At 41.8% G+C, this 72,089-nt stretch overlaps 1 protein-coding gene across 1 annotated transcript; it reads left to right on the plus strand.

Moving 5' to 3' along the window:
- Positions 1-8,997: 8,997 nt before the first annotated feature.
- On the plus strand, positions 8,998-56,603 carry ankrd50 (ankyrin repeat domain 50; the record flags this gene model as incomplete). Its single annotated transcript, XM_083891569.1, has 4 exons — positions 8,998-9,506; positions 32,736-32,968; positions 52,440-55,969; positions 56,252-56,603. The coding sequence occupies 3 exons, from the start codon at positions 8,998-9,000 to the stop codon at positions 55,964-55,966; spliced, it is 4,269 nt and encodes a 1,422-aa protein (XP_083747695.1). The 3' UTR covers positions 55,967-55,969; positions 56,252-56,603.
- Positions 56,604-72,089: the final 15,486 nt, after the last annotated feature.

The following is a 72,089-nucleotide window of genomic DNA, read 5'->3' on the forward strand; positions in this document are numbered from 1 at the left end:
GACCACACTCACACACGACACACACTCACATCATGTGGCTGCTTTTTAGGCGAAAAACACCCAACGATCTGCAAACTGCCTGCCATTCACGTGCCAGCGGGAGCCAAGTTACAAGCGCATTGTCCCCGCAGACAAAGAAAAACAAAGCACGTTGCTGATTATTCCCCTTTTTTTTCCTTCCTCACACTGAGTTTGATGTGTAGGCTATATTCACTCCCTGCCACGCTCACCAATCTGCCAAATTCATGTAATCACAGCAATTTCCTTTGTCTTTGAGGCCACTAATACCCCAACCGGTCCAAATCATAGTCCTCGACGGACCAGCATGAGTCGACATGTTTGTTTTTTTTCTCAACATTCATGAATATTCTCCTGTTATGGTGTGCACTTGTAATAGAAAACAACATTGAATGTATTGCATGTGCACAAACTTGGTGAGGAAGGTCAAAAATTTAAGCCACCGTCTCTCGGAAACGTCCCGCGGTGTCATATGTGTTGGTGCGACTTCTACACAATGACAAATTGTGCAGAAAAAAAAAATCAAAAAATCAATATTTCACCCCCCCCCTCCCCCCCGGAATGATAATGCGGGAGCAATAATGAACAATGAGGATGCTGACCGTGATAACTCATGCAACAGCACTTCACTCAGCCTCTATTCACAAGCTGAGTAAAACATAATTGGCAATCATGGAACCCGGAGCTACAGGCCTGTAAGCACTAATTTACAATCACAGGATAGGACCATGCTGCTACTCCAGGAGTTCTGTCTGTGTGTGTGTGTGTGTGTGTGTGTGTGTGTGTGTGTGTGTGTGTGTGTGTGTGTGTGTGTGTGTGTGTGTGTGTGTGTGTGTGTGTGTGTTCTTGTACTTGCGGCATACTGAGGACCAGTGAGGGTTTTTAACCAACAAAGTAAGGTCATTTTTACGGAGTGAGGACATTTTGGCCGATCCTCACTTTGTTTTCATTGAAATCACTTCCTTAGGTTGTAAGTTGTAACATTCTATACTCAATTTGTCAAAAAAAAATAATCAGTTTTTGGACGATATAGTATAGTATGATTTTTTTGTCAAATTTTGGATCAAAAATTTTGGGTCAAATTTTTTTCAACTTTTGGACGACATAGTATAGTATGACGTTTTTGTCAAATTTTGGACCAAAAATTGTTGGACCAAAAATTGTTGGTCAAATTTTGGACGACAGTATAGTATGACGTTTTTGTCAAATTTTGGACCAAAAATTTTGGGTCAAATTTTGGACCAAAAATTTTGGGTCAAATTTTGGACCAAAAATTTTGGGTCAAATTTTATTTTTCAAATTTTGGACGACATAGTATAGTATGACGGTTTTGTCAAATTTTGGACCAAACATTTTGGATCAAATTTTGGATCAAATTTTGGACCAAAAATTGTGGATCAAATTTTGGACCAAAAATTGTGGATCAAATTTTGGACCAAAAATTTTGGATCAAATTTTGGACCAAAAATTTTGGATCAAATTTTGGACCAACAATTTTGGATCAAATTTTGGACCAAAAATTTTAGGGTCACATTTTTTTTACAAATTTTGGACGACAAAGTATAGTATGACGGTTTTGTCAAATTTTGGACCAAAAATTTTGGGTCAAATTTTGGACCAAAAATTTTAGGGTCACATTTTTTTTCAAATTTTGGACGACATAGTATAGTATGACGGTTTTGTCAAATTTTGGACCAAAAATTACAAATGAATAAATAAATAAAAGTTTTCCTGCCCTTTTTGCTCTGGGGCTCCACCTGCCGACATTTTATGGCACTGCAACCAGTAGTTCTTTGTAGACGTCATTCATGAAGTAGTAATTGTGTTGATTTATAAAGTGGAAATGCTGGTCCTCACTTTGTCAGCGACCCAGTCCTCAGTATGCAGCAAGTACAAGAATGTGTGTGTGTGTGTGTGTGTGTGTGTGTGTGTGTGTGTGCGTGCACGCCTCAAGTGTACGTACGCCTGAGCGCTCCTGAATTACAGAGGGCAGAAATGATTCAGATGCACCATCAGGTCCCGTTACCCGTGTGAGGATAAGCTGAAACAAATCTGATTAGCGCCGCAGCTTGTCAGGATTCAAACAATGTTGGTCATTATTTAATAGTTTTGTGCATTAAAAAGTTGCGATGATAACGTGGCGAACTAGGTTTTGTTAGCGCGGACATTTTTTAAGAACCTGTCGTTGTGTTGTGACAAGTCGTGCTACAACTATATTTATACAGCTTGTTCGAGCTAAGCTATAGGCTAACACGTCACAATAGCCCATAGTGCTTGTTTCACAAAATTTTAGCATGTTAGGACTGGTGCTGTGCAATAGGTTAAACGCGTGTCACGTTTCCATGACGACTGACCGGAAAAAGAAGCGCAATGACGTCATGTTTATGTTTACATTAGCTGCATTAGTTCGTTTTAGCGCCATTAGCGCGCCTACAGTCGAACTGGAGTGGCGAAAAGAGCGGCGCTACAAATAACTAGCGTACCTGTGTACGGCGTATGTGTGCCTCTGTTTTTAAAGTTTAGCGCTACTTTGGAGACTCATTTTAACAATCGGGAGTCGCGTAAATATGACATCATGCGCCTTTTTTTCGGTCAGTCGTCATGGAAACGCGTTGTGCGCTAACGTGCTTTAACCTTGACGCCGTTAACGGTTAACAGCACTAGTTAGGACGCTAGCAGTTGAAGTACCTATTTACAGCTAAAGCCAAGAGTTTTGGTCTTTGCAGTGCTACATTGCTAGCATGGCTAGCATGCTAGCAACTGAGACTATTATCTCAGTATGTTGTCACCTGAAAAACACAACTTAAGCTAACAAATTAACTCGAAACAAAGCAGTAAACTGAGTAAATTAATCCACCGTTAGCCGACCAGAATGTAGACTGAACGCTGTCACTTTGACAAAGGAGATTTTTAGTCTAACTTATTTCTTCATCATCATATTTCAGCATTTTCTCCTGAAATGAGTCTTCAGACTTTCTCCAGAGCTCGTGTCTAAACACGGCTCGTGAGAGGTTTTCATAATGACGCCTCTAGTGGCACTAAAACTGATTGACAGTGCGGCTGTTGCTGCTGCTAATTACAGTTTCTATTCTTGATTATACGAAGTGTGTTTATCCACGGACTGGGTGAGTTTTTTATTGCAGCTAAAACGTGCAAACTTTTAATTAAATGACCTTTAGTTTCACCAAAGTATGTTTGCCTTCGCTTACAGTTAACTATGTCTGGAAAAATACTTATTATTACTGAGGGTTTGTCTTTTAGGCCGGTTTAAGTTGGATTTTTTCTGTGCACAAAGAGTAAGGAAACGAGATAATGTTGGACTGTAGAGAGCAAAAAAAAAAAACGAGTTGGCAACAGTGAGAAAACTTGTGTTATTGCATAATGTGCTCGCGAAAAAAAGGACATTTGCATATGCATTAGGACTCATAACAGCCACTTAACTGATGCTCACACTGTTCTTGGCTGAACTGATTTCCTATCACATACAGTGGGACTGACAGAAAATGCCTACAAAATGCTCATTTGCTGCTCTTATATTCAGTCAATAAAGTCCCGTATAAATAACCGGCGTAAGAAGTCCAACTATTACAAGACCTTGAAAGTTCATTGTCCTCCGATGCGTTTACGGATGATGTATCATATAGAGGTCAGTCAGTCCGGGGGGGTTCTGTGATTAGTTAGGAGAGCGGGCGGTTCAATATATGGATTTGTTTATCTCCTCGCGGCGCGCTCCTGTTCTCTCCGAACGACAACGGCGTCTGACTCAAAGGCCGTGATTTCAGCAAAGCTCATAGTCCCTGATGTACTGTAATAGTGATTTTATTTTTGCCATTTTTTTGGTACTGTATGACTGTGTAGGAATTCCTCTCGAGTCAAGAATGGGTATAAATAAGGAAAAAGCGTAATAAAAAATACTAAGAAGAATCTACAAAACACAAGAGCGTACTGATCGATATATTATACTTGATATATTGGAGTTGACAAGGTTTTTATCCCCTGTGGCAGCAGAAGGAGATAAAATAGATAAAGTTCCTCTACTTCCATCCTATTTCTTTATTTACAAGGCGTTTAGGTTCATTTTAATATACACATATGTCTCCGAGGGTCGCGGACAGTTGTCGTGGATCACGCAGTCACGGCTGGTTACCGCACACACACACACACACACACGTGTTAGTGGAGTTATCTCCATGACAGCGTTGTCGGCAGGCGACGCAAGTGTCGTCTGTCAGGAAGCGACTACAGCGACACATCACAGGAAGCGTCGTTCCTCAGGGGGACGATAAACGCGCCGCGAGATCGGCCCGTTAAATCATCGACCCGAAAGCGACGCGCACACGTGCCGCGAGCGAGACGAGACGGGTCGTTTTTGGAAAATTTGCTGTGTAAAAAATTGACACAGCGACAACAACTCGCAGTGTTTCATTGCTGTGATGAGACTGGCGTGAAACATGAAAACACCCAATTATCTGACTTTTCTATATTCACGAAAAAAAAAAAATTAAAATCCTCACGTTACAGTCAAACGTAATATCCGATTCCACACACACACACACACACACACACACACACACACACACACACACACACACACACACACACACACACACACACACACACAGCTGCTCGCACGCTCACATAACATCGACAACATCTGGTGTTTTCAGCTGCGAGGTTCAAAAACACGTCGCAGTGAACAGCGGGAACCAAGGTAGCAAAAAAAAAATGATGTTTTTTATTATTAATAAACAGCTCATTAATTTCTCCAGTGGATCCATAAATATACTGACATTAAGATGTTTAAATGATCTACAGGTGAAAATGAGTGCTGTCAAACGTTAGCGAAAAGACGCGCGTGACGTCATGTTTACGCGACTCCCGATTGTTAAAATGAGTCTGTAAAGTAGCGCTAAACTTTAAAAACAGAGGCACACATACGCCGTACACAGGTACGCTAGTTATTTGTAGCGCTGCTCTTTTCGCCACTCCAGTTCGACTGTAGGCGCGCTAACGGCGCTAAAACGAACTAATGCGGCTAATGTAAACATAAACATGACGTCATTGCGCTTCTTTTTCCGGTCAGTCGTCATTGGAAACGTGTCGTGCGTTAACCTATCGCACAGCACTAGTCCTAACATGCTAAAATGCAGCGAAACAAGCACTAAAGGCTATTGTGACGTGTTAGCCTATAGCTTAGCTCGAACAAGCTGTATAAATATAGTTGTAGCACGACTTGTCACAACACTGGCGGGTTCTTAAAAAATGTCCGCGCCAACAAAACCTAGTTTGCCACGTTATCATCGCAACTTTTTATGCACAAAACTATTAAATAATGGCCAACATTGTTTGAATCCTGACAAACTTTAAAAACAGAGGCACACATACGCAGTTAACACAGCTACGCTAGTTATTTGTAGCGCTGCTCTTTTCCTTTAATAAACAGACCGCTCCAGTTCGACTGTAGGCGCGCTAACGGCGGTAAAACAAGCTAATGCAGCTAATGACGCTAAATGGTAAACGGTGCCTGGACTCCGGTGTCACGGCACGTAAACACGACGCCATCGCGCGTCTATTTCCGGTCAGTCGTCGTGGAAAAGTGTCACGCGTTAACCTTTTGCACAGCACTGGTGAAAATATTTTGAAAGTACTCATAGGACTTGAAGTAAAGTACACTGATTTGTTTTTGTGTTTTTTTGTGTTTGTAAAGATGAAAAAATAGTTAGCATCTCCTATCTATGGTTCCTACGGTGGCCTTCGAGCACGACTGTGCAAGAACCCCTCTTGAAATGCAAAGGATTATTATTATTACTATTATTTCCGGCAAAAAAAAGTGCTAGCATGTAAGAGTCTTTGTGAATTGTGAATTTTATTTGAACTTATTAGAACTGCGACATCGTTTTCTGGGGTTGGAACTTCGCATGTACTCGGAAAAATACGGAGTTCCAACTAGAAATGGAATGCACCGTAAATCCACTTTTCGGCTTGAAATCATCATTGCGTGAACTCATTTGACATAATTTGAATATCATGGACATATGTTTACGTTAAAAAAACCTACGCACTACAGCTTTAACCGCATTTTGTTCACTTGTAAATGAATGGCGACCGGGTGCTTCACCCATTCGTTAGGGTTCGAGCATGACTGTGCAAGGACCCTCTTGAAATGCAAAGGATTATTATTATAATTCTAATTTCCGGGCAAATGAATTGCATTTTTGGGGCCTTTCCTATATGCCCCCAAAACTCACAGATTTTTGAGACCGCATCAATCCTCGTGAAAATTTACGTAAGGTTCGGTCAAAAGGCGTGGCAAATTGGAAGTGGGAGGGGCTGAAAACGGACGCAAAAAAAGTGCTAGCAAGTAAGATTCTAATTGTGATTTTATTTAAAATTATTACGTCATTTTTCATTGGGCTGGAACTTACATGCATGTACTCGGAAACTCGAAATGGAATGCCCATTTGACATTATTTGAATATATTGGACAATTTTTTTCCACTATTTTTTTTGTAAATTAATGGCGACCAGGTGCTAAAACTCCAATTCCCAGAAGACCTTGCTGCGCCCACTCGTGTGTGTGTGTGTGTGCGCTCTGCATGCAGTGGTGAGAAATGCAGAGTGTAGTGGAGGCGGAGGGAAGAGTCACAGTCTCCTCACTGTGGAGCTGTGTTTGGGCAGCAGCAGCAGGAGGAGCCGCCGACGCCGACGAATGAGAGAAAAAAAACCAAAAAAAACAGAAGAACACCGACTCTGAGAGAGACGTGAACGCGGCACCGATGCACTGAATTCGGGGCTTTGGGGTTTGTTTGCACCCGGAGAGGAAACCGCACCGCACCGCGGTACATGTGCGGCGTTTAATGCCCGCGGAGAGGGAGCTGACTACGGACACAGCAACCAACCAACCCTCCCTCCAACCAACCAACCAACCAACCCTCCACCACCTCCACAAGAAAACCAACCAGCAAAGAGGTGAGACGTTTGAAACTGTGTAGCGAGTGGAAACAGCGCAACAGTGCGGCTTTAGTGGAAGTTTTCCGCGGACAGTTGGGTTACATTGTAGCGACACGGCGACGTCTGACGCCTCTTTTTTTTTTGGTGCGGCTTCGTGTGTTTTGTCCTCCCTTTAAAAAAAACAACCACACACAAGTGTTGTAGCCGCTGTGTGTTTATGTGTGTGTGTGTGTGTTTAGGTGTAGCGTAACATTGTATCCTGAAGTCTGAAATGGGTGAGGTTTTTTCTTTCTTTTTTTTTTTTGCCTGCTCATACAAAAGACTTGGTGCTGCCTTCACAGTCAACTGGGGTGAAGTGGTGTCGCTGTGCGCTGATGGGGTCGATGCGTTTTTTGTTTTTTTTTTGTCGCCTTGAACGCAACTTAAAATAAAAGCTGCTTTGTGTTTGTGTTTGTGTTTGCGTGCGTTTTTATTTACCGGCTATTATCGAGGAAACGGTTTGTGTTGCAGGTAGAGAGAGGACTGAGGTGTGCAATCTTTGTTATTTGGCAGCGTTACAAAGTAACCAGCAAGCAGGACTGTGTGTGCGTGTGTGTGTGTGTGTGTGTGTGCGTGTGTGTGTGTGTGTTTTTGGCTGGAGAGGCTGTGGCATATTTGCATTTTCTCCAGTATGGAGAAGCAGCAGCAGGGCTGTGTACAATGTGGCCCAAAAAAAAAAAAAAAAGGTTATCTAATCAGCCCGTGTTAGTAATAAATGTCACATCATCACATGTTTTGTGTCTCATTAGAGTCAGAGTTGATGAAGAAACCAGCGATTAATGTTCTAAAACTGTTTTAAAAACGCAATCCGGAGCGGTTTCACGTGTCAAAACCTCAAAAGTGTGCACACGGATGGACAAATATCACATTTGTGGAATACAAAACATAGCAATCCTGCGCGTACATCCCACTTTTTGAGCTTTTTTTTTTAGCTGGGGTTACCTTAGCAAACACCCCCCCTATGTTTGAGAGCAGGAAAAGTGGGTCCCTCTCGTTTCCCTCGGAGTTCAGGACGGATGTGGACTGTTTGGGATTTAAAGCCACATAGGAAGTTGGAGAGGGTGGGTGGTGTGGGGTGGGGGGTGGATAGACTAGAGAAACTGGACGAACCCCTGCCAAGAATTTAGTTGCAGGGCAGGCAGTGAAGCAGGGGAAGGGGAGGGAGGCTGTGATGTTGGTTTGTGGAGGATAAAAGTGCCGAAAATCATGTTTTTGTTGTAGCAGCAGCAGCGGGGGGAAAATAACATAAAAAGTTAGCCGTTCCCAAACCATCACATCGACCTGCTGCATCATATAAAGACAGATTGTGTCTGTGTGTCTGTTTTCCAGGGCTGAAGACTCGCCTCGTGTTGACGTTGGAGAAAATGACTCGGCGCCGGCCGCCGCCGCAGCTCTCGTGCTAACTGCGATGGAACCGCGCTCGGGTCGCCCCCGGAAACGCACCGGCAACTCCCGCGATGGCTAATTGTGTCGAGCAGCAGCAGCAGCAGCAGCAGCAGTGGTGTCGGCGGCGGTGGTGGCCAGAGTTTGCCGTGTGCCGCGGATGCGCCGTGGATGCGCCGCGCGCCCTGCCATGCCCCGTGCCGTGCTGACGCAGCACGCGCATCGTGACAAGGAGCGCTCGGTTCAGCCCGTGGGGAAGCTGTGGAAAAAGTTGGTGGAAAACCTATGGTTTGAGACTCGGTTCTGATTTCCTTCCTATTTATTTTTTTTTGAAACTTTTTTTTTGACCTAGATATTCTGCTGCCTTCACTTCCATCTGCAGCAGCAGCAGCAGCTCTTGCTTCTGCTGTTCCCCCTCTCGTTCATTCTGGCTGCTTAACACCAACACCAAGGACTGTAAAGTGCACCCAGATATATATATATGTATTCATGCAGCAAAATGGATTTCCGAGTTTGCAGCGGGCCCTTGTTGTCGCGTTAAAAATGTGAGGGGGGCGAAAGGAAGGGGACCCCTATGAAGTGGAGGAACAGCAGCACAAGATCAAAATGGCCCAAACCAGTTTGCTGCAGGGGAAGCGCTTTTACTGCCGGGAGTGGGTCTTTCACAAGGTCCAGCATTGCCTCCAGGAGAAAACCAACAACCTGAGCGGCGTGACCAGCACTCCATGCAAGCAGCAGCAGATGCCGGCGCCCGGCGGGGGTGCGTCCACTCCCGCCAGCCTTGCGGCGGGCTCCGCAAAGTCGGGCACCTCCTGGGGGGTGCTGCTGGTGGGCGGGCCCGGCAGCGGGAAGACGGCCCTGTGCACGGAGCTGCTGTGGCCCGCGTCGGCGCAGGGGAGCCACCGCGGCCTCGGCCAGCAGGGCCTGGCGTTCCACTTCTGCCGCGCGGACGACGCGGACACGCTGTGCGTCAGCGGCTTCGTTCGCGGCCTGGTGGCGCAGATCTGCCGCGGCGGCCGGGTGCCGGGCTACGAGGAGAAGGTGCGCGAGCCGGCCGTGCAGAGCACGCTGCAGCCCGGGGAGTGCGAGAGGAACCCGACGGAGGCGTTCAAGAGGTGAGGACGCAAACACACGTACACACACACACACACACACCTGTCCTCAGGCAGATAATCCCACTGATTATGAAGCGTTCACAGAGAGGAAGACGTCGTTTTAGAGTCCTGAAACGGACTTCAGATCTGTCTCATCGTGTCCCTCAGGTGCTCTTCAGTTTGTGGATTATATTAAAGGTGACATAGAGTGGTCCTGTTGCACATATATGTTAGTTATGGAGGTCTACTTACATATATTAACTTGTTTTTATGGTGAAAAACCTCCTAGTTGCTGTAAACGAGCCAATAGAAATCCTCTTTTTTGACAGTGTTTTTCTGCTGCGAGATTTCAGAGTGAACTTTCACCCCCAGAAGACAGAGTCTTGTGATTGGCCAGTACTATCCAGCACATCCGTTCTCAGAAGCACAGCGCCCCCCTCTGGAACGGTGGATGCACTGCTCCTCATTATCAAAACATTGTTTTAACAGTGTTTAAAAATAGCTTCTTCATGACTCCCCGCCGCAGTCCCTTTTATGACTTTAAACCGGAGTCAGACCCAGAGTCAGAAGACACTGTTGCTCGTGAAACACCTCCACAACGGACGTTATTCTTCTTCTGCGGTTCAATGTACGTAACCGGATGTGCCCGGACTAGTGCCCGGAGCAGGACGATCTGCTGTTCAGGAGAACCGCTGCTTACGTAACTATTACGGGATTTTCAGTGATCTCGTTGAGCCCCGAGATTACAATAAAACACAACGTTCTCAGCAATGGCTGAACTGTTTGTTTCGAACCGTCAGGGCTTCATAAACAAGGTAATGACACAGATACACACCAAAAAAACAGCGATAATAGGAACTTCCGGTCTAGTTCCGCTTTAAAACATCTAAGGCGACGATGTGATTCAATCGCCATGAATTATTAAACGCCGTCCCAACATTTACCGTCTTAACACGTGACCTAATGTCATCTACACACGAACTTGCTTCGCCGCAAGAACCTTTCCTTGTGTTGCATTTAATTCGAAATGTGCTTTTATTCAAATTACGGCTCGGTTTACCTGCCTTCACGTCCTGATTCGGGGGGTTCTTATCGGCCACACAATTTGATTATCCCGACCCCCTTTTTTCCCACGTCTTTTTGCAGCTTTTCATTACCACAATAACATTTCTGAAAGCGAGCCAGCGGCTGCAGAGGTGAAACCACGGCTTCCTGTCTCGCGCTCGTATATGATCGTATTATAAATGCTTTTAGGGGGCGGTCGCGCGGACACGAGCGCCACCCGATACGGAGAGTTTTTTGCTGCAGATTAATTTGATTTTTCGCGACGATAACGTGGCTGAACGGATGCGGCCTTCGCTTTGCATCGTTTGGTTAACGCATAAAAAGGAAAAGACAGACAAAACCAAAACAATGACGTGTGCTTGTTGTGAATAATTATCCACGGCTTTTAAGGAGAAGTCCCTGCCAGGTATTGTTGGAAATCCCTCAGTTTTTCTTTTTTTTGGGTTTGGCTGCAAATGCAAAGCCGGCCCCTCCCCCCTTCTTCTCCACCTCCTGACCCTCATGCACCCCCACCTCCTCCTCCTCCTCCTGCTGCTGCTCACACTCGGCTCCACCTCAGCAGCCTCCACACTTATTTGATGTCATGGTTTTGTTGGTTTTCTCCCCCCATGCTGGGTGGGACTGTCCTCGGCTCAAGCCCAATTTATACTTCTGCGTAAAGTGCTCTGCGTAGGCTACGTAGAGACTCTGCGTCGACGCAGAGACTGTCGTAGAGTCTCTGCGTCGTCTCCGGGTGCACGAAATATTTTTTAAGTGTCCGTCACTCCGTCAAGGGACAACGGAGACGGCAAGAGCTGCGATTGGTCCTCAGGACAGGCCGAGCTAAGCTGCTCTGTGCCGGCTCTCAGTGCGCTCCGGGCGTCCTGACAGAGGCGGAGCTGATCCCCGCCGATAACGCCGCTGCCGAACTATAAATACGTCATATCTTAACACACACAGCACATGTTTAGACTCTAAATGGCCAATTTCTCGCCTCAAATTATCTTAAAACTGCGTTCCGTCACACAGATAAGTGAGAAACGGCCACTTTTTCAACAACAACAGTCTTTCTTTCTCGGACGCCATTGCTCACTGTAGCCAGAAGCACAACAACCTTGCGCAGCGACCCCTACTGATCGGGCGGGAAATTGCAGCGAGTGTCCGTCACCACGACGCAGAAGTATAAATGCTCGAGGCGTCTCCGTGGTGACGCAGACGGATAACGCATACGCAGTCGGAGAAGTATAATGTGGCCTTCAGGCTCAGGCTTCTGATTCATGAAAAGTCAGGTTTTTTTTTTTACTCCGCGAGCGAAGGAGCCCGCGAACCGCGATAGTGACCGAACCGGGGGGTCGGCGGTGACTTGGGCGGCTGACCTGAGATGATGTTGAAATTGGGTAAAGTGCAGATAGGGCCGGTTGTGCACTTCCAAGCGCTTTGCCCGGGCTTGTAACTCGATCTGGACGGACTGTTATTGTTGAGACAGGATTTAAAAAGGAGCAACACGTGAGCCCTGTGTGTGTGTGTGTGTGTGTGTGTGTGTGTGTGTGCGGTTTACATTGTCTTCACTGTATAGGCCAGGCAGAGGTGGAATGCAGCACTACACACACACACACACACACACTCACGTTTCTTGTCTGGCCATCTGGTGACGCTTATTGCACCATCTCCGCATCGTGGTGGAGGGAAGTGAAGTAGGTCAAACGTTCAGGAAGGTAAATCATTTTTTTTAAACGCTCACCAGAGTCAACAGCTCGACCCACGCTGCTGCTGCTTATTTTTTTTTTTATAAACACACACTCGTTCCCAAGGAAGCGAGCGCGCCGCTCTCGTCATCTGCTCGTAATCGCGCCGACGACTCTGACTTCGGTTTGACCCCGGTTCAGATAAAAGGCAGGTTATCGCGGGGACGTTTGGGCTCTGCAAGGTCGCACTTTTCTCACTTCGCAGCCTCTGCTCTGCTGTGGTTTGTGTCACGCCGGACGTCGACGGTCTCTCACGGAGACGTTTAGTGAGCTTGGACCAAAAAGCAGGCACTGTATTGGATGCTGGAACGAGGAATCCGAGACGATCTGTGTGAAATCCTGTATGTTTCAGGCTTTAAAAGAGTAAATAAATGTCAGCAGCGGCTTTTTAGCTGAGTCATGTTGAGAGCTATTTCTTTCCTTCTCGGATCAGAGTCATTGTTACACAATTATGTCGTGAAAATTGCTTGAAATGGCGACCGCAAGTTTTTAGCTTCAACGTAAAAAGGTCTAAAATGATCATATCGTACTGATATTGGCTTTGACAGATGAGCTGATACTGATTGGTTAAAATCCACTGTATTGGATGAAAATATCAAATACAATACAATCGAAAAATCCTAAATAACTTGTGTAAATAAATAACAGCAACAGCTTTTTAGCTGAGTCATGTTGTGAGCTAACTATTTCCTTTTCTAGCACAGTTGGATAAATATACAGATTTATATGTTTAAAGGGTCTAAATTGACTGTATTGGACTGGGAAAAGGTGATATTGTGCCAAGGGATGAGCTGATACAATACTTATATCGGTCTGATACTGGTCAAAATCACTGGATTTGATATCAGAAGGATAAAAAATTTGAAATATCGCATGCTTCATTATATACCTTAGCAACAGTATAGTTTAAAAAGTATAAATGATTGTATTAGACTGATATTGGTATCGGTAGATACTCGAAGTTGTGATATAGTGCCTAGGGATGAGCTGAAACAATACTCGATATCGGTATCTCCCTGATATCGGTCAAAATCACTGACCAGATCAGATATCGGAAAGACGAAGATGTAAAATCGAATGAAATCCAAGAACGTGTACATAATTATCAGCAACAGCATTTTAGCTGAGTCAAGCTGTGAGCTATCTATACTGGACTGAGAAAAAGTGATATTGTGCTTAGGGATGAGCTCATGCAATACTTTATATCGGTCCGATATAATGGTGAAAATCACTGGTTTTGATATCGGAAGGATAAAAATGTGAAATGTCGGATGCTTCACTATGTACAGAAACAATACTCGATATCGGTATCTCTCTGATATCGGTATCTCTCTGATATCGGTCAAGATCTCTCCCCAGATCAGATAGTGGAAGGACAATGATGTAAAATCTAAAGAAATCCAAGAGCGTGTACATAATAATCAGCAACAGCTGAGTCATGCTGTGAGCTGCTTATTTCTTAAGAATATTCGTGACCGTATCAGATCATTATCGGTAGACACTTGAGGTTGCGTTATCGGCATTAGACGCGTAAAAAGATATCAAAGCAACGCTCAAATCCGCCATGCTCATCATCATCATCATCATCATCACCACACTCTTGTTTTTGTTTGTCAGGCTTATCGTCATCTCCAGTGTAAACGCCGCGTCCCAGGCTCTGTTGTACACTAATAATCTTAACGGCTCCCTCGCTGTTTCTAGATGTCTATCTGCAGCGAAGAAGTCAAAGAGAGTGTGGTGGTGGTGCCATTTTTTTTTTCTTCTTTTTTTTTTACACTAAAGCTTCGTTATTATTCAAGCAATGAGGATTTCCATCAGGGATTCACAGGGCGGTGAATATTTGATGTCGACGCAACAGGTTGATCTCTGTGCGCCGTGCTCGGTAATACTCAAACACGTTTTCCTTTTACTCTGGAGTCTTGTTTAACATAGGTTTTCTTTTTTTTTCCAAAGTTAGCTGGTGTCTGAACGCCTGCAGGAGGCTCCCCTGCCAAATTCTTTAAGACCTAGTCAAAAACAAACGGCTCCGTTTGTTGACGGGGGGAATCGCCGGTCGTGCGTTAATGCACCCGAACCGCTTCAGACACTGGTTTTTTTACGTCCAATCTGCATCGTACGTTACGTCATAAAATCCAGTTTTTTCTGAGCATAAATCCACTCGGCGCACACGTTTTTATTGTTTTGTTTTGCGGTGCGTGACCTCAGTCCTGTGTTTTATCACAGTGTGTGTCAACATAGACGAGTAATGAAGCAGGAAAAAGTAAAAGTAGATGATGCAATCTATGGTAAACATTTAGAATCTGGGATTAGAAGGTGTGGATTACTTAATACAACAAACAAAATGGCAAATCTTGACATTGCCCGTCCCCAATTTGGATCTACGCAATCATATAAATGTATATTTGCCAATCTCAGGATTCACATGCCAGTTTTGTTATAATTCATCATTTAGTACGTTTTCTTTTAAACAGTTTAGTCTGGAGTCTAGGTGATGATATGTGTCCCCAGACACTTTCTGCTCGACCTATTACGTCACAGACCGACGACAACGTACGCTGGCAGCGAGTCGGCACCATGTCGAGTGCCATCGTTCCAGGTCCAGGTCTTTCTGCCAGAAGTCTGGGACTGAATTTGGCCAATTTTCTAACCCTTGCTGCCGTCATCGTCGTCTTCTTTTTTTTTTCCCCTCCTTGTTCTGTTCAGTCCTGGTCAAACATGCCATGCTCAGAGCCCTTTAGGAAAGTTTGAGTCCCAACGTTGAACGTATGCATGTAGGAGAAAATTGACTTCCCCGACCACGTAGTCTGGAAATGTTAATCTGACTCTTGAGAGGTTGGATGTCGTACAGGTTTCAGTCGCATTGAGACACGGAAATGGAAAATGGAACCCTTCCCTATACGATGATCTGTTTGCTTTTTTTGTTTTCCGTTAACGCTGCTTTGTTTCAAGAAATGTCTTCACACACAGGAACCCCTCAAAATGACCATCGTGATATTCAGGCCGTCGGGATTAATTTAGATTTTATGGCTGTAGTTGGTCAACCGTTCAGGAATTATGGTCATGCATAGTATGCGTGCCAAAATCCTGTCGGATGCTAACGGAAGGTTTAAATGCTGTAGTACATGTAGCCATGACTGTATGTGGTGCTGTAGCTAGTGCTGTTGGAATAAAATAATAGTTAGCATAAAGAGGATAGGCCAATCTATAAGTATGCGTGCCAAATCCTGTCGGATGCTAACAGAAGGGTTAAATGCTGGAGTACATGTAGCCAGGACTGTATGTGGTGCTGTTGAAATAAAATAATAGTTAGCATAGAGCGAATAGGCCAACCACTATGTACACGCGCCAAATGATGTCGGATGCTAACAGAAGGGTTAAAGGCTGTAGCACACGTAGCAAGGACTGTATGTGGTGCTGTAGCTAGTGCTGTTGAAATAAAATAATAGTTAGCGTAACGCGAATAGGCCAATCAACAAGTACATGTGCCAGATCCTGTCGGATGCTAACAGAAGGGTTAAATGCTGTAGTACATGTAGCCAGGACTGTATGTGGTGCTGTAGCTAGTGCTGTTGAAATAAAATAATAGTTAGCGTAACGCGAATAGGCCAATCAGTAAGTACATGTGCCGAATCCTGTCGGATGCTAACAGAAGGATTAAAGGCTGTAATACATGTAGCCAGGACTGTATGTGGTGCTGTTGAAATAACATAATAGTTAGCATAAAGCGAATAGGCCAACCAATATGTACACGCGCCAAATTATGTCGGATGCTAACTGAAGTGTTAAAGGCTGTAGTACACGTAGCAAGGACTGTATGTGGTGCTGTAGCTAGTTCTGTTGAAATAAAATAATAGTTAGCGTAACGCGAATAGGCCAATCAGTAAGTACATGTGCCGAATCCTGTCGGATGCTAACAGAAGGGTTAAAGGCTGTTATACATGTAGCCAGGACTGTATGTGGTGCTGTAGCTAGTGCTGTTGTGAAAGGGAAAATCTGCAGTTAGCATTGCGTTAGCATTGCATTAGCATTGCGTCAAGACACTTTTAAGCTATTTTTTAAAACCGCTGTCTGGCTCAAAACGTCATTTCACTTCCGTGGTCGCAAGGAGAGAGGCTTCCTACAGATAAAACCAAAGTGTCCATAAGGTTGCGAGCGTACGCACAGATTCTATAGAAGACGGTTTACGAAGTCGTCTTCCTGTCCCTGCGACGCCATCTTTAAAGTCCATAGCAGTCGATTGAGCCAGTTGTTTTGAGCCTTCCATTGGGTTTTAAAAACATGTCTTTAACTCCGATTTAAAAACAAAAGCAGATTCTCCTGAACTCTACGGCCCCCTATCATTGTTCACGTGTACTTATAAAGTCCAGACTAACGCGCCAATTTATTCTACTTTCCAACCTTGTGTAAATGTCCTGACCGAGCTGCGCTCGACCACATTTGTTTTTCATACTACCGAGAGTAATGTCGCGCATTAGCCGGAGATTCCGCACTGCCAGCAAAGGTCACGAGCCGCAGTTATCCAGATAAAAGCCCCGTTTCATCTTTCTGAGTCTATAACTTTTTGCCTCTGCTCCGCGTCTGTGTCGACGCTCAAACGATAGACGCGCTGACTTTTGACCGCCGTCGCTCGCTATCTCGCCCGCTTTGATACTTGGATTCGGTAGCGTCATCGTGAAGGACTTCTTCTTTTTTTCCCGTATTATTCCAGACAAAGCACACATTCCTGCGTCTCATTAGTCTTATCAAAGGCCACTGTGGGCTGTGTTGTGACTGGATCTTTGGATGGATCTGTTGATCGCGCTGAAGCACCAGGTTTTTGCTGCCTGATGCAGATTTTTTTTTTTTCCTCTCCCTATTAAAACAAAAGTGATGGATTCAAAACAAAAGGCAACAGGGTTTTAGTGTAGGTGTGCGTGGATCGGCTGTTTCACCGGCGTGAAGCAGCAGCAGCAGCAGCAGCAGCAGCTGGACCTGTTTCTTGTTTCTCTGTAAAGGTCACGGACTTCAGATATGATGAACGACTGTGATTTTTAAAATTGGGAACTCTCACCGAAAGAAAGAAAAAAAACAAACAACAACTGATATTTGATACCGGCGTTTTCCTACTTTGACGGCTGCTGATTTTCTGGCAGCGCCATCAAACGCCTGCTTTTGTCAGAGTGAACCCGCGTCCGTTCCAAACAGCTGTTGATCATTCGGACGCCCAATCAAAGCACTGGGAATGGGATTAGCGCCCCTGTCGTTACGATGTTCCCTAGGAACACACAGGACGGTGACGTCGCGGCGCGCGATCCGCTGTCGGTCTCGGCGATTTTAGTGGAATAACCGTAAATTTGTTAATGTGCCTGTTGCTTTTTCTTGTCTTGTCTGAATTAAGTTGGAGCACACATTTCACTCAAGATTTTGGTATAATTGGTTTGTGGGGGAGCCACTTTTGGAAAAAGGCATTATCGTTAACGCACATTAACGTTAACGCACATTAACGTTAACGCACATTAACGTTAACGCACGTTAACGTTAATGTGCGTTAACGCTGACACACGTTAACGCACATTTACGCTAACGCACATTAACGTTGACGCAGGTTAATGTTGACGCACGTTAACACACATTTACGCTAACGCACATTAACGTTGACACACGTTAACGTTGACGCACGTTAACGCACATTAACGTTGACGCACGTTAACGTTTACACACGTTAACGTTGATGCACGTTAACGCACATTTACGCTAACGCACGTTAACGTTTACGCACGTTAACGCACATTGTTGATGCACGTTAACGTTGACACACGTTAACGCACATTTACGCTAACGCACATTAACGTTGATGCACGTTAACGTTGACACACGTTAACGCACATTGTTGATGCACGTTAACTTTGACACACGTTAACGCACATTTACGCTGACGCACGTTAACGTTGACGCACGTTAACGCACATTTACACTAACGCACATTAACGTTGACGCACGTTAACGCACATTAACGTTGATGCACGTTAACGTTGACACACGTTAACGCACATTTACGCTAACGCACATTAACGTTGATGCACGTTAACGTTGACGCACATTAACGTTGATGCACGTTAACGTTGACACACGTTAACGCACATTGTTGATGCACGTTAACGTTGACACACGTTAACGCACATTTACGCTAACGCACGTTAACGTTGACGCACGTTAACGCACATTTACACTAACGCACATTAACGTTGACGCACGTTAACGCACATTAACGTTGACGCACATTAACGATAACGCACGTTAACGCACATTAACGTTGACGCACGTTAACGCACATTAACGCAGACGCACGTTAACGCACATTAACGCATTTCTATGACGACTGACTGGAAAAAGACGCGCGCTACGTCATGTTTACATGCCGCAGCAACGGAGTCCAGGCACCGTTTACCAGTTAGCTCCGTTAGCCTCATTAGCGCGCCTACAGTCAAACTGGAGCGGTCTGTTTATTAAAGGAAAAGAGCAACGCTACAAATAGCTAGCGTAGCAGTGTACTGCGTATGTGTGCCTCTGTTTATAAACTTTAGCTTTACTTTAGAGACTCATTTTAACAATCGGGAGTCAGACGCCGCACTTAAGGTGCGTTAACGTTGACACCGCTAACGCGACAACGTGCCCAGCACTATTAAAAAAGGTTGTAATGTTTTGACTGTTAAGGGAAGATAATGACATTTTTGCGACCCCCCCCCTTCCCCCCCATGTGTCTTTCATGTGGTGCACGGCTGTGGAAAACCTGCTGCAGATTAGGGCCAGATTTTACAAACGGAGTAAAAAGGGAGTCTGAGTGTGTGTGCGTGTGTGTGTGTGTGTGTGTGTGTGTGTGTGTGTGAGTGTGACGCATCAACTCCAGTCGAGCAGATGAGGAGGAACGGCGGCGGCCGCGCTGGTGCGGCTGCGACGATGACTCAGCAATCTGGGGTCAGCCTCTGTCTCCACACATCACCACTGGTGGACGGTGTGTGTGTTTATGTGTGTGTGTGTGTGTGTGTGTGTGTGTGTGTGTGTGTGTGTGAATGCGCCTACATGCTTGTGTGGGCACATATAATTCATTCATATTGTTGCAGTCCCACTCAGTAAACTAACTCGTGAATCGTAGAAGTTTTATAGCGACTCAAAGCGAAAAAGGAGCGCAGGAAAGTTTACATCCATTCATAAAGAAGGAGGTAAATTTAGATCTATTTAAAAAGAAATATGATATAAAATATCAAAAAGAGACATAGAAACTCAATCAATGTGAATAAAAATGTAGTTTTTCGATGACCTTTTTCATGTGTTTTCAAGTGCAAACACAAAATGCAAATCATTTCTTGTTATGTAACTCTTATATTTTATCAGAAAAGCTGGCAAAACACACTGGGGCCCAAAGAAAATGTTGGTTGGCATCATATCGTTCGTTGGCTGCACTGATTTTCCAAAAGATTGGCAGCAGCAGCCGCAAGGAAACAATCATATTGATCGACTTCTACATTTTATATCGGTATAATCAGAGGTGAAGAGTTCATATCCTTTGTGTGTGTGGTTGAAAATGCTTGGATTTTGTGCAGGGAAAAGAAGTACATTCATGCCCTGTTGTGGACACTGTCCACTGCCCTTCTGTTGATGTGAGATTCCGTGCAGAACATCGCGTGAGTAAAGCAAAGAGAGAGCGAACGCAGAAATTCCACGAATTCTGTCTCTCGCCGAAGGAAAAAACGACAAAGACTGACTTTGTCCAAGAACTCAAGGACAATCACATCGGCTCTTACAAGTTACGGCACAGTCTAGTCCTTGACTTTGAGGCAAATTGGTCATGGAAAGTCCTTGAATTTGATGTCAACCAAGGTGTGAGACCCCTGTAAATCCTAGATTTGAGTCTATGGTAAAGCAGGGGACATGGACACTTAGTACTGTCTTTTATTGCAGTGGATGAACTCTATGTCAGAACCAGCCGAATGTACACTACCGTTGAAAAGTTTAGGGTCACCTATACAATTTTTGTTGTGTTTTCCATTAAAAGTCACACTTTTATTCATCAAAAGAGTTCCAAAATGAATAGAAAATATAGTCTAGACATTGGCAAGATTGGAAATAAGGATTTTTATTCAAAAATAATCACGTTGCCCTTTGGTCAAAGAACCAGCAAAACTGTTTTCAGCTGTGCTAACATCATCGCACAAGGGTTTTATAATCATCCAATAGCCTTTTAACGCGATAAGCAAACACAATGTACCATTAGAACACTGGAAATGGGCCTCTATACACCATATTCCATTAAAAACGTTAAATACGTTTGCAGCTAGAATAGTCATTTACCACATTAGCAATGTATAGAGTGTATTTCTGATTCATTTAATGTTATATTCATTGAAAAAAAAGTGCTTTCCCATCAAAAATAAGGACATATATAAGTGAGCCTAAACTTTTGAACGGTAGTGTAGTTTTTCCTGTTTAAAACACCTCATGTTAACATCATTAAAGCCACAGACGTCTTCATTTCCTGTTTTTTTTTTATATTCCTAATCAAATAAGCAACAATGCAGCTCAAGGAAAGTATGGATGTCATCGTAGAAGACGATGCTGGCAACCAAAAACGTTAGCCCCAACTCCACAGAATCCATCACACTTTGACTCAAACGGTCCATAATTGTGATTGTTGGAAGTAAATAACATGTCGGCCATCGCTGGTTTCCAACTGGGTCAGCCATTATGAAATAAGTGTGTAGAAAAAAAAAAGTCACTCGTGTGTGAAATAAGCAAAAAGTCTTGGACATATTGTGAGCTGGTTTCCCGTGCGGCTGTAATCAGATCTCAGTGTTGTTTCCTGGTGATTACAGCAAAGCCGTTTATGTATGAATGAATGTATGTATTTACAAATCCCCGTCTCTGTCGGCTCGAGGACGCCCTGCAAGGTTTATCCGTGTGTTTATGTGCGTTGAAAAGCCCTGGCAGACGTGTGTGTGTGTGTGTGTGTGTGTGTTCTTGTACTTGCAGCATACTGAGGACCAGTGAAGTATTTTAACCAACAAAGTGAGGTCATTTTTACAGAGTGAGGACATTTTGGCTGGTCCTCACATTGTTTTCATTGAAATCACTTCCTTAGGTTGCTATATGCTATACTCAATTTGTAAAAAAAAAAAAAAAATCCCATTTTGGACGACATAGTATATAGTATGACGTTTTTGTCAAATTTTGGGTCAATTTTTTTTTTTCAACTTTTGGACGACATACTATAGTATGATGGTTTTGTCAAATTTTGGACCAAAAATGTTGGACCAAAATGTTTGGGTCAGATTTTTTTTTAAGTTTTGGTTGACATACAATTTTTTTTGTCTAATTTTGGACCAATTTTTTTGTCCAATTTTGGACCAAATTTTTTTTTCAAATTTTGGACAACATTTTTTTGTCAAATTTTGGACCAAATTTTTATGTCAAATTTTGGACCAAATTTTTTTGTCAAATTTTGGACCAAATTTTTTTGTCAAATTTTGGACCAAATTTTTCTGTCAAATTTTGGACCAAAATGTTTTGTCAAATTTTGGACCAAAATGTTTTGTCAAATTTTGGACCAAAATGTTTTGTCAAATTGTGGACCAATTTTTTTTTTCAACTTTTGGACGATATACTATAGTATGATGGTTTTGTCAAATTTTGGACCAAAAATGTTGGACCAAAAATTTTGGACCAAAAAGTTTGGACCAAAAAGTTTGGGTCAGATTTTTTTTTAAATTTTGGTTGACATACAATTTTTTTTGTCTATTTTTGGACCAATTATTTTTTTTTAATTTTGGACCGAATTTTTTTGTCAAATTTTGGACCAATTTTTTTTGTCAAATTTTGGACCAAATTTTTTTGTTCAAATTTTGGACCAAAAATGTTTGTTCAAATTTTGGACCAAAAATGTTTGTTCAAATTTTGGACCAAAAATTTTTGTTCACATTTTTTTTAAAAAATTTGGTCGACAAAAAAAAATTAAAAAAATGTTCCAGCCCTTTCCGCTCTGGGGCTCCACCTGCAGACATTTTATGGTACTGCAACCAGTAGTTCTTTGTAGATGTCGTTCATGAAGTAGATATTTGTAATTGTGTTGATTTATAAAGTGGAAATGCTGGTCCTCAGTATGTAGCAAGTACAAGAATGTGTGTGTGTACGCGCGAGGTGGGGGCTCGGAGTAGGTTTTTGGAGGCGATCCTTGGTAGGAGAAAAGGAGGAGGAGGGGGAGGAGGGTTTTGAAGAGGATGAAATTTCAGATTCCTTTGACAGCAGTGGATCGCTCTCCAGGAATGCTCACCTCATCTGTGTCGGGAGAAGCTTCGGGGATTTGGGGACGAGTTATTTTGGAGGCGTTTGTGCCAAAGGGAGGACAAAAATTTGAGTTTTTTAACGCTTTTGCAAATGGTTTGCGAAGAGCACGATGTTGATGGATCGGTGGCTGCCATGATTGTTCTGTTTAAATAATCAGAATTTTGGAGAAGGAGAGATTGAAGAGATGTTTCAGTCACTGTGAAAATACTACACTGTTTTCCTGCTGTATAAACATAGACACATCAGTGTACTACATGTTTTTCTTTTACACAGGACACCGTAGGCTCACTTTTTCATGTTTTTACTACTATCTTATTTTTCTTTTAACCTCATTATTTTTAATTTTTCAGAATTTTTCAAACAAACATCTCTCATCACTGTCATTTTTATCCATTTTATGGATGTATATTGTGCATACAATGACTAAGTTGATTAGTTTGGTTCATAAAATGGTGGAAAAATTGTGTTAAAACTGATTAAGAAAATTAAGACATTTTGGCAAACACCGATCAACATTTTATGAATCTAATAAATACTTGATTTATTTAATATAATATTAAGTTAGTTGCAGCCCTAATCTTAACACTGTTTGTCCTTTGTAATATTACTTGATGATACTAAAATTCACATTATTCCCTTTACTGTTGACTTGAATTTAAATATTTGAACTGAGGAACTACAATAAAGCAAAACATATACAGTTTTAATGATTTCTTTGTTATATAGGGCAAAAAACCATAAAATATTCACATTTAAGAAGCCGAAAAATCAAAAACGAACGATCAAACTCGTTGACGATTCATTCGGAGCTATTGTTTCAGACCTTACGCCGCGCTTTTATTTTGAAATTCCACATGGTCGTTTGAGTTTGAAAGGCCTGGGTTAAGACGGTGGAGTTAGATTTCAGATGGACAATGATTCTGTGTGCGGTCCAAAAAAACAGTGTGATCACTGTGTGTGTGTGTGTGTGTGTGTGTGTGCAGTCCCATGACGGCGATTAAAACCAATAAAACAACATCACAAGACTTAATCTCAGACATCACCAGATATCAATTTAAGTTTGGCATTTTGGGGAGAGATTATAAAGGGCCATTTATTAGCAGCCACTTTAGGCACTTTAGAAATACTTTCCCTGGTTTTTTTGCATCTTTTAAATCCTCCACAACAGTCGTCTCCCCCACGTGCCTCTCACATCACATCCCGTCCCTGCTGACTGGGTCAGTCTCTGGAACGTCGTCTGTCAGACGGCCGGAGGCGTTCGTCTGCCTCGACCTGAGATCCAAGCTTCCAGGATTGATTGTGCAAATCCATTAAGCCCGGAGATCAGATTCTTGCATTGTCCAGCGTGTTTTAAACGAGAACGGCAGGAACAAGCACTTCTGAAACGCTTACGGCACCATTCAGATGTCATCGGCTTTGGCGACGCTCGCAGTAAAACGTCCACGCGGACGTCTCCAACGCTCAGTCAATAATATACACATAAATATGCAGGCGTTAGCAGAAACTTGAGTTTTCCTTTACACACAAGTATTTTAAAAACAGGCTTCAGGGGTAAGAATTGTGCAAATTTAGCAAAGTCTGAGCAAAAAGTATTCTCAAAACAAGAGTTTTGTGTCTTATATGATAATGTACCAATACTTATATCGGTTTGAATCGATATTTAATCAATATAGCAGATAATTCAACATCTGTGCTGATGTTTTTTTACGACCAATCTGTAACCAGCCATTTCTAAAATCACCAAAAATGTTGGACCAAAAATTTTGGGTCAGATTTTTTTTAAAATTTTGGTCGACATAGTATAGTATGACATTTTTGTCATTTGGTCGGAAATTTTTTTTTTTTTAAATGTTCCAGCCCTTTCTGCTCTGGGGCTCCACCTGCAGACATTTTATGGTACTGCAACCAGTAGTTCTTTGTATTTCTAAAATCACTCTCTTCCTTTAGTCCGATAAATCGTTGTTTTGAGCATTAAATTTGGACATATTTTAGTCTTTTTTGTTGTCTGTGAAATGAAAAAGGTAAAAAAATTGGTAACTGTTTTGAATTAGACGACATTTTAAATGCAAAACGAGCTAACGGGTCGCATGATCTGAACGATGGGTTCATAGTCTGTGACTAAATTAACCGTCAACTCATTTTATTCAAATTTTTTACCAAAGTTTTTAGATTTTTCAGCTTCTTAAATGTGAATATTTCCTGGTTTCTTTGCTCCATATAACAAAGAAATCATTCAAATGTAATAATTTTGGGTTTGTGGACAAAACGAGACATAGTTGTAGCTCCAAATGTGATGTATATGATCTTAGGGGATCATGTTACTGCTGATATGAAGCTGAAACGCAGATAAAAAATGTCATCTACAAATGAAAACGCATCACGTAGCCTTCAATTCAGATCCACGGATATGCGAGTTGTTCCCAAACATGACAGAAAATCTTTCTTTTACTGGATCTGAAAACATCCATCCACCCCCATCAAATGGCATTAAAATCTCATTAAAACTCGTTTTAAGTGTTCGGGCCTGGTTACCGCAGACGGATTTAAGTCCGATCGCATAAAAACCAGAGCGAGAGAGATGTGGAGACAGATTGAGAGGGTGGAAACGAGAGCCATATGGTGCATGTAAGAGGAGGAAATACAGCTCGAGTGTTTGCACTCAGCGCTCGCCACTCCTGTTCTTCTCATCAGTGTGATTACGCTGAACGAGATGATTGCAGAGCCGCTCTGCATAATGTAAGAATCACACAAGTAAGTGCGAGCGCGGGGGGGGGGAAGGAAAGATGGTGGTTATCTACATCCCGTTTGGATGAGCCGGTGCCTGAGTCAGCTGCTGTTGTTGTTGTTGTTGTTGTTGTTTGGTCCTAAAAGACGCTGAGCCAGGCGTCCTCTAAATGAAGAGGACGGGGGTTGATGTAATGAAAGGAACCTCTGGTCTTCGCCTGGTGATGGTTCGGAAAGCTTTGTCGGCATCACTCGCGTCCAGAGTCCGGTACTTCGGTTTTATTTTGTATTATTTGTGGACAGAAAAGCGTCCCCCGGTGGTCGAGTGATGTCTGAGTCGCAGCTTCACAAACCCAGCCGTGACAGACGGATTCATGCGTTCACCTCATCATAATATAGTGTCGGGCACGTGAACAGTGTTAACGTCGTCCGTTAACTGCGGCATGGCGCGTTTCCACGACGACTGACCGGAAAAAGACGCGCGTGTTTACGTGTCGCGGCACCGTTTACCGGTTAGCTGCGTTAGCTCCTTTAGCGCCGTCAGCGCGCCTGCGGTGGAACTGGAGCGGTTCGTTGATTAAATTTAAAAAAAGCAGCGCTACAAATAACCGCTGCACCGGAGTCCAGGCACCGTTTACCGGTTAGCTGCGTTAGCTCCTTTAGCGCCGTTAGCGCGCCTACAGTGGAACTGGAAACGGTTTGTTTATTATATGAAAAAAAGCAGCGCTACAAATAACCGCTGCACCGGAGTCCAGGCACCGTGTACCGGTTAGCTCCTTTAGCGCATTTATCTCGCCTACAGTAGAACTGGAGCGGTTTGTTTATTAAATAAAAAAAGCAGCGCTACAAATAACCGAGTCCAGGCACCGTTTAACGGTTAGCCGTGTTAGCTCCTTTAGTGCTGTTAGCGCGCCTACAGTGGAACTGGAGCAGTTTGTTTATTATATGAAAAAAAGCAGCGCTACAAATAACCGCTGCACCGGAGTCCAGGCACCGTTTACCGCTTAGCCGCGTTAGCTCCTTTAGCGCCGTTAGCGCGCCTACAGTTGAACTGGAACGGTTTGTTTATTAAATAAAAAAAGCAGCGCTACAAATAACCGAGTCCAGGCACCGTTTACCGGTTAGCCGTGTTAGCTCCTTTAGCGCCGTTAGCGCGCCTACAGTCGAACTGGAGCGGTCTGTTTTTAAAGTTTAGCGTTACTTTAGCGACTCATTTTAACAATCGGGAGTCACGTAAACGACTCCCGACTCGTCTTTTTACGGTCACTCGTCATGGAAACGCGGCATGCGTTAATGTGTGTTAACGTTAACGGCGCTAACACGTTTGGATATCTGGCAGTTATTCAACCGTTTAGGAATATTACGGTACTGAGAAGCGCTGGCGAATCTCGTCTTTGTGACGGGCCGCGTAAAGCTAGGTCTAGGAGTTACGGATAATGAGAAGAACGCATGGTCGGCGAAGGGTTAGTGAAAGTTTGGTCACCCCTGGTCTAAAGTGTGTGGTGTTATGTGGTGTGATGCGTTTGGTGACGTTGACGTGGATTCTCCGGGATCGAGAGCGGTGTTAAATCTGCGAGTCTCTGGCTCGCAGCCCAGCGCTGTCGCTCCGCTCCAGATATCTTCACTAAAACGTCGCTTCAATTGTAGCGGGAACGGCACAAACATGACAGATGGTGAGTGCATTAGATGCATTTTCACAACCCCACCCCCCTCTAAAAGAATCCTCCATCCTTTCTTTTTTCTTGTCTTAAAACGCGATTTACATTAACGTTGTCATATTTCGAGGACTCGGCGTAAACATCGAAGACGGGGGGGGGCGCCGTGTGTGGCCGAATTACTTTTAATTTAGTGGCTCAGGGTTGTGCCGCTAAAACTAAATCAGCTTATCCCGGGGCTTACTTTCCTACGTCCCCGTGAAGTTCTCTTTGTCCGCGGGCCCTTGTCTTTTGACTCTTTGACAGCTCAGAAGTAGCTGAAAGAATGGCTCTTTGTTTTGGCCGCTTGCTGTCACTGTGGATTTGATTGTCTCAGTGGGCAGCGTGGCCTCACACACACACACACACACCCCTGTGGATGGACATTCCTTCTGGCGAGGCTCCCAGATGGCACTGCAGGTTCTCTGTGGGCTGTGGCCATCTGAGGCAGTGATTGACTGCGTTTGTGAAAGGCCGAGCAGCGTCGCGTCGGCGGAGGTTTGCGGGCGAAGGTCTCGGAGCAGCTCTGAGGCTGCTTTCGATTTCCCGCTGTGCCGAGTTCAAACTAAAAGCAAAATAAAAAAACAGGCTAACGCTGCTCCGCTTCCACCTGAGGCTGAAAAAAAAACTTGTTTGGAAATTAACAGTTCACTTCATTGTCAACTTGCTGCGTTTTCCTCATTAGAACAAATATCTTAAGGGTTATTTTTTGTGTGGTGTTTGTCGAAGAAGTAATTTGCAGAAGTTACTCAACTTTTGAACACTGATATCGCTTAATTTAGAGGAAGAAAGCGGTCGACAGTCGTGTGAAATGAAAACAGAGTTTTGTTTCAGGTCTATGCGCCTTACATTTACATTTTACATTTACATTTAGGGCATTTGGCAGACGCTTTTGTCCAAAGCGACTTACAATAAGTACATTTGTCACAAGAAAGGAACGTTCCATAAGTGCTATGATACAAGCGCTGAAGGTAGGAACCTATTAGTACTTTAGGTTAGTGCTATGTAGGGTCGAGGTGAAGTCTGAACAAGTGAGTCTCGAGTCTTTTGCGAAAGATGGCGAATAGCGAATCTGCTGTCCTGACGTTGGTCGGAAGTTCGTTCCACCACTGAGGTGCCAGAGCAGAAAAGAGTCGGGACTTCGTTGAGCGGCCTTTGTTTGCTCTCAGGGATGGAGGTACCAGACGGCCGGCTGATGTAGTAGAGCGAAGCGCTCGAGCTGGGGTTTGTGGTCCGATCAGTGTTTGGAGGTAGACTGGTGCAGTTCGGTTGATGGCCTTGAAGGACCAGCACCATGGTCTTAAATCTAACAGGAAGCCAGTGGAGGTCACGGAGGAGGGGGGTGACATGGGAGAATTTGGGTAGATTGAAAACGAGGCGCACTGCAGCGTTCTGGATCGAGGCAACGGTTTAGTCGCAGAGGCAGGGAGTCCAGCCAATAGCAAGTTGCAGTAGTCGAGGCGGGAGATGACCAGGGATTGAACCAGGAGTTGCGTCGCTTCCTTTGTGAGGAGGTGCCGGATCCTTCGGATGTTGTAGAGGGCAAATCTGCAGGATCGGGCTACCGCGATGATGTTGTTTGGGGGCGCAGGAAAGTCCGTCGTCGAGGATTACGCCCAGATTCTTTGCAGTCGATGATGGCGATACAGTGACGTCTTCAACAGTGACCAACAGGTCCATGTGAGGGCAGCAAACTACTTGCAAAGGAAAGAGCACTCGCTAATCAGATTCCTAGCGCTGGCTTTGTTTACGTAGGTCACCTCGTAAAATATCGCTTTCAGTCGGTCTTTTGAAAACCGCCTCGTCTCGCGCGCCACTTAGCCACCGCTATCTTTTAACAACCGTGCATTTGTAAAAACGAGAAACAAGAGATTAGCTGGTTTCCGTTGTGATTTATTAAACGAAATTAAATGAAACGTGTAAACTGGAAACGGTAACATCTTGAATCACAAATTCACACATTTAAGAGATAAAATCATGTTTTTACGTGCAACGTGCTAGCTTAACATCTTGCTCTGGCTCAATGCCAGTCATCGGTGATAGAGTACGCAGTTATAGCGATGTACGCTCCGGTGACAACACCTTTATTTTCTGTCCTACCTTCTTTCACCCGCTGTATCTCGGCTCCATGCTTCCTCGAAATCGGTATCCGTCAGTGAACGATCCAAAAATCACGTCGGAGTCACGTTTGCGCTGTTTATTTCTCGCACACAGCCCGAGAATTGTTATGTCTTTGACGTGATTTAGCACAAACGTGTCCGTTAACGGCTTCATACGTTCATAAATGGTCTGAAAATGATCGGAATAATATCGGTATTCGGTAGTTTTGGATATCGGTACCTGTGTCGGACACAAAGAAGTGGTATCGGGACATCCCGAAGTGTCCGGGTGGAGCCCACCTTGGAGTTCCCGCCTTTTCGCACCATCTAACAACAGAAAATGCGTCAAATAATCAATGTGTTTTTCCCCTCAACCCCTAATTTTAACTCATTAAAAGCACGTTCAGCTGTGGAGTAATCAGATTTTTAGTCAAGCTGTGTAACAGATTATAACGTCACACTGGGATTACTGCAGCAGTGGATTTAATGGCTTTTGCGGGAGTCGGGGAACGTGAATGGATTATGCTACTTGCAGCAATTTAAGTCAGATTATTGGTGTCCATGCACAAAAATCCGATTATTGAAATCACAAGATTTTGCTGTAAGTTATTTTTATTTTTATTATTTTTTTTTTTTTAATAAGACCAAATAAAAACGGTTTCAGTTACACTTGGAGTTGAGTTATTTAATAGTGAAGAAGCGTCGTCTGAAAAACACACAGACCTTCACCCTGGGCCACTTCTGCTCCCGTGTGCACGGGGATAATGAACTTGGGTTAAATTGTAAGCCCTGAGTGGTAGATGCTTAAAAAGCAGCGAACAGAGCTTTTGGAGCCACGGGGTTAGTGACAGGCTGTCGAGCATCCAGAGCCAGTCTCATTAAAACGGTATTTTTAGTGTTTTTATGACAAAAAAGCTTACAAGCGACGTCGGCTCCATTAAAGCAGAGTGGTAGTTAAAGAGACCGTCATCCAGAAGGTGACCGCTTTTATCTGCGTGACGGCGACCCGCGGAAATCCGTCTCCGCTCCCCGAGTCAAAAGTTTGTCTCGTGTCAATTATTCGATTTGCTCAAACCTCCCTTTTAAATGTTTAATTAAGCAAAACCTCCTGATATAAAAAAAAATCCACTAATGTGAAATCCTCAGATCCCTTATCGCAGCCAGTCGAGCTGAAAGAAGTCGTTTTTACGAGTCTTGGGAAATGATCGGCACGAGTCCTGCCAACGCAGATATAATATCATAGAATAAAAATGTGTGTATTTGGCTTCAGCGGCTGTTGATTCCAGAGTTTTGGAGTTGACACGAGGTGAATGCGGCGTTTAAACTGTGATTCAAGGGGATGTTCGTATTCAGAGACATCAATATTCACGTCACGCAAGAGATTTGTCAAGGTTTGACTCTCCGGTCTCTCTCTAATGTGTGTTTGGTTGTCAGGGATAGTTGCTAAAAAACACTGTGAAATCATCCCACCGCTGAGCACTTTGCTCACATGTGAACATTTTTTTGTGGAACCAGAGTCGTTTCAAGGCACTTTGGGGGCTCCTGGGGCCAATTGTTGACATTACTCTAATCTGATTTTTAATTAATCAGCAGATTATTGCCTGCAGTTAACGATGATTTTCATCATCCATTCATCTGTGGATTATTTTTGGAGTAACCGAGGACTTGTTTGGTACCTGTAAATAATATTTTTCTCAAATGGCTTGTTTTTTTTCTACCAAATTGATTAAGTTCTTGATTAAGATGAAGAAAACAGAAAATAGTCACAGTTAAGAAGCCGAAAAATCAGAAAAACACTCAAACATATTCACCGATTATCGAAATAGTCGGCAATTACTTAAGTAATCGACTTCTGCATTTTTCATCGCAAAAATGTAGTATTTTGACGACCTGTTGGTGTATTTAATGGTTAATGTGTGCATTGTTTTTATTTAAATAAGTAATGCGTAACATTTATTGCCATAAAATATCCAATAAGGTGAAAGTTATGTTATATATCAAGTAGAAATGTACACTTTTCAACATGGAAACGTGTATTTCTGCTCGATGTAATGGACCGTTTAATTTATAGTCGCCTTTTTAATGATGCCACTTCAGTCACTTTATCATCTCTACGCTATAACTCATTAAGCATAAACGCACATGGAAGCCACAACATGACAACAGGAATAAGCAGAAGTAGTATCATCTATCAACCATTGAAATCAAAAATGAAAACCCTGATATAACTATTTGTTTATAATTTATTCCGTGTTACACAATTCCACCCACCACTGTCTTTTTTTGTAGATTTTGATGCTTTTGACCTGAAGCTAATGGAACACGGGGCCTGATGGTCATTGCAGCCTCCTGCCTGTAGCTCATCATTTGTTTTGACTTTGCTGTTTTCGGCCCTTTCCTCTGTGCTCGGGGCCCCCAGGTAATTGCCCGCGGTGCCCCTGCTCCTGCAGTGGACTTGGTAATGGCCGCGTTTTAGATGGGACGGCGAGGCGTTTTTTTTTGACTCCCACGCTCCGTTGAGGCTGATGAAGTGGGATTGGTGCGGCGGAGAGAGTCGCTCTCGCTTTCACCGGTTGTTGTGGCACTGTTGCATCATCCCAGACAAACGGGTGGGAACAGATGCATCCTGGAGTAAAACCAAGTGTGCCAAGCAGTGGAGGAGGAGGAGGAGGAGAAAGAACAATGGAGCCATTATTATCATCGTCAGGACTCTACACAGGGAAAAAAAACAAAACGGCAGATTTGACTTCATTAGCATTGTAATGTCAGAGCTGTGGAGGCGGAGAATGATCTGTTTTTGCTTTAATGTAACACCAACACTGGCTCGGGAGAAGCTCTAAATAATATTTAAGTAATACGCCATTCCCACGTCTCAAAAAAATTCAATCATCATGCGTTCGTCTTCTGCTCATTAGCATGATGATTGAACTAGTCTGTACCTTTTTAAGACTCGGAATCCATTTCCTCGAGAATCGATGTTTTCAATTAAAAATAAATGAAGTCTCTGCTAGTTTTACTTGCCGGGCTTCGCCACTTCATGTCTCCTCTTGGTGGTGCTGCTCAAATAACTGAGGGAAACTTGGGTGTGATGCTACCTGGCTGAAGAGATAATGGCAGATAAAGCTACATGAAGAGATGCATACATACTTAATGCACTTTTGTTCATCTGTGTTGTGAATAAACAGAGAAATCCTGCACTTTTAACTGTTCACATTAGCGTTTTTTAGCGGCTGAAAACATGCTACATGTTGACAAAACTCATATTGGATCAGAATACTCCACAAGTCTCAACCTGAAGTTTTTATAATGACCTGATCTGGTTAAGATAGTTAACTATTATCTCATATAATCTGGTTATACTGAAAAAATTGTTAGCTATCTTGTCTAGCATGCAGATGGCTAGCTTGATCATTGGCTAACCATCAATTTGCTGTTTACTGAGTTCCTTTTGTATACTTTGAAGAGAAAAATAAGTCATTTTAAGAGGCCACTTCAAGCTTCTGGACACGCTAATGTAGCGTCCGCTCAATGTGAACGTTATTATCTGCTAATACTGTCTTTCCAGGCATGATCCGTATCTTGAAAAACATGCTAACATGTCCTTTCTCTCTGTCTCTCCTTCCTCAGATGTGTCCTCCTGCCTCTCCTCAGCGTGAAGCCTCCTCCGCAGTCTCTCTTCCTGCTCGTGGACTCCATCGACGAAGGCTGCCAGCTGGGCGAGGGGGAGCAGCGGTCGTCCCTCGGCTCCCCCAGGACCATCGCCGAGCTCCTGGCCAGCCACCACGAGTTCCTGCCTCCCTGGCTGCTGCTCATCTGCTCTGCGCGGCGGCAGAACAAGGCCATCACCAAACTCTTCACAGGTAAATATGGCGACTTTAAGCCGTGACGCCTTCATCAGAGCTCAGACATTATGAAATATAAGACTTCACTTGAGGTGAAGGGTCCTACTTGGTGTGTTTTGTGTCCGTGGAGAGCAGCTTTGTATTTCCGCATCTGTATATTGTCCAAGGTTCTGTTCACACTCTAAACAAGAGTTTGCGCACTTGCGTTTTCTTACTAGCAAGTAATGCTAGTAGTCATTTTACATGGTTAGATTCTTCTCCATTGTCTCTTTGGAACAGGAAAGTGCTGTGCTACAGCGCCAGTTAGTTCGCGGACTGGATGAATGGGCGGACTTTACGTTACGTAGACCCAAGCAATCCTCGGTGTGTGTCAGATGAGGACAATGTTTTGATCCTGTGAGGATCTTTACAGGCATATGAGGCACCACCTACCTTTATAGTATAATACAGTGGCCTACATGCACTCTATGGACAAAAGTATTTGGCAGGTGTATTTGAATTCAGGTGTTTCAGTCAGGCTTTGGGCTCCGGGCCCCACGATCTTAACGCTTGAGCATACCAAGACGTTTTGGACAATGCTATGCTTCCAACTTTGTTTCTATTCCAACATGTCCGTTTCCCAGTGCACAGAGCAAGTACTATAAAGACGTGGTTTGACTTTGAGTTTTTGGTGTGGAAGAACTTGAGCCCTGACCTCAACCCCACGATTGAGCACCTCTGGGACTAGCGGAACAGAGATTGAGAGCTAGTCCTTCCCGTTCCAACATCACTGCCTGACCTCATAAATGCTCTACAGAATGAATGGACACAAATTCACACAGAATCACTTCAAAATCTTGAGGAAATACTCGTATATATGCTGTATACCGGTGTATATATGTGGGTGGTGCTTGATGCGTCCTGACCTGAAAATGGAAACATCCTCAGTAAAGTTTTTTGTGGCACAGAGCAAAAAGTGTGGGCTCTACCTATTCCACCAGCCTTGCAGACTTCACAAGAAAGAAGACGATGTGCTTATACTCCACCGTCAGCACTATCTGAACGAACGGAGTGCAGCTCCCAATGCTTGTTTCTGCTTTAGCAGCAGCTGTTTTTTTTCCCAGCCTCGTGACACACTTACCCCTGAATATGCGGTTCACAAACAATGGGACCGACCGGCTTTGGCGCTCGCCTTTTTCCCCGCCATCGCTTCGCGTCCAGAGAGATTGGGGTCACCGCCGCGGACCTCGGCGAGTTTCTGCAGCGCTTCCCCCGATGTCCTGTGACATTGTACCCGTACTGGCTGCTATTATCTCCCTGTCAGGCCAGGCGGCCCACTCTGTGGTGATGAGCTGGCACAACATTCATCAAGAACCTGGCTGTGTGGGAGGAAGTCTCCGCCGCAGGCCTCGCTCTGCTGTGTGTTCCTCCTCTACCTTTGCAAAAAAAAAAAAAAACCCACAGAGTGTGGGAGCTTCGTACGCCCTCGGCTCGCCTCTTAAATCATTACGTAATATCCCGGCAGTCGTTCCTGTGCCACTCGCCACTAAGGAGATGGATGAAGGTTCAGGGCTGAGCGAGCTACAAATGCGCCTTTTTTTTTTTTCTTTCGCCCCCACCGTTTGCTGTGCCCTAATTAGCGTAGAGCAATATCCCGAATCACCGCAATTTGTCATATGCACATTATGTGTTCTTATAACGTTATTATTTAACAGAAGGGGAATGATGCAGGGGGTTTAAATGGCGTCTCATTTGGCTCTCGCGACGCTGGAGTCTCTAGGAGAGTTGAAGCTGCTGTTTGTGTGTGTTGTGCGGCACAATCACACAGGTACAAACCTGTTTTTATTTGCTGTTGGGGAGTGAAGAGAAACTTTAAAGTGTTATTTTCCTCAGGGTTTTTGGATTTGGCAACAGGCTGCGATGATCCGTGTATCAGTAGTAGTGTTCTAAGCAAAAATATTAAACATTTTCTAGTCCCAACTGTCCTATCTTTGCTGATTTTTGCAGTATAACGTGCATATGTCGAATATGGTTTGGACACAAGGTATTTTCATTATTTCCTGCCATTTTACCCTTAATCGATTAACAGTGAATGATGTAGAGTGATTGTTAACCGGTTGAAGCCACGTTGATCCATGTGGGTGTAATGAGCCATTTGTCCACTCGTCAGGCTTTTCTTTTCTTTTTCTTTTTTTTTGACTCGACCCATGTTTTATTATTCAGTGTCATCTGTTTATTGACTGGGAATGATTTAATGGCGCAGTTTGGCGTCAGCGTTTCCAGAGCATCTGCCGCTCGCATTGTGTTCACAACCTCGTGCTCCGTCAAGTGTTTGTGTAAAAGTCAAGCGCGCGAGCAGAACGCGTGGATCCGGTTCTTGTTTACAGCGATGGCGAGGAGGTGGAGCCGGGTTTTCAGGATGCCAGAACTTCACTTTGAGTCATTTGTCTTCTGGCCGTTTCATAACCACGCAAACCCACGCCCACTCGGGCTGTCATTTTTTACCAAAAAACAAGTTCGATCTTACTTGTTGTTGTGCTGCCTGTAGTGCCTTACTTGGGTCAGGCTAACAGCTAAGCTAGCAGGCAGATTAGCAGAGTCCTTACTTTAAAGGGCAATCTATACCAGAAATACTTCCACACACTGCTTTCATTGTTAGCAAAGAGGGATGTTTAGCATCCCGTCCTCTTTCCTGTACTCTTAGATAAACAATAACACATCACTGCCTTTTATCAGAAAAAAACAAACAAATACCTGGCTAGCAATTTGTTAGCAGTACAACCCTCTAGATCAGGGGTCACCAACGTGGTGCCCGCGGGCACCTGGTAGCCCGCGGGCAGCCAATACGGTGCCCGCGGGCTAACTTCACTTCACCTCACTTGCATGTATCCATATGATCACTCAGTAAAATATCTTTGATATTGTTTATAAAAACTGGTAATCGTTAGGAGTAAGCACTGGAATGAATGTGTATGCAGTTGAATGCATAATATTAATCATTTAAATGGTAAACAAACAAAAAAATATTATATGGTAGCCCTCCATATTATTTTTTACCCTTAAGGTAGCTCTCTGTCTCAAAAAGGTTGGTGAACCCTGCTCTAGATGCTATTTATAGCAAGTTGTAGCAACATGTGTACGACTGATTTACTGTGAAACAAATAAGACAGTGCAATTATCATCGAGTGTGTCTACATGCATGTTTAAAGTCTTAATTAGACTAACGTATCTGGATAATGAGATTCATAGTCCGATTACGGAATAATTAGCATCACAATCAACATGTACAGGAGTTACAGAACATAAGGAACCACAGCACGATCCATCTCACCGTTCCATCTCGCCATTTGTTTGTTTTTCTGCGACGCTAGCTTATGGAAGGATACAGCGCCGCCTTTTTGTCCGATTTGCCTGTCTTAGTCAGACTATGGCCTTAGCTTGATTAAACTGCATGTAAACATGCGAGTGAAAGTGCCAGAGTTTGTAGAACTCCCCATCAGGCCATCCTCTTTTTCACTATGGCTGTAAATGTTTAATTCCAATGGGTTTTTGAGCTCCAAAGTCGCTAAAAGTGACAGCCCGGATGCCCACCACCACGCTCTCTAAACATCAAAGCTTCTATACTAGTGCCTGTGATCAGATTTTTTGGATCCGAGCGCAGTATAAACCATTTTTCTAAAACGCCGAGCCCTCAGTCAAGAAGATTTATATTTAATTTGCATTTAATCGTATTTGCTGGTTTACCCTGATTGTGTGTGTGTTTGTGTTCTGTGTCTGGCCCAAACCACGGCTTTAAATCACCAGATTCTATCTGGAGGGCATCTGAAGTTTATAGTGGATTCAGCAGTGGGATGTACAGCTGCATACGCCACCGACGTAAATGGTAATCAGTGATGTTTTTCTAAACTCATGTTTGCAGTCGATGAGCTGTCTCTTCTTCTTTTTGTTTTCGATACGATTTGACGAAGGGGGGAATTTCATCTCGGAAACAATCTGATAAACGGCAGTTATCATCTTTCATTTCTTCCGTCCTTTTCTTTTTTTTCTCCTCTTCCATTGCTTTTTACGGGTTCTTTTGATGGCGGCCAAGCTCTTATTCCAATTGGCCGGCTATTTGGCTTTCAAAGGCGAATCTCCTTTTTGAGCACAGGAACGGAACCAAACCCCCCATTTGAAAGGGAAGTGAAGGACATCGTTTTATATTTTCCAGATAAGAAAAAGGGGCTGTTGTAGATTTTTTGACAACTCTGTATTTCATTGTATTGAGTTTGTGCAGTGACTCGATCCTGCAGACCCACATTTCTCCCTTCAAATGCTTTTAGCAGCGTTTTTTGTTTTGTCTGGATTCAGTCTTCCGCTCTTGGTTCTTCTGCAACACTGACTGCCCCCCCCCCCCCCCCGCAGACCTGGACACAAACGCACTCACCCCCACTTACGGCGTCCTTGATCAGCTTGTATAGCAGCGTGAATGCTCCTTATTCATCCAGCACTGGACTTAAAAATAGACCAAAGTCCGTTGGAATATCACATCCAGGCCAAGTGCTTTCTGAAAATATGCTTCGTATTGTTTACAAGTCGGCGACGGCGGTGTCCTGCCAACACGCTCCACTTTCATGCTCCGTGCAGAGCCAGCTCTCATTTTATACGAGCGGGCCTGTTTTGTCTGGGGTGGAGGTGGTGTGTGGGTTTCCCTCTATACTCTCCGTCTGCGGCGATGGGAACTTTGCGGTCGTGGGAGTTGAGTGTCGATAAAGTTTGAGCAGTGACCTTTAACCGCGCGAGGTCACGCTCGCGGGGAAAAAGCAGCTCGACGGAGAAGTCCGCGCCGCCTCGGCGATTGTACCCCGAAAGAATTCGAGATTGTCTCTTTGAATGCCTTTCCGTCGTTGGCGCGACTGTTTTTTTTCCCGTGTGTGTGTGTGTGTGTGTGTGTCTCGGGAGTGGAATGTGCTTTGGGAAGTTTTTTTCAACACCTCCGAGACCGAGCAGGAAGAAGGAGCCATTCTGACTTTCTGAGCAGCAGCAGCAGAAATGCCTCGCTCGCATCCGCTCGGCTTATGCCTGACAAACAAAGAGTGTTCTGTCGACGGTGAGGAGGAGTAAGGGAATTTTGTGCTGAGATTTCGTGTCCCTCTGGCTGACTGGAGCTGTGTGATAACTCAGTGTTTTTTTATTGAATAAATAAGCACAGGCTGAGGATGAGCTGCTGTGTTACTGGTCTTGGTCAAAATTTACTGGAAGGAAACTCAAAATGTGAGGTTATAAAAACAGAGATGTCATGTAGGGGCTGCAGCTATGGAGTATTCTTGTAAATGGAGCATTCAACCAATTATTTTTTCGATTAATCAAGGATGCAAAACGCATAATTATACTCGATTACAAAAGTATTTGATAGCTGCAGCCCTAGTAATCTACATTAAATCAGCTAACATCAATGTTTACGTTAGCGTGTGCCGGAAACGTTAGCAACTGGATGCTTTGGGCTCAGATGCTGAGTCATTGAGGACGTGCTGTTGATATTGCACCTTGTTGGCTTCTTGTTTACACGTGAAATGGTCCCACACTTTGGACTTTTTCTGCCTTTTAACGGGCTGTTTCACTCTCCGTCTCCGCCATCGCGCCAGTTTAAATCCTGGTGTGCGTCTGCTACAACGGTCCGTGTGGAACAATGATCTCTGCGCTGAACAGGCCGTGCGAGATATGAATTAAACGACTAAACAAGTTGCAACCCTAATATCATGCATGAGACCAGAAAGTTATCGTCCTCGCAAAATACGGTATAAACCCACCCCGATCAACCCTAACCCTAATGGAGCATTCAACCAATTATTTTTCGATTAATCGAGGACGCAAAACGCAAAATTATTATCTATCCGATTACTCGATTAATCAAGGAATAATCGGTAGAATACTCGATTACAAAAGTGTTTGATAGCTGCAGCCCGAGTCAGCTACATTAAATCAGCTAACATCAATGTTTACGTTAGCGTGTGCCGGAAGCGTTAGCAACTGGATGCTTTGGGCTCAGATGCTGAGTCATTGATTACGTGCTGTTGTAGTTTGCAGTGGTTATACTGCACCTGGTTGGCTTCTTGTTTAAGTGTGAAATGGTCCAACACTTTGGACATTTTCTGCAATTTTTAAGCTGTTTCACGCTCCGCCGTTGCGCCAGCTGAAATCCGGATGTGCGTCTGCTCAAACGGTCCGTTTCTCGAATCGCTCGAGTAATCATTGCAGCCCTAATATCATGTAGAGAGTTACCGTCATCGCAAAATACGGTATAAACCCACCCCGATCACAGATTCCTGTTTAAGATTGAAATGCACGAGCGTTGCGTCAGATCTGTGTCTGTCCCGTTACCCCCCCCCCCCCTCTCTGTGTGTGCTGTGCTACTGTACGACCACGATGAGTTAGCGGAGTGGAAACACTTAGGCAGCGATTTTGGTTTTTGGAGCAGGACGGAATCTCTGCCAATTTAACAAGGCCTCAAGCAGCAGCAGCAGCAGCAGCAGAAAGAGCAGTGGTGGTGGTGGGGGAGGGGAGGGTTTTTACAGGAGATTTACATAGAAAAAGCGACTCACGCATGTATTTTTTTCAGTCCTTTATCTCACATGTGCCGTTATCCTGTGTCAAAACATGAATCGACTTGTTTTGTACGCCACTCTGAGGCTGCTCCTCTCCACCAGTTCTGTCCCAATGGCAAATCTGATATATCGGGAGTGTTCAGGCCGAGAACTGATACCGATACCGATTCCTGCGCCCAACTGCAATGGTCATTTAGTCTCTTTTGTATTGAAATGAATGATATTTTACAGCAGATAGATATAATACATATAAAGTAAATAAAATGGACAAATATACTTCATTTTGTGAAATAAATATGCATAAAAAATCCACAGTTTTAGTCAAAAGTAGGTCTGGATATCGTGCCGATAATACCGGTCATCCCTAAGTGGCACCAAACGGATTATATCACTGATTTTACTCACCAGAGTCACTAGAAAATGACTCTCTGATGAGGTGGCACTCATCACAGGAATGAGGCTGAGGTGAAGTTGACAGGGAGGTTAATGGTGAACAGCAGTGGAAAGAATGTCACCTCCTTCAAATCCCACATGTTGTGTTCTTCGGTGTTGTTGGTCAAGCAGTAAGTAGGTCTCAGTGCTGTCCCCCGGGGGGAGGAAGTAAGCACTGCACATCACACGTTATAAGAATAGGCCTTGACATCGCTCGTAAATCATTTTTTCGGTCGTCGGGTGGAACCTTGAAGCTGCACATCAATCCGACTCTCTTAACTGACCTCAACTCAGGTATTTATTTGATATTGATGTTTACTGTCGGCAAAAAAAAAAAAGAAGTAGACCTGTCTTCTCCTCCTGGTGAACGTTTGCACTTACTCTCACCTATCGTCTTGGAGATTTTAGACAGCTTAAAATAAATACAGGGGGTAAAAAAGATCCAGCTTTCCCCTGGTTTTGACATTCAGCGAGTCGTGTAAGGTCACGGCCACAGACTCCGCTCGAGTAGCTCTGCGTCGTTCGCAGTCCAAAAAGAGCCTCCCACCGAAAACAGGCAGTGTCATTCAGCCAGACGATCCTCTCTCCTTGGTCCGAACGCACTCCAACCACATCGTTTCATGATCAAATCAAACCCCATTAATTAGTTTTTGCCGTACCCTTAGCAACCAAACCAACAGACGGGCACAGGTGAAAATATAACCTCCCTCGCACGAGATAACCAAGTTACAGAACATAATAATTGACTCAAACGGAAACTTCCTCGAACCGTCGTGTTTGTGTTTGAGCCCAAATCTGATCCAGACTATGAGTGAAAAACCATGTCGTCTTTGTTCCGTACACGTTGCCACCATTACCTGCTCATAGCCGTTCATCTGGTACGCTGTCAGGAAACACAAAAGCCAAGCGTTGCCTGATAATTTGCCAACAAACGACTGTATAGCAAGCGAGCGGCGCCTGGTACTCGAATGCTGGAGTACATTAAGCGTCTGTAATACCACTCGAGTGCGGACTGATCTGGGAGAAGTAGGAGGTCTGCTCGCCGAGTTTTGGAAACCTGGCGTTCGGAGGAGCTTTTTACGTCACAGCTGTAGAACACGTGACAGAAATATAAGAACAAGGGTTACAAGCCAGTGGAAAGTAGTAGTTGGATTTGATTGGAGACCTGCAGTCAAAAACACAGATCAGAAAATAATCAGTGATGTTTTGAGATGGCGGTCGAGGGCTTTTTTGTTACCTTTGGACAGTACGAGCGACGATAATCTTCTCGTTCATCGCAAATAGTCGTTTTTCCCTTCACTTTTGAATAAATAAATCCCCAGGTTTTTTAATTAAAGCTCAAATAACACCAGGCTAGAGCATGTTTATCCACTTTCCAGAAACGTGAAGTGCCACTTGAGATCAGGTCAGTCGGGGTTTTTTAAAACTCGAAATGACGTCGTCCTTTAAACGCTTTGTTTTTGTCCACAAACGCCGAGATAAACCTTCAGTTTACCGTCACAGACGAGCAAAGGATAAAGAAATCTGATCATATTCATAGTTGAGCAGCTGGAATCGGGATAAACTTTTCTATTCTACAGACGTAAAAAAAAACCTGTTTGGTTAATTTCACGTGTCGCTAACGTTCGGAAAATTGAAAATGTGTCTGAATACTGAGCTTCAGCTTCGAGAGACATACACTACTGTATAAATCCACATAATGCATGTGCAATGCGAGCACGTCGTTGTGCAGTTTTGTTATTCAGAAAAAGATTGTATCGTGGAACCAAGTGGCAATCGGTCGCGACACCAATCACGATTTGACCGGCGACGTATTGACATTTTCGCAAAGTGAAAGTTCAGAGGCATCAACCGTGAACCAGGCTTCCCCATTGGACGATTCATATGTGCCGCATACTTTCTCATCTCTTGTCCTCATTGTTACCATCACGCTGTTCTGAAGAGGAGCTGAAATTAGTGATGGAGAACATTGAGTCATCAGGAAAATGTTAATTGACGTAGAAATGGAGTGAGAAGTGGGCTCAGATTAGTGTAGACTTTCAGCTAAATCACCCCCTGGTAGCTAATCTGTATATTCTCACTTCCTGGTTGACTTCAGTGGGGGCAACTGGATGACTTCCTCCTTTTTTTACATATATATACTGTATATAAGCTCTATAAGTGGAACACATGGCCGCCACATGGTCATTAATGAACCCGACGAAGTGAAACTCAGCAGATCGTGAGCAACCGCACATTTTTGTAATATCTGTTGTAATTGGTGACACTGACATTGCCCAACGGTTTAGGTTTAGATTTTATCACCACGCCATTAAATTCCTCCTCACACTGTTGTGGTTAGTGGTTCTTATTGTCGACGATCTATTGTGGGTAAAAATATAACATTTAAAAGGACTGACTGGGGAATAAGTCAAAAGAAAGATGATGGGATTATTTATCTTTCTGACCCATTTTTCCTGTATAAAAACCAGCGTTCAGAACACAACCGTGTACAGAAGCTTCAACAAAGAAGAAAGTTAAGTTGAGTGAGATAATAGAGTAAGTATTATTGCCTCTCAAATCTCTCCTCCCGCATAGAAGCGTCTTGTTACTAATCTGCGAGGACAGCGGGAGGTAGATGACAATGATACAGCTCAGTTTTAAAGGAAACACAAAGCAGGAGAAGAAAGAAAAAAAAAAAAACCCATGAGTAAGCTGTACTTAGGATTTCAGGGAAAAGCCAACATGAGCGAGGGATGAGGGAGGATGGAGAAGGCCTGGATTTGTGAGCCGCAGTGCCAGTAGTTATAATAATATAGTATCGGTGCACTACTGGAGCCGTGAAAGATAATAGCTCTACCCTTAAACAACCACATTCCTGCTCTGCAGCGTTACAGCAAACTTCAAATAGATTGATTTCCACGCTCGTAAAATACGTGATTATTTTCATTTTTTCCTCCCCTAATTTTTTTGCTCCGAGTTCGTCCACTTGGTCATGAAGGGGCACTTGGCAGGAGTGGAACGCTTCCACACCGGCCAAAAACCTGTAAAACAGACCCACATATACACACACACACACACACACACACACACACACATAAAATCCCCTCTTAGTTATGAATCACAGCTGTAATTAAGACAGTTATATTCCTCGCACAGTCTGAGGAATGTCGTAGGAATGTGTGGCCACTTTAAGAGCACGTTCATATTGTGAGGCATTTCGATGGAGGGTTTACTCATTTCCTTCCTCAGGTGACACATCCACACACGGTCTATGTTTGTACATAGTCCAGAGTACAGTCAGAGACATTATACAGATAATGGATGCAATTTCTGGGTCTGGAAAGTGGAAACAAGGCTCTTGTTGTGGCTGAAATTACGTGAACGTAAGAAGCGAAAAACCACAATGGGTGGAATGGTACCGTGAAAAACGGCACGTTATCTAAACCTTGTATTCAAATTGGCTCAGAATGAAACTGCACTTGTGGCTAAACGCGATATGTGGCTAACAAATCTCTGTGCAATTCACCAGTAATTGAAAACAAAACGATTATTTCCAAACAGGGGCTTTTATTCTGAAAATAATGCTTTTATTTTTTTACTTCCTGTCCTGTGCATCATGTGCCAATTGGCTGAAATAGTACAGTAGTACATTCAGTGGAATCCCCGGGTTGTGATTAACAAAAATTAACAGTTATTTTACGTTAAATTCAAAGAGTAATCGTTTGAATTCAACTAATCGTAATTATTATGGGAGTCCAACATGGAATCATGTTGCTAGTTTTCACAAAACACCTCGTTGGGCATTGTTATTGACAGGCTAACGATTGCTATCCTGAGATACGAACGCTGTGAAGAACTTCCGACGTAAATGGAACTCGCCATTATCCTAGCTTAGCTGTGAACCGCTAAAGTGGTTTTAGCAGCCTGATGTGGGACGTTATTGCCTAGCTTAGCCTGACAGGTACATGCTAGGTTAGGCTAAGCTAGCCGTTGACAAATTTGAATTAGGATGGTGCCAGAGAAAGTAGGTTACCACTTGAATACAGTATATATATCTATATATAGACGGATCATTCCAGCTTCTGCTGCAGTTATTTAATGAAACGTACACGTCGAGGAAACTATGCGAGTCAGGGGTGGGTCTGTGTTTTCGTTTCCGTGTATTTGTGTGTCATGGAAAGGAAAGGAAAGGAAACGAAAAGGGAGGGAGTACAGTCGAGCAAAGGACCTGAACCACGTCTCCCACCTCGGGCTCTGCCCACCATGAATGGAGCTTTCTTTGCCCACTCTGTCCAGAGACAGAACTGATTTACCACCATTGATCACAAACGAGAAAAAGAGCAGCGCTGTTTAAAGCCAGCGCTGCTCCTCCTCCTCCTCCTCCTCCTCCTCCTCCTCCTCCTCCTCCTCCTCCTCCTCCTCTGAGCGGACTCTTTGTCCCGAGGCATGTGGATCTGAATCTGACGGAGCAAGAAGGCCGTGCCTTCACAAAAAGGTCAACCAAACTCTTAACGTCTCCCTGGATCTTATTTTTTTTCCCCCTTCTTTCTTTCTTTCTTTCTTTCTTCTGCTGTGTATACTTTCATTTCGGTCGAACGCGAGACCTCACTGGAGAGACCGCGGGATGTTCTGGCCGACGGTCAACACAAACACGGTCGTAAAAGCAGCGAGGACGGTTTATTTCTTCTGCGCCCGTGGAATGCTCCCCGAAGAGAAGACGAAGACGGCCCCGCACACCGACGCACTCCTCGGCGTAGTTTTTTTACGTGACAATCGGACGCATGCGTTCGCGTCGACGCCAACGGATGAATCTGAATCTTAACAGTAAAATAAAATAAAAAAAATGTGTGTGTGTTTTATGAGGGGTTATACGCCAAGAATAATTTTCAGGCAAAGAGCTCCAAGGCAGAAAATGTAAAAGCTTGTTTGGTAGCTACAAAAACAACAACCTTTAAAATCCAATCTGCCGTGCTGCAGCCTTCCCCGTGGAGCCCAAATTGCACCACGCTAAACCAAAAAAGCCCATTTGACAGATGCTTCCTGTAACCAAAAGTGTAATAAAAAGCCATGTCTGTTCTCTCACAGCTTTTTTTTTTTTTCCTCGCCACGGTTTGCTGCTCTGCCTCACTTCCTGGGTAACGAGAGCAAGGACGACATATTTAATTAGCTTAACCTCCCCCCCACCACTTTCTTGAAATTGGCTTACACGGACCAGCTGATTTATGTCCGTGTTCATTTATGAGTTTGTCGTCTGTGAGGCTGCATGTTGAGCTTCACTTTGGATGAGCCCAAGACCATAATCCTCGCTGAATACTGTAATTTACTACCATGCAGTCTGACAGCCGGGCAAATTACAGGTCTACCGTGTCTGTATCTCCAACACCTTGGGTGCTGCACTGCAGTAACATGATTCTGAACATGGCCCGGCCTCTCACCTCTTGAGGTGATGCCCCCTCTGGTATGTGGCATTCCCCTGCCAAAATGTCTTTTAGGCTTTATTTTCAAAGGCTTGTCATTTTTGCCCAATTGAAGGTTGTTATATTCAACATAATAATAATAATAATATTCAGGCGTGAGTGCTTCTGCCCCTTTCTGCTAACTTTCACTTTCAATACCTGGCAGTTATTCAACCGTTTTAGGAATTACGGTACAGAGATGCTAATGTCGCAAACGTGAATCTTGGTGATTGGACGATCGTTCCACTGAAGTTCTGAGGTCCACCGCAAAAGCTCTATTTCTCTGCTTACATGACGTTTCGTCCAAAATAACATGTTCAAATCCACTTTTTATCAAGTTAAAGTCAACGAGTAATCGTTGGAAATGTTATGGGAATCCAACATGGAGTCATGTTGTTGTTGTTGTTCGTTTTTTTTTACCCGAGATACATCGAGAAACGCTGTGAACTCCCAGTACCGGCTTCCAATGTAACTGGGAGACCATTATCCTAGCATAGCAGTGAAATGCTAAAGTGGTTTTAACAGCCTGAAGTTGGGTGTTGTCACCTAGCCTAGCCTAGACTATAGGGGTGGGGGAAAAATCGTGATTCTAATCATCCACGATTCATTAACTTCAAACATCGATTTTTTGAAAAAAAAAAAAATATATATATATATTTTAAGTTTCTATTTTGAAAAACCACACAAAACACCAGTTTGTGTTATTTGTATACAGTTTATTTGTGTCACTTCTGGGAGAAAAAGGCAGCTAGCCTAAGCTTTTATTTTTTATTTATGCAAGTGATTTTTTTTGTACAAGAAGTAAGTTTTTATTTGTTTTAAATGAATAAATGTGAATCGAGAATCGTTTGAATTGAATCGTGAGCCACCCAAAGATTCACATCTCTACTAGCCTAGCAGGTTAATGCTAGGCTAGGCTAATTTAGCAGTTGACACATTTAAAACTAGTGAAACTTCATTGGGTGCAAAAAGCTCTATTTCTCTGCTTTTCCGGTACTTTTTGATTTTTCTAGCTAAACAAACGGTCTAGGAGTTATGCTAATGAGAAGTACGGCAACAGAAGGGTTAATTATTGTTGATAATGTTGGATACTAAAGACATTCTAAGTACATTCCTGGTTCTTTTATACCACAATGCCTCTCTTGCCTCGGCCTGCATGCCACGGATGACTTCCCCCAGTACCTGGTGGTTTCAGCTGCTTACTAGCAACAGCAGCTTTCCTTGTGTTGCCTCTGATGTCCGGGCACTTCTCTGTGAAACCTTTCCAAAACGGTTCCAGACTTTTCCTGGCACCGCTCCGCTCTGCTCGGCGATAGCAGATAATGGCTTGTGCTGTGACTCGACGGCTAATAAAACACGACTGACATGCTGGAGTGAGTAGTCCCTGGTGCAGGTGAAAGGGAAACATGTGGCGGTGGCGCTAAATGAGGTCACGGCGAGGTCGGCCGGTGTAATGATGAACAAAAACATGGGCAGATATTGAGGAAATTTGATCCGGTGGAGCAGGGGAAACTCCCAGCGCTACAAGAGCTCAGTGTCACCACTGCTTATTTCAGGTTGACAGAGTGGGCAGTTTTTTAAGTGACACGGTTGGTTTAGAAAGTGTTTTATAGTCGTTTCACAGAAGCATACAAAAGTTATATAACTTTTTTATTAAATTAGGTCGCTGAGAGAATAGAGATTAGTTGCCGTTTAAGTCCCAATTTTCCCCCCAAAAATTGCTAAAACACCGTTTGAATCAAGTTAATGCTATTTATGTCTCGTTCGTATTTCTGGCTCAACGTTGTGTTATTTCAGTTCTCGATTTTCACTGGGATTAAGTTTCCAGTCGTCTGCGCAGCTGTAAAAAGCTCCGTGATATATAGCAACAACTGAATTCCACTCGAGATATCTCGTGCGTGAATCTGGTCGAGAGTGCGGCACATGTGAGCGACGACGAGGTGACGCCGCACTCATGACTCGGCTCCTTGTCGCTGTTTTAATGAGCGTCTGTCACTCAGGCTAAAGCAAAGTTTTACTTTTGTTTGCTGGAACGGAAACGTCAGCTTTTTTTTTCGGTTGCGTGCAGCTGTTTTCTAAGATGAATGGGCTTGTTCTTCATGCAGGTGGTTTGATGGCTTTATCAGAACACGCCGCTCCCACTCAGGGCTTTTACACGTCGTACTGTTTACCCCCCCCACCCCCCTCCTCCACCTCATCAGGCCCTTTCAGCTGCACCGTGACAGGTTGGACTGGAAAAGCCTTTTATATCCTGTTTGAAATGCAGCGCGAGGCATGTTTGAGCAGGACTGTTTTTCGTGTGCGTTGCCTGCAGCGTGACGAGCGTTTAATTGTTAAAAAAAGTGGAATCGTTTCTGTGTTTCTGTTGATGGCAGGAAATGTACAGTAGGGATTAGTTGTAGACAATTATTTGAAGTGATTTTTTCCTCCTGCAACAGTGCTGTTGAATTAGGGGATTATCAAAGTCAAAGTACTGTGAATGATCCACTTTTATCCGAGATAAAACGCAAAGTGTTATCTTTACTTGAGTGGAAGTGAGAGTGTGTGCAATCAAAGAAGGAACTCTGCATTGTTTTTCTTTTTAAAAGCATTAATGGCAGGCGGGTTTTTAAAAGCCTGTTGTTTGCAGACCATTGGAGCAGGCTCTCGTCCGCATACTTTGTGTTTAGGAGGGTTGGCGCTCTCGTGTTCTCTGGAGCAGGGAACGCTGCAGCTGTCGAACAGACGTTTGTCGAGCGAGGCTTTACTGAGAGAGCCCAAGGAGAGGGCGAGCGGGTCTTGGGTTTCTGTTTTCTTTATGGATCCGATGACTTAAGACGGTGTCTCTCACAAATAACAACGCCAGAATCTCAGAAGCCGGCGTTCTGAAAATCCGGGTCGATGAGCGCGGAACCCCCCGGTTTGTCGACGCGAGGGCACGCAGGCCTCATTTGTCATCCAAAAAAATGTAATCTCGAAAGGCAAACAGTCCCCCTCTTTGTGGGCAAGGCCCTGTCTCTCGTGGACGGTATCCAGTTCGGTAACGAGCAGCAGCTGTCTCGGAGGCCTGTACTCGGGAGCTGCATCCCTCACCCCGATGAATGTGTCATTTGTTGCTTGTTTAGCAGTCTCTTTTGTTCAAGGCCTGAACCGTCCTTTCTCTCACTCACTCACTCACACAGGACACAGCTAGCTACAGTTTGTCTAACCCACTTCTAAAAGCGCCAAATCAAGGCCTTCGTGACTATCGGCGGGTTTTGGAGAGAAGGAAAATTGTTCTTGGGCAGCGACTGAACATTTATAGCCAGCGAGAGTTCTCGCATTCTTGTGCAGTTGTTAACTGTAGTTCCTATTTCACCACAATCATCAAATACAGGTCGGATGACTTCAGCCGTGTGGTTGTTTTGGTGTTTAATCTGCACGTGCACGACCATAATAATGCCACGACTTTACGGTTGACATGCAGGCCTTATAAAGTGATGTGGGCTGATCTAATGGAAACTGTAGGTCATCTTCTGCGACGTGCAAGTACGTCTGGAGCCTCTTTCTTGATCTTTTTTCTTTTAGCTTTCTTCCTCAGAGAAACTGATTTTTTAGAGGGTTGTTTTTATCCAGGCAAGTGCTTTATTTCACGGTGGCTGCAGTTAAATTTCTACCTCCTTCTCCAGCTTTTCCCCCAGTCACTGTTTCTTCATAATTGGTGTGTCGGCAACCCTGGAAAACGTGGGAGAAACTGCTCATCCTAAACTGCAGCATAGAAGCGTTTTTTTTTTTTTTCCTTTGTTCCCCAGAGAAAATATTCTCGACAGAGTAGCATCTCCACAAGTGGGCTCTAATGCACACTCAATGATGTTTCACTGTCCCTCGAGAAATGGAGCAAATCTCAACATCAACACTGAGACTTGATGTAAAATAAAATGTCCTCCATACGTTTGTGTTTTTCCCCTGGATTCCTCCCCCATTTCTCAGAGTGGTTTGTTTCCTGTCCCAGCTGGAAGAAACCCAGAATGTCCAAAGAAGGACAAGGTCCAGAAGGAGAAGAACCAGGCAGTGATGTCAGGGAATCAGAAAACTCTCACGTACATAGAGAGAGAGAGATTGATTGTACCAGAGCAAAAGGACTCGCTGTGGTTCTGGATGTGATTTTGAGTTGGTGAAACAAAAAGCTGCAGGAAATAAAGGGGAGGAAGAGTGAAAGGTCCTTTTGATGATAGCATGAAATATGAGCTTTATTGCTTGAAGTTTGAGCCAGCAGCGTGGTGAGAACACGGAGCAGGAATGCACATTAGGGTCACGTGGTACCTTCGAGTCTTTCACTATCTTTTGATACAAACCTGAAAGTTACCATCCCCACATTCCCAGGCTTTTGTCATCAATGATTTATCAGTCAGGGATTTTTTTTTGTGCCATCTTTTAATGGTTCACAGATAGAATTACTTTTACCTATAGCTACTTCACCATATGCCTGGTAATGGCATATGGAGCGTGTGAGCTGCTGCAGGGGTTGTGGAGTGAGAGAAAAGGACTGTGGAGGGTGGGAAAAATGCAGCTCAGCCACCGGCAGCAGAGAATAAAAGTGGGTTAGGGTCACTGAGTTGTCGTAATTATCAGGCACTTATGTTGTACAATGCCAGGGAGCAATACTTTATAGCTTTATCAATTTAAACTGTTTGCACAGCTGCCCTTTAGTAAAGTCGTCGACATGGATATTCAGAACCAACAAGTGATAATCTGGGGCTTTGCTCTGGTGTATATGGCACTGTAAAACGACACGTCTCTGTCCATATGAACCCTGTTATTATGAAGTGATTAATCCCCCCCCGAAAAAAATCCTCTGCCATAAAAGGTTTTACGATGAGGTAATTGGTACTTATCATTAAGCCCAATTTTTATGTGCATTATATTAACTTAATCCACATAAACAGAAGAGAAGAATCAGAGAAAATCGGTCCAGTATAAAGCTATAGTTTGTTGTCCATACATGATCAAGCATACAGCAAAAATGACTCCAGTGAGTGCACGTTAAGCTACAATTGCCTTCACATATACACAGCGCTAAAGGAGCTAACGCAGCTAACGGAGCTAACTGGTAAACGGTGCCTAGACTCCAGTGCCGCGGCATGTAAACATGACAACACACAAGTTTTTTCCTGGTCAGTCGTCGTGGAAACGCGTTAACGTAAAGCACGAGTGAATAACCAGGTTTTTTTTGTTTTAAAAAAGCATGTTTCTACTAATTAACCCAGGGCATCTCATAAAAGATGTTCAATCAGAGAACACGACCAGTGAAAACAGGCACGGACAATAATAAAACGGTGGAATGTAAAATAACAAGTTATGTGTAGTCGTTACCGCTGGCGTGATTGCTCTTGTTACTCCCGTTTTATCGCACTTTGAAATACAATGAAGGTCTTAAAAGACAGAGAGGGATCACTGTGAGTTGTTGTTAGTGGCCGCGCGAGCTTATCTTGAACAAACCCAGGAGCAGATGATAAAGACAAACCAATTGCTCCTCTGTTTACCGGCATCTGCAGTCCAAACTGTCAGTGCCTTCCTGGGGAAACTGTTGTTAAACTCATCAGGTTATCTGGCTTCCAGGTGCAGTTTACCACCAGGCCTGTGCGGAATAAGATTTCACAGCCCTTTTTTGCTGCTTGTACAAAAAAAAAAAAGTAAGATGAACAAAGCTCTGCCTCGGGCTCGGTAACTGAGTCGCATTAATATTACATACAGGGGAAAGTGTTATATAATCAAGGCAATCACATTTCTCTGTTTAGGATGAAAGTGTCGCCGTGTTTCCACAACCTCCGAGTTCATAAAATGTTCAGTCAATAAAAAAAAAAAAAAAAAAGTCTAACATCGAAAACCTTAATTACCAAAATTTTTAAGTCAATCTTAATGAGGCGGCGTTCAGCCGGGCATACGCAGTAAAGTGTGCACTGATTCACCGAGCCAAATGCAAATGCTGCAGTCGCATTAGCTGCACAAGGACTGTAAGTCACTGTTAATGGTGCAGGGACTGCATGTCAATAACACAGAGAGTCTGTGACTGTTTTTCCTTTTTCTTCCTGTCCCAGTAAACCCTCGAGGACCATGGGAACTGTAAATACAAGTATGCAGAAATGCTCTCCTCGCCCTCTGGCTACAGGCCGCTCATGCACATCCACAAACAGATTGTGTTAACATGCAGGGAAGTTAAAAGTTAAAGTGCCTCGGCTAATGTGCATAAAGTTCACTTCTGGCACATTAGTGGAGGAATTCCTATTAAAGATTATTCATTAAGACCCACTGTGATAATTTCTAAAGATTTGTGCTGGGAGCCTTTAGTACATTAATAAGTTAGCCATTGGAGAGATGTTTTACAGGCAGTTGATGTGCTACAGGCGTGGAAATAATGTCCCCTCTGCTCTCCCCCATACATCTCAAGCTCTTTTTTGCAGATTTGCTCCTGCTGACAGAGCGCTAATAACCTCTGCACTCAGTCGATGGGTTGAGCGACCAGTCAAGCAGGCTTCAGTGTTGAAAGGGATTTAAGTTGGGGGTTTTTTTCTGGGTCAAATACTTTCTGAAAAGAGTGATGCTTGTGGTGTGAAACATCATTCATATTTAGAAAGTACAAGCGTCTGAAGATTGCACAGACATTTGTTTGTGTGGCTGTCTTCACTGCTTCAACGCTGTGTTCCGTTTGCCGTGCTAATGACTTTGTTGTCAGCGGTGCTTTTTGAGCTAAAATGATAGCAAACTCCTGCTGATGGTGTCTGCTTCCAGCAGCCAGAGGGGGTCTTGCCCTCATTTCCCCTGAAAGTCTCTTTTTTTAATACCATGGCTTTACTGTTAATTATCCCATGCCTTTGGAAATTAAAGGTCGGCCTAATCTAATTATCCAAAGATACAAGATCAGTGGATAAACACCGGTTATAATCTTAAGGTCAGATTTAGGATAATTACTCAAGGGCCACTGTGGGAAATGAATGCTAATCATTGTTAACTAAGACCACCATATGTATCTTCTAGACGTCTGCCTCGTCGTGCATCTGTTATCAGACTTGTCTAATGTCCCTTTTTCCTCTCTTCCAGGTTTCCGCAAAATCAGCCTCGACGATCTACGCAAGGCCTACATCGTCAAGGATGTGCAGCAGTACATCCTCCACAGGCTGGATCAGGAGGAGGCCCTGAGGCAGCATCTCACCAAAGAGACCGCCGAGATGCTCAACCAACTTCACATCAAAAGCAGCGGCTGCTTCCTCTACCTGGAGCGCGTGTTGGACGGCGTGGTGGAAAACTTCATCATGCTCCGCGAGATCCGCGACATCCCCGGCACGCTCAATGGCCTCTACCTGTGGCTCTGCCAGAGACTATTTGTCAGAAAACAGTTTGCCAAAGTTCAACCCATCCTTAATGTAATCCTGGCAACTTGCAGACCACTCACAGTCAAAGAACTGTACCACGCAGTCTGGACCAAAAATATGACCACGACTATGGAGGACTTTCAGAAAAAAATGGACATTCTCTCCAAGTTGTTAGTCGATGGCCTTGGGGGCACTAAGATCCTGTTTCACTACAGTTTTGCAGAGTGGCTACTGGATGTGAAGCACTGCACCCAGAAGTACTTGTGCAATGCAGCAGAAGGACACAGGATGTTGGCGATGAGTTACACCTGCAGAGCTAAGCAGCTAAAACCACTCGAGGTGCAAGAGTTTGCGCTACACCTGGTCAATTCCAATCTGCAGATTGAGCCATTTAACCTGGCTCTTTGGATGGTCTGGAATGGAACTCCTGCTAAAGACTCTCTCACCACATCCATACCAAGAGAGCAGGAGGTCCTTCAACTTCTGGTCAAAGCTGGAGCTCATGTTAACAATGAGGACGATCATGCCTCATGTATTGTCCAGCAGGCCCTGGAAAGAGAGGACTCAATACGGACATTGCTTGACAATGGTGCATCAGTGAACCAGTGCGACTCCAGTGGAAGAACTCTGCTGGCCAACGCTGCGTACAGCGGGAACCTCGATGTGGTCAACTTGCTCATTTCCAGAGGTGCAAACATGGAGCTAGAGGACAACCATGGACAAACGGCACTTACTCTTGCCGCGAGGCAGGGCCACACCAAAGTGGTCAACTGCCTGATTGGTTGTGAGGCCAACATCAACCACACAGATCACGATGGATGGACAGCCCTCCGCTCGGCAGCCTGGGGTGGACATTCGGAGGTTGTATCTGCTCTGCTCTACGCTGGTGCCAAAGTGGACTGTACCGATGCCGATGGCAGAACCGCACTGAGAGCTGCAGCTTGGGGAGGTCATGAAGATATCGTGTTGAACTTGCTTCAGCACGGGGCTGAGGTCAACAAAGCAGACAATGAAGGACGGACAGCTCTCATTGCTGCAGCTTACATGGGGCACAGAGAGATTGTCGAGCACCTCTTAGACCATGGGGCTGAAGTTAATCATGAAGATGTGGACGGGAGGACTGCCCTCTCAGTCGCTGCTCTGTGTGTCCCTGCAAGTAAAGGTCACGCTTCTGTGGTGAGCCTTCTCATCGACAGAGGAGCAGAGGTCGACCACTGTGACAAAGACTGCATGACTCCCCTCCTCGTGGCTGGCTATGAAGGACATGTCGATGTGGTTGATCTGCTTTTGGAAGGTGGAGCCGATGTGGATCATACGGACAACAATGGCCGCACCCCTCTTCTTGCTGCTGCATCAATGGGCCACGCCTCAGTTGTCAACACCTTACTCTTCTGGGGCGCTGCTGTTGACAGCATCGACAGCGAGGGAAGGACTGTGCTGAGCATCGCATCTGCTCAGGGTAACGTGGAAGTGGTCAGGACTCTGCTGGACAGAGGTCTGGACGAGAATCACAGGGATGACGCAGGCTGGACCCCGCTTCACATGGCTTCGTTCGAGGGCCATCGCCAAGTGTGCGATGCCCTCATCGAGCAGGGCGCTCGTTGTACAGAGGTAGATAACGACGGTAGAATACCGCTGATATTAGCTGCACAAGAGGGACATTATGACTGTGTGCAAATTCTTCTGGAAAACAAGTCATGCATTGACCAGAGGGGATATGATGGGAGGAATGCTCTCAGGGTGGCTGCACTGGAAGGCCACAGGGACATTGTTGAACTGCTGCTGAGCCACGGAGGTGATATCGATCACAAAGACGCAGATGGACGTCCAACTCTCTACATATTGGCACTTGAAAATCAGCTGGCCATGACAGAGTATTTCCTTGAAAATGGGGCAAATGTGGAAGCTTCTGACACTGAAGGCAGAACGGCCCTCCACGTTTCCTGTTGGCTAGGGCATGTTGAAATGGTGAGGCTGCTGATAAACTATCATGCTGATGTGAATGCCTGTGACAACGAGAAGCGATCTGCCCTCCAGTCTGCCGCGTGGCAAGGCCACACGAAAGCCGTACAGTTCCTGATAGAGAGCGGCACCCACGTTGACCACACGTGCAACCAGGGAGCGACAGCACTAGGAATAGCTGCACAGGAGGGTCACATCGATGTTGTGCAAATACTTCTTGAAAATGGCGCTGACCCCAACCACGCTGACCAGTTTGGACGTACCGCAATGAGAGTGGCCGCAAAAGGTGGCCATTCAATGATCATAAAACTTCTGGAAAAGTATGGGGCCTCTGCTCTGAACGGCTGCAATCCCTCTCCAGTACACACTTTAGAAGAAAAGACGCCATTAGCTGTGACTGGGAAAATGCAGTCCCTCACTATTAAATCAAGTAGTTCTGGCAGCACCGGGGCAGGAGATCTTCAATCGTCTGGACGCGGTCTAAACAACGGACCGGTCCACGCTTTCAGTTCGCCCTCAGAATCTCCTGATTCCACTGTAGATAGGCAGAAATCATCCCTGTCCAATAACTCCCTCAAGAGTTCAAAGAACTCGTCCCTGAGAACGACATCATCAACAGCCACAGCGCAAACTGTGCCGATCGACAGTTTTCACGGACTGACGTTCACAGAACAAATCCAGCAGCACTCACTGCCTCGTACCCGCAGCAGGCAGTCCATCGTGTCCCCTTCCTCGACAACCAAGTCCATTGGTCAGCAGCCGTCATCTCCGTCCAATGACTTTGACTGGTCTCAGTTAAAACCTGGTCTCAAATCAACAAAGGGAAGCAAGAGCGGAAACGGGACGTCAAACAATAAGAGCTCAGACAAGAAGAAGAAGAACAGCGGATCGACGCAAGGGCAAGTTTTGGAGTACGAGATGACGCAGTTTGACAAGAGGATCGCCTTCAACAAATCAGTAGCGAACATTTCGGTGAAGGATCCCCACTGTAAGATCATGATCGGCGGCTCACTTCAGCAGGAGAGGGGACAAGTCCAGGACCAGTTCTTTATCCAGCAGCAGAGCTGCGCAGAGAAGAAGAGAAACGGCATCATGACCAACCCCAACTATCATCTACAGGGTAATCAGGTTTTCCTGGGTAGGGTTTCTCGGACTGCACAGAACAGAGGCCACGAGGATGTTCTAGAGAACTATCCCATAGGGGAAACCGAGCTAAGCCTTAAACAAGCCCTGAAACTGCAGATTGAAGGATCAGACCCTGGGTTTAACTACAAAAAGGAGACTCCGTTATAGCTGGTAAGAAACACTTAAACCCTCCATTATGTGTTATCGAGTATTGTAAAGTTGAAATTAAGGTCAGGGCGACAGAATGTAGATAATACTTCATTTCACAGCGGCTAATTTAGCGACTAATAACAGACCTCGAGTTGTTACTGGATTGCACTCAGAACCGTCATTAGCTGGATTTCATCAGACTCGCTCGGAGAATCAATCTCAATCTCAAGAAAGCAGATTTTTTTTTTCCCCTTCCCTCCCAAACCCAAACATTAACTCTGAATTATTCCTGTGCCGTTGCAGATGTCTTGAACGCCATTCGTCACGCAGACCATCGGAGGGATTGTGCCAAAGCAACTGTTTTCACCTGCATTTCTGTTGTCGTCGTCGTCGTTGTTGTTGTTTATCAGATTTAAATATAAATACCTGGGGAAGATTGTGGACTTTCTGCCTGAGGCTTATGTGAACTGATACTTCGATGTGCCTACATCTGTTACAGCCTTCTTCATTTATTCACGCAAACGTATCATTTTTTTTTAATTTAATGTTAATGCTATTTAATAAACGGTGTATGCACTTTTAAAAAAAGATGAAAAACGACAGACATGCATTTGTTCTATTTGCTCCGTGTCCCATCCAGCGAATTGAAACGAACATCTGATGCTTTTTTTTTTTTTTATTCTTCTATATCATGTTTGTTCTGTCTTTTTTTTTTTTTTTTTTTCACACTGACAGCAATGTAACGTTGAGTACATTGTCACAAACCAGAGGACATAACAGTAACTGATGTCATGGTAACGAACTTAAGCGCATTTATAGACCGCCTTTTTCTAGAGACGACCCCGCCCCCCCCTCTCTTCCCCTCCCAATCTACTCTGTGTTAACCTTGATCAGTGTGCTCAATCTATGTTGTGTGTAATATATTGATAGCAATGGCAGTTACAAGCATATTTATTTTTGGAAAAAAAAGCCACTTTTGCTGCATATTTCTCTGTGTTGCATTAGCTCGATCATGGTGCTGTGTTCGGACGTTGCCTGCCGTTATTTTTGTTTGGACTCTTGTTTTTTTTTTTTTTGTGTCAGCTTTGTGCATCTCTGTATTATTACAAATATCTTAAGAGAGCGAGATTCATTGAAAAGGTTCATTTTGTCCCTATGGGATTTTTTTTTTTTTTTTAAAGTGTTTTTATGTTTTTGTGATGCATAAAAAAAACCTAATATTTAAAATGACTCATTGTGTACCGGTAACAAAAAGTTTGGTGCTATAAACGCAGCAGTTTCAAGTGACCGCAGTGCATCTGTCTGCGTTTGTCCGGCGTTACGTACGTACGTGTATAAACCTACTGCAGTGCAAGAGAAACGAGAAACCCAAGCTTTTTTGTTTTCTTATTGTCACGTGGTTCATTTTTGAGTGATTTACTTGTGGATATTTCAGGGGCTTGTCACAAAAAGCAGGGAGGGGGAGGTTCAGCTTGTAGCCGTCAGTGGTTAAGTGTTAGAAATGCAAAAATTGTAATGCCAAAGTTGAAAACGGCACACCTACAGCCCCCCCCCCCCCACCCCCCTTCCTCCCCGCGCGAAGCTGAAAATTAGCTCAACAGGACTTAACCCCCGCGGGAGAAGGAGGGGAGGAGGTGCTCGACTGTGGCACTGAGGGAACCAAACATCTGTTTCTCATGAACTCTGTGGAGCTGCGTTAGCGTTTACAGGCTGTGTCATATTTTAGCAGGCTTTTCACGCCGTTAACAGTGAGCTATTTTTCACCGCGAACCGGGATCAAGAGGCTGGGGCGGGGGGGGGGGGGGGGAGCAAACCTATCGCATGCACAAACACTTATAAACCCTCGTGAAAGCTCCCTGCTCTCCATTTCTACAGTAGCTCAAATGTTATGCCATGAAGGGTTAATAGAAGGATTCAAGGCGGAATGGAGTCGAGAAAACAGTGTTGGAAAAAACAAAAGTGTATAGTCTTATTGAGAAGTTCTCTTGTTTGTCTTGACTGTGTTTTTGTCTGTCACCTTTGATTTGACTGTCAGTGGTTGGATTGTAAATAGCTTCCCATGTACATTCGACTTTCAGTTAAAAAAGAATTCCTGTACTATATGAATTGGAATTTTCTGATGTATATTAAAGTGCTTAATAAACATATTTGCTTTCCTGCTGAGAAACTCTAATGCTGATTTATTCATATTTAAGCACTGGACATGAACAAACCAGGCTCTTTTTGGACATTTCCACGTGTCAATCACATTGGTGCTACATCATGTTGGAATACTACGAAAGCGTACTGCATTCACCTAAAATTCACCTGTTTTTACGATTTTTTTTTTTGGTGGGGGGAGGTCTGTTTTTATGAGATAATTTTTTCGGATCTGTTTTCACAAGATGAAAACAAATCTTGGGGAAACAGAACTCGGATTATTTTCATTTTGGACGACATAGTACAGTATGACATTTTCGTCAAATTTTGTACCAAAATTTTTTTTTCAAAAAAATTGTCACATTTTGGACGTAATAGTGTAGTATGACATTTTGATAGACGACATAGTATAGTATGTCGTTTTGGTCACATTTTGGACCAAATTTTTTTTTCCAGAAAATGGTAACATTTTGGACGAGAGTTTAGTATGATGTACTACATAGTATAGTATGATGTACTACATAGTATAGTATGACGTTTTTGTCAAGTTTTGGACCAAAAAGATGTTTTCAAAAAAATTGTCAGATTTTGGACGACATAGTATAGTATGTCGTTTTTGTCAAATTGTGGACCAAATTTGTTTCCAAAAAATGGTCACATTTTGGACGAGATAGTATAGTATGATGTACTACAAAGTATAGTATGACGTTTTTGTCAAGTTTTGGACCAAAAAAATGTTTTTCAAAAAAATGGTCAGATTTTGGACGACATAGTATATAGTATGTCGTTTTTGTCAAATTCTGGACCAAATTTTTTTTTCCAAAAAAGGTCACATATTGGACGAAATAGTATAGTATGATGTACTACATAGTATAGTATGAAGTTTTTGTTAAGTTTTGGACCAAAAAAATGTTTTTCAAAAAAATTGATAGATTTTGGACGACATAGTATAGTATGTCGTTTTTGTCAAATTGAGGACCAAATTTTTTTCCAAAAAATGGTCACATTTTGGACGAGATAGTATAGTATGATGTACTCGGAGTATAGTATGACGTTTTTGTCAAGTTTTGGACCAAAAAAATGTTTTTCAAAAAAAAAATTATTTTGCACGACAAAGTATAGTATGTCGTTTTTGTCAAATTTTGGACCAAATTTTTTTTTCCAAAAAATGGTCACATTTTGGACGAGATAGTATAGTATGATGTACTACATAGTATAGTATGACGTTTTTGTCAAGTTTTGGACAAAAAAAATGTTTTTCAAAAAAATGTAAGATTTTGGACGACATAGTATAGTATGCCGTTTTTGTCAAATTTTGGACCAGATTTTTTTTTCAAAAAATGGTCACATTTTGGATGACATAGTATAGTATGATATACTACATAGTATAGTATGATGTACTACATAGTATAGTATGTCGTTTTTGTCAAGTTTTGGACCAAAAAAATGTTTTTCAAAAAAATGGTCAGATTTTGGACGACATAGTATAGTATGATATACTACATAGTATAGTATGATGTACTACATAGTATAGTATGTCGTTTTTGTCAAATTCTGGACCAAATTTTTTTTTCAAAAAATGGTCACATTTTGGATGACATAGTATAGTATGATATACTACATAGTATAGTATGATGTACTACATAGTATAGTATGTCGTTTTTGTCAAATTCTGGACCAAATTTTTTTTTCCAAAAAAGGTCAAATTTTGGACGAAATAGTATAGTATGATGTACTACATAGTATAGTATGAGGTTTTTGTTAAGTTTTGGACCAAAAAAATGGTTTTCAAAAAAATTGTCAGATTTTGCACGACATAGCATAGTATGTTGTTTTTGTCAAATTTTGGACAAAAAATTTTTTCCCAAAAAATGGTCACATTTTGGACGAGATAGTATAGTATGATGTACTACATAGTATAGTATGATGTACTACATAGTATAGTATGACGTTTTTGTCAAGTTTTGGACCAAAAAAATGTTTTTCAAAAAAATGTCAGATTTTGGACGACATAGTATAGTATGTCGTTTTTGTCAAATTTTGGACCAGATTTTTTTTTCAAAAAATGGTCACATTTTGGATGACATAGTATAGTATAACGTACTACATAGTATAGTATGATGTACTACATAGTATAGTATGAGGTTTTTGTTAAGTTTTGGACCAAAAAAATGGTTTTCAAAAAAATGGTCAGATTTTGGACGACATAGTATAGTATGTCGTTTTTGTCAAATTCTGGACCAAATTTTTTTTCCAAAAAAGGTCACATATTGGACGAAATAGTATAGTATGATGTACTACATAGTATAGTATGAGGTTTTTGTTAAGTTTTGGACCAAAACATTTTTTTTCAAAAAAATTGATAGATTTTGGACGACATAGTATAGTATGTCGTTTTTGTCAAATTGTGGACCACATTTTTTTTCCAAAAAAGGTCACATTTTGGACGAAATAGTATAGTATGATGTACTACATAGTATAGTATGAGGTTTTTGTTAAGTTTTGGACCAAAAAAATGGTTTTCAAAAAAATGGTCAGATTTTGGACGACATAGTACAGTATGTCGTTTTTGTCAAACTCTGGACCAAATTAGTTTTTCCAAAAAAGGTCACATATTGGACGAAATAGTATAGTATGATGTACTACATAGTATAGTATGAGGTTATTGTTAAGTTTTGGACCAAAATTTTTTTTTTCAAAAAAATGGATAGATTTTGGACGACATAGTATAGTATGTCGTTCTTGTCAAATTTTGGACCAGATTTTTTTTTCAAAAAATGGTCACATTTTGGATGACATAGTATAGTATAACGTACTACATAGTATAGTATGATGTACTACATAGTATAGTATGACGTTTTTGTCAAGTTTTGGACCAAAAAAATGTTTTTCAAAAAAATGTCAGATTTTGGACGACATAGTATAGTATGTCGTTCTTGTCAAATTTTGGACCAGATTTTTTTTTCAAAAAATGGTCACATTTTGGATGACATAGTATAGTATAACGTACTACATAGTATAGTATGATGTACTACATAGTATAGTATGACGTTTTTGTCAAGTTTTGGACCAAAAAAATGTTTTTCAAAAAAAGGTCAGATTTTGGACGACATAGTATAGTATGTCGTTTTTGTCAAATTGTGGACCAAATTTTTTTTTCCAAAAAAGGTCACATTTTGGACGAAATAGTATAGTATGATGTACTACATAGTATAGTATGAGGTTTTTGTTAAGTTTTGGACCAAAACATTTTTTTTCAAAAAAATGGATAGATTTTGGACGACATAGTATAGTATGTCGTTTTTGTCAAATTGTGGACCAAATTTTTTTTTCCAAAAAAGGTCACATTTTGGACGAAATAGTATAGTATGATGTACTACATAGTATAGTATGAGGTTTTTGTTAAGTTTTGGACCAAAAAAATTTTTTTCAAAAAATGGATAGATTTTGGACGACATAGTATAGTATGTCGTTTTTGTCAAATTGTGGACCAAATTTTTTTTTCCAAAAAATGGTCACATTTTGGACGAGATAGTATAGTATGATGTACTACATAGTATAGTATGATGTACTACATAGTATAGTATGACGTTTTTGTCAAGTTTTGGACCAAAAAAATGTTTTTCAAAAAAATTGTCAGATTTTGCACGACATAGTATAGTATGTCGTTTTTGTCAAATTTTGGACCAAATTTTTTTTTCCAAAAAATGGTCACATTTTGGACGAGATAGTATAGTATGATGTACTACATAGTATAGTATGACGTTTTTGTCAAGTTTTGGACCAAAAAAATGTTTTTCAAAAAAATGTCAGATTTTGGACGACATAGTATAGTATGTCGTTTTTGTCAAATTCTGGACCAGATTTTTTTTTCAAAAAATGGTCACATTTTGGATGACATAGTATAGTACAACGTACTACATAGTATAGTATGTCGTTTTTGTCAAATTGTGGACCAAATTTTTTTTTCAAAAAAAGGTCACATTTTGGACGAAATAGTATAGTATGATGTACTACATAGTATAGTATGAGGTTTTTGTTAAGTTTTGGACCAAAAAAATGGTTTTCAAAAAAATGGTCAGATTTTGGACGACATAGTATAGTATGTCGTTTTTGTCAAATTCTGGACCAAATTTTTTTTTCCAAAAAAGGTCACATATTGGACGAAATAGTATAGTATGATGTTCTACATAGTATAGTATGAGGTTTTTGTTCAGTTTTGGACCAAAAAAATTTTCAAAAAAAATGGTCAGATTTTGGACGACATAGTATAGTATGTCGTTTTTGTCAAATTGTGGACCAAATTTTTTTCCAAAAAATTGTCACATTTTGGACGAGATAGTATAGTATGATGTACTACAAAGTATAGTATGACGTTTTTGTCAAGTTTTGGACCAAAAAAATGTTTTTCAAAAAAATGGTCAGATTTTGGACGACATAGTAGAGTATGTCGTTTTTGTCAAATTGAGGACCAAATTTTTTTCCAAAAAATGGTCACATTTTGGACGAGATAGTATAGTATGATGTACTACATAGTACAGTATGACGTTTTTGTTAAGTTTTGGACCAAAATTTTTTTTTTCAAAAAAATGGATAGATTTTGGACGACATAGTATAGTATGTCGTTTTTGTCAAATTGTGGACCAAATTTTTTTTTCCAAAAAATGGTCACATTTTGGACGAGATAGTATAGTATGATGTACTACATAGTATAGTATGATGTACTACATAGTATAGTGAGACGTTTTTGTAAAGTTTTGGACCAAAAAAATGGATAGATTTTGGCGACATAGTATAGTATGTCGTTTTTGTCAAATTGTGGACCAAATTTTTTTTTCAAAAAATGGTCACATTTTAGACGGAATAGTGTAGTATGAGTTTGAGATCAACGACGCAATTAAGACATTGGATTAGCTCAGATGGTAGAGCACCCAACTTATATAGCCCTTCCTATAGACAACCCTGGTTCAAATCCCACACCGAGCTGTTTTTCCTGCATGTCATTCCTCACCTTTGCCTCCTGTCTCTCTCCCCTATACGATCTGTTAAAAAGGCAAAAACGCCCCCAAAAAATATTGCCCAATTTTGGACGACATAGTATAGTATGTCGTTTTTGTCAAATTTTGGACCAAATTGTTTTTTCAAAAAAATTGTCCGATTTTGCACGAAATAGTGTAGTATGACATTGAGGTCGACAACATAGTATAGTATGAGGTACTACATAATATAGTATGATGTTTTTGTCAAGTTTTGGACCAAAAAAATGTTTTTCAAAAAAACGGTCAGATTTTAGACGAAAAAGTGTAGTATGAGATAGAGGTCAACGACAATATAGGACATCGGATTAGCTCAGATGGTAGAGCACCCAACTTGCCTCATGTGATGAGGCTATAGTCCTTCTTATAGACAACCCTGGTTCAAATCCCACACTGAGCTGTTTTTCCTGCATGTCATTCCTCACCTTTGCCTCCTGTCTCTCTCCCCTATACGATCTGTTAAAAAGGCAAAAACGCCCCCAAAAAATATTGCCCAATTATGGACGACATAGTATAGTATGTCGTTTTTGTCAAATTTTGGACGAAATAGTTTTTTCAAAAAAATGGTCAGATTTTGCACGAAATAGTGTAGTATGACATTGAGGTCGACAACATAGTATAGTATGACGTACTACATAGTATAGTATGATGTTTTTGTCAAATTTTGGACCAAATAGTTTTTTCAAAAAAATGGTCAGATTTTGCACGAAATAGTGTAGTATGACATTGAGGTCGACAACATAGTATAGTATGATGTACTACATAGTATAGGATGATGTTTTTGTCAAGTTTTGGCCCAAAAAAATGTTTTTCAAAAAAATGGTCAGATTTTGGACGACGTAGTATAGTATGTCGTTTTTGTCAAATTTTGGATCAAATTTTTTTTTCAAAAAATGGCCACATTTTGGACGAAATAGTATAGTATGACGTACTACATAGTATAGTATGATGTACTACATAGTATAGTATGACGTTTTTCTCAAGTTTTGGACCAAAAAAATGTTTTTCAAAAAAATTGTCAGATTTTGCACGACATAGTATAGTATGTCGTTTTTGTCAAATTTTGGACCAAATTTTTTTTCCCAAAAATGGTCACATTTTGGACGAAATAGTATAGTATGATGTACTACATAGTATAGTATGACGATTTTGTCAAGTTTTGGACCAAAAAAATGTTTTTCCAAAAAATTGTCAGATTTTGCACGACATAGTATATAGTATGTCGTTTTTGTCAAATTTTGGACCAAATTTTTTTTCCCAAAAAATTGTCACATTTTCGACGAGATAGTATAGTATGATGTACTACATAGTATAGTATGATGTACTACATAGTATAGTATGACGTTTTTGTCAAGTTTTGGACCAAAAAAATGTTTTTCCAAAAAATTTCAGATTTTGGACGACACAGTATAGTATGTCGTTTTTGTCAAATTTTGGACCAGATTTTTTTTTCAAAAAATGGTCACATTTTGGATGACGTAGTATAGTATAACGTACTACATAGTATAGTATGATGTACTACATAGTATAGTATGACGTTTTTGTCAAGTTTTGGACCAAAAAAATGTTTTTCAAAAAAATGGTCAGATTTTGGACGACATAGTATAGTATGTCGTTTTTGTCAAATTGTGGACCAAATTTTTTTTTCCAAAAAAGGTCACATTTTGGACGAAATAGTATAGTATGATGTACTACATAGTATAGTATGAGGTTTTTGTTAAGTTTTGGACCAAAAAAATGGTTTTCAAAAAAATTGTCAGATTTTGGACGACATAGTATAGTATGTCGTTTTTGTCAAGTTTTGGACCAAAAAAATGTTTTTCAAAAAAATTGTCAGATTTTGCACGACATAGTATAGTATGTCGTTGTTGTCAAATTTTGGACCAAATTTTTTTTTCCAAAAAATGGTCACATTTTGGACGAGATAGTATAGTATGATGTACTACATAGTATAGTATGATGTACTACATAGTATAGTATGACGTTTTTGTCAAGTTTTGGACCAAAAAAATGTTTTTCAAAAAAATGGTCAGATTTCGGACGACATAGTATAGTATGTCGTTTTTGTCAAATTTTGGACCAGATTTTTTTTTAAAAAATGGTCACATTTTGGATGACATAGTATAGTATAACGTACTACATAGTATAGTATAATGTACTACATAGTATAGTATGACGTTTTTGTCAAGTTTTGGACCAAAAAAATGTTTTTCAAAAAAATGGTCAGATTTTGGACGACATAGTATAGTATGTCGTTTTTGTCAAATACTGGACCAAATTTTTTTTTCCAAAAAAGGTCACATATTGGACGAAATAGTATAGTATGATGTACTACATAGTATAGTATGACGTTTTTGTCAAGTTTTGGACCAAAAAAATGTTTTTCAAAAAAATGGTCAGATTTTGGACGACATAGTATAGTATGTCGTTTTTGTCAAATTTTGGACCAGATTTTTTTTTAAAAAATGGTCACATTTTGGATGACATAGTATAGTATAACGTACTACATAGTATAGTATGATGTACTACATAGTATAGTATGACGTTTTTGTCAAGTTTTGGACCAAAAAAATGTTTTTCAAAAAAATGGTCAGATTTTGGACGACATAGTATAGTATGTCGTTTTTGTCAAATACTGGACCAAATTTTTTTTTCCAAAAAATTGTCACATTTTGGACGAGATAGTATAGTATAACGTACTACATAGTATAGTATGATGTACTACATAGTATAGTATGACGTTTTTGTCAAGTGTTGGACCAAAAAAATGTTTTTCAAAAAAATGGTCAGATTTTGGACGACATAGTATAGTATGTCGTTTTTGTCAAGTTTTGGACCAAATTTTTTTTTCCAAAAAATGGTCACATTTTGGACGAGATAGTATAGTATGATGTACTACATAGTATAGTATGATGTACTACATAGTATAGTATGACGTTTTTGTCAAGTTTTGGACCAAAAAAATGTTTTTCAAAAAAATGGTCAGATTTTGGACGACATAGTATAGTATGTCGTTTTTGTCAAATTGTGGACCAAATTTTTTTTTCCAAAAAAGGTCACATTTTGGACGAAATAGTATAGTATGATGTACTACATAGTATAGTATGAGGTTTTTGTTAAGTTTTGGACCAAAAAAATGGTTTTCAAAAAAATGGTCAGATTTTGGACGACATAGTATAGTATGTCGTTTTTGTCAAATACTGGACCAAATTTTTTTTTCCAAAAAATTGTCACATTTTGGACGAGATAGTATAGTATAACGTACTACATAGTATAGTATGATGTACTACATAGTATAGTATGACGTTTTTGTCAAGTGTTGGACCAAAAAAATGTTTTTCAAAAAAATGGTCAGATTTTGGACGACATAGTATAGTATGTCGTTTTTGTCAAATTCTGGACCAAATTTTTTTTTCCAAAAAAGGTCACATATTGGACGAAATAGTATAGTATGATGTACTACACAGTATAGTATGAGGTTTCTGTTAAGTTTTGGACCAAAAAGTTTTTTTTCAAAAAAATGGTCAGATTTTGGACGACATAGTATAGTATGATGTACTACATAGTATAGTATGAGGTTTTTGTTAAGTTTTGGACCAAAAAAATGGTTTTCCAAAAAATGGTCAGATTTTGGACGACATAGTATAGTATGTCGTTTTTGTCAAATTCTGGACCAAATTTTTTTTTCCAAAAAAGGTCACATATTGGACGAAATAGTATAGTATGATGTACTACATAGTATAGTATGAGGTTTTTGTTAAGTTTTGGACCAAAAAGTTTTTTTCAAAAAAATGGATAGATTTTGGACGACATAGTATAGTATGTCGTTTTTGTCAAATTGTGGACCAAATTTTTTTCTTCCAAAAAAGGTCACATTTTGGACGAAATAGTATAGTATGATGTACTACATAGTATAGTATGAGGTTTTTGTTAAGTTTTGGACCAAAAAAATGGTCAGATTTTGGACGACATAGTATAGTATGTCGTTTTTGTCAAGTTTTGGACCAAAAAAATGTTTTTCAAAAAAATTGTCAGATTTTGCACGACATAGTATAGTATGTCGTTGTTGTCAAATTTTGGACCAAATTTTTTTTCTCCAAAAAATGGTCACATTTTGGACGAGATAGTATAGTATGATGTACTACATAGTATAGTATGATGTACTACATAGTATAGTATGTCGTTTTTGTCAAATTTTGGACCAGATTTTTTTTTTAAAAATGGTCACATTTTGGATGACATAGTATAGTATAACGTACTACATAGTATAGTATGATGTACTACATAGTATAGTATGACGTTTTTGTCAAGTTTTGGACCAAAAAAATGTTTTTCAAAAAAATGGTCAGATTTTGGACGACATAGTATAGTATGTCGTTTTTGTCAAATACTGGACCAAATTTTTTTTTCCAAAAAAGGTCACATATTGGACGAAATAGTATAGTATGATGTACTACATAGTATAGTATGACGTTTTTGTCAAGTTTTGGACCAAAAAAATGTTTTTCAAAAAAATGGTCAGATTTTGGAAGACATAGTATAGTATGTCGTTTTTGTCAAATTGTGGACCAAATTTTTTTTTCCAAAAAAGGTCACATTTTGGACGAAATAGTATAGTATGATGTACTACATAGTATAGTATGAGGTTTTTGTTAAGTTTTGGACCAAAAAAATGGTTTTCAAAAAAATGGTCAGATTTTGGACGACATAGTATAATATGTCGTTTTTGTCAAGTTTTGGACCAAAAAAATGTTTTTCAAAAAAATTGTCAGATTTTGCACGACATAGTATAGTATGTCGTTGTTGTCAAATTTTGGACCAATTTTTTTTTCTCCAAAAAATGGTCACATTTTGGACGAGATAGTATAGTATGATGTACTACATAGTATAGTATGACGTTTTTGTCAAGTTTTGGACCAAAAAAATGTTTTTCAAAAAAATGGTCAGATTTTGGACGAAATAGTATAGTATGACGTACTACATAGTATAGTATGACGTACTACATAGTATAGTATGATGTTTTTGTCAAGTTTTGGACCAAAAAAAATGTTTTTCAAAAAAATTTACAAATTTTGGACGACAATTTTGGACCAAATTCTTTTTTTCAAAAAATGGTCACATTTTGGATGAAATAGTATAGTATGACATACTACATAGTATAGTATGAGGTTTTTGTCAAGTTTTGGACCAAAAAAATGTTTTTCACAAAAATGGTCAGATTTTGGACAACATAGTATAGTATGTCCTTTTTTTAAAAAATTGTGGACCAAAATTTTGTTTTCAAAAAATGGCCAAATTTTGGACGAAAAAGTATAGTATGACGTACTACATAGTATAGTATGATGTTTTTGTCAAGTTTTGGACCAAAAAAATGTTTTTCAAAAAAATGGATAGATTTCCGACCACATAGTATAGTATCGACAACTTAATTAAGACGTTGGATTAGCTCAGATGGTAGAGCACACAACCTGCCTCATGTGTTGAGGCTATAGTCCCTCCCAACCCTGGTTCAAATCCCACACCAAGCAGTTTTTCCTGCATGTCATTCCCCACCTTTGCCCAATTTTGGACGACATAGTATAGTATGACGAATAGACCTCGGAAAAAAACAATTAAATAATAAATGACCCGGAAAAAAACTATTGTAAAAACGAACCTGAAAAAAATCTCATAAAAACAGACCCCGAAAAATCAACCGAAAACAGACCCGGAAAAAAACTGACCATGTAGTGTTGATTGAGTGTTTGTGTTCCGTCAGTTTTGATACACAAATCACATTAACCCTGACTAAAAAAATCACACTCAGAGCCTGAGTTATTGACGAGAATCACTCATATTGACAAACTGTGAGTGTTGACAGACGTCGATGTAAACTGCGACTCGATTGGCCAGCGGACGATGACGAGTGCAAGGCAGTGAATTATAGTTTTTTTTACCCCTGTATTGATGCTGTGAAACCACAGACTCTGCCGTTAACCCTTAGAATACAGAACGTTTAGCCTGCTGTCTGTGCACATTTGAAAGTAACATCCTTTTACCATCCAAAACAATAACTACTGAGAGGCCAATAAAGGGTTAATACCTACTTCAATGTGGGTCAGTTGACAATGCCGGGGCCAAACCAGGACAAACCAGGACAGTGCCAGAGTCACACAGGGTTTGTGCTGAAGTGGAACGAGCATGTGAGCCAGTGTGATCACTTCCACCATCCAGTTCATTCAGTTCATGTGGGACCTGAAAGAGACGACGATTTGATCTATTTGAACACAAATGTTTATGCAATTTCACCAAATGACACTAATGTAATAATAAGCTACTTGAATCCGGATCCTTGGACTCACCCTTACAATTCAAAATGTGATGAATAGCTTTATGGAACAGCAGCGTTTCAAATCAGTTTTTGATTTTTATATTTTGGCCCAAACGGCGAAGGACTGGACAAAGTAGTTACACTCGGTTTGAAGAACACATTAAGCGTAATCACCATCAGCCAATATTTCAGGGAAAGAAGTGACACGGAGCAGCTGAAGTGGGATTTAGACTTCACTGTGGCCTTCTCTCTGTGAGCTGTCGGAGGGTGGGTGTTAATGCGTAAACCATCTGCCGCGCTGATGTCATGTAGTGTGCACTGTCCAAGCTTCGGAGATTCTTCTCATGGAGCAGCTGCCAGTGGCCACATCTGGTTCTTCTCCACCCATGCCCTTGTTTTGGATACAGCGCTAACAAGCTTCCACGCAACGCGGCACAACATGGAGACAGTTGCTGTCGTTGGGAGACGGCGACGGACCTGACTGCCATGTGCAAACAGGTTTCCACTGCGTTCTTTTTTTTTAAGACTCAGGAGAACGGAAACGTGCAGTTTTTGTTGTTGTGCTGAAAAGCACCGAAAAGCTGCCTCCACATGGCTCTCAGCTGGCTCCTGGTTATTATCAATTATGTTAATCCCTGTGTCCTTGTGTGGAACATTGAGGAAATTACAAAGAATGCAAACACTCTCACGTTTTTATTTGCAGTGGACGCGACTCTGAGTCTCTTTACGTCCAGAAAACTGTCCATGATCACATCTGCGAATTGAAATGCTGTGTTTTAGCGCCGCCGATCACCGTACAAGACTCTGACGTGGTCATGTTTTTTCCTACATCCTGGACATTCGATCCTGCAAAGCTGCGTCCACGCTGGCCGTTTCACACACGTCTGCTGTGCAGCTGCTGCTGCTGGTGCTGCTGTATCACAGTGTTGATAATATACTTTTTGAAAAAAAAACATCAGGAGAATGGTTTCAGGGTTTTCACTTTCGATAGAGACGTTGGAACTGTGGCAAAGGATCATTTTCACTCTCCTCCCTATGAAATGTGAACAGCAAGTATTCATCATGGCCCTGCTCTTAGATTTCAAAAGAAATCTACAACATACATTACATGAAGGCATAGTCAGGCAAAAACCTTGACAATATCAAAGAGAGAAGAGAAGCGCAACAGTTCACACAATGAACTGAAGAGAAAAAAACTCCCTTTTAATGGGAAGAAATCTCTGACAGAACCAGACTCAAAGATGTGCGGCAATGTGCCTAGACAGGTCGGGGTGAAAGGAAAAGTGGGCGACAGAGGGGAAGTGGGGGACTCATTTACGTAGTCTGCAAAATTCAAAATGGCCGACTTCCTGATGAGTTGAGGCCATGGTTATGGCCACCAAAAAAATGTTTTCAAAAAAAATGTCAGATTTTGGACGACATAGTATAGTATAACGTACTACATAATATAGTATGACTTTTTTGTCAAGTTTTGGACCAAAAAAATGTTTTTCAAAAAAATGGTCAGATTTTGCACGACATAGTATAGTATGTCGTTTTTGTCAAATTTTGGACCAAATTTTTTTTTCAAAAAAATGTTCACATTTTGGACGACATAGTATAGTATGTCGTTTTTGTCAAATTTTGGACCAAATTTTTTATCCTAAAAATGTTCACATTTTGGACGACATAGTATAGTATAACGTACTACATAGTATAGTATGACTTTTTTGTCAAGTTTTGGACCAAAAAAATGTTTTTCAAAAAAATGGTCAGATTTTGCACGACATAGTATAGTATGTCGTTTTTGTCAAATTTTGGACCAAATTTTTTTTTCAAAAAAATGTTCACATTTTGGACGACATAGTATAGTATGACGTTTTTGTCAAGTTTTGGACCAAAAAAATTTTTTTCAAAAAAAATGTCAGATTTTGGACGACATAGTATAGTATGTTGTTTTTGTCAAATTTTGGACCAAATTTTTTATCCTAAAAATGTTCACATTTTGGACGACATAGTATAGTATAACGTACTACATAGTATAGTATGACTTTTTTGTCAAGTTTTGGACCAAAAAAATGTTTTTCAAAAAAATGGTCAGATTTTGCACGACATAGTATAGTATGTAGTTTTTGTCAAATTTTGGACCAAATTTTTTTTTCAAAAAAATGTTCACATTTTGGACGACATAGTATAGTATGACGTTTTTGTCAAGTTTTGGACCAAAAAATTTTTTTTCAAAAAAAATGTCAGATTTTGGACGACATAGTATAGTATGTTGTTTTTGTCAAATTTTGGACCAAATTTTTTATCCTAAAAATGTTCACATTTTGGACGACATAGTATAGTATAACGTACTACATAGTATAGTATGACTTTTTTGTCAAGTTTTGGACCAAAAAAATGTTTTTCAAAAAAATGGTCAGATTTTGCACGACATAGTATAGTATGTCGTTTTTGTCAAATTTTGGACCAAATTTTTTTTTCAAAAAAATGTTCACATTTTGGACGACATAGTATAGTATGACGTTTTTGTCAAGTTTTGGACCAAAAAATTTTTTTTCCAAAAAAATGTCAGATTTTGGACGACATAGTATAGTATGTCGTTTTTGTCAAATTTTGGACCAAATTTTTTATCCTAAAAATGTTCACATTTTGGACGACATAGTATAGTATA

Source organism: Microchirus variegatus (assembly GCF_963457635.1).
Source record: "Microchirus variegatus genome assembly, chromosome: 6".
In the NCBI taxonomy this organism is placed as follows: domain Eukaryota; kingdom Metazoa; phylum Chordata; class Actinopteri; order Pleuronectiformes; family Soleidae; genus Microchirus; species Microchirus variegatus.